The sequence below is a fragment of the Amblyraja radiata genome, chromosome 1 (assembly GCF_010909765.2).
Source record: "Amblyraja radiata isolate CabotCenter1 chromosome 1, sAmbRad1.1.pri, whole genome shotgun sequence".
Taxonomy (NCBI): Eukaryota; Metazoa; Chordata; class Chondrichthyes; order Rajiformes; family Rajidae; genus Amblyraja; species Amblyraja radiata.
In genome coordinates this window covers 76,625,119-76,697,207 of record NC_045956.1, presented here as the reverse complement: position 1 = coordinate 76,697,207, position 72,089 = coordinate 76,625,119, and the positions used below count along the sequence as shown (strand labels likewise).

At 44.3% G+C, this 72,089-nt stretch overlaps 1 protein-coding gene and 1 long non-coding RNA gene across 2 annotated transcripts; both read right to left on the bottom strand.

Annotated features, from left to right (window-relative positions):
- Positions 1-19,342: 19,342 nt before the first annotated feature.
- Positions 19,343-34,586, bottom strand: LOC116972465. The gene is made up of 3 exons (XR_004411814.1): positions 34,575-34,586; positions 32,768-32,770; positions 19,343-19,390 (listed from the first exon to the last, which is right to left on the bottom strand). It is a non-coding gene; the product is annotated as an uncharacterized LOC116972465 (long non-coding RNA).
- Positions 34,587-62,381: 27,795 nt separating this feature from the next.
- ccng2 (cyclin G2) lies at positions 62,382-69,711 on the bottom strand. Its single transcript, XM_033024915.1, has 8 exons — positions 69,063-69,711; positions 68,405-68,539; positions 67,134-67,271; positions 66,753-67,003; positions 66,412-66,490; positions 66,219-66,317; positions 64,855-65,060; positions 62,382-64,706 (listed from the first exon to the last, which is right to left on the bottom strand). Exons 2-8 carry the CDS (start codon positions 68,537-68,539, stop codon positions 64,553-64,555), a joined length of 1,062 nt encoding a protein of 353 aa, XP_032880806.1. The 5' UTR covers positions 69,063-69,711; the 3' UTR covers positions 62,382-64,552.
- Between the last annotated feature and the right edge of the window lie 2,378 nt (positions 69,712-72,089).

Here is a 72,089-nt window from a genome sequence, read left to right as displayed (position 1 = left end):
CTGGCTAAGGGCCGCCTCCGGACTGAACCTCTCCTGTGCCGAGGGGTTCGACACTATGATGGCACGACCATTGGGAGCCGCCACACTATTAAACTTAGCTCGGACAAACTCTGAACATTAATAACCCATTTTCTGTGATTTGCACTTTATCAGTTTATTTATTCATGTGTGTATATACGTATGTAATGGTATATGGACACACTGATCTGTTTTGTAGTCAATGCCTACTATGTTCTGTTGTGCTGAAGCAAAGCAATAATTTCATTCTCCTATCAGGGACACATGACACTAAACTCTCTTGAATCTTGAATCTTTCAGTAATTGGAATGGAAACCATAAGATAAAATAGTATGACAACTCTGAAGATAGCATACGTTCATTTGTATTTTGAGGTGGATTACATTGAACTCAGCAGCACCCAGAGGGGCAATCTATTGAGAACATATATAATATGTTTCAAAGATGTGATGATGTAGATACAGGTGCACAACCTTTTATCCGAAAGCCTTGGGACCAGACACTTCTCGTATTTCGGAATTTTTTGGATTTCCGAATGGAAGATTTTTAGCGTAGATTAGGTAGGTAGCGCGGGCGGCTTGAAAAGTCTGGAGCGGCTGCCTCCTCCCCGGAGACCGGGGAATCATTGCTTAAATGTTAGTCAGTTAGTGTGGAGGGATTTTATGTGGTGGTTGGGGGGGGGGGGGGGGGGGGGAGGGGGGGGTGGTGAAGGGGGAAACTTTAATTCTTAGTCCCCTACCTGGTCGGAGAGGCGGGGTGCGGGCAATGCCTTACCGGGTCGCCGTGCGGTAAGCTCCGGAGCGCTGTGGCCGCCGACACACAACATCGCGGAGCTGGGGCTGCGGGCGCGGGCCGCGGGCCGCGCTGGATTTGGAGCGCCGCGCAGCCAGGGGTAGAGTTGCCGGGGTCGGAGCTACAACCGGCGCCGCCCGCGGCCGGACACCCTCAGCCCCAGCTCCGCGATGTTGGGAGTCGGCGGCCACAGCGCTCCGGAGCTTACTGCACGGCGACCCGGTAAGGCATTGCCCGCTCCCCGCCTCTCCGACCGGGTAGGGGACTAAGAATTAAAGTTTCCCCCTTCACCCCCCCCCCCTTCACATAAAAGCCCTCCAAACTAACTGACTAACATTTAAGCAATGATTTACAGATGTTTAAGTATCTCCCCGGTCTCCGGGGAGGAGGCAGCCGCTACAGTAGTACAGACCTGGGTTGACCGTGGGTCGTTTCGGGTCAAGTTTGGAGCCAAACGCGAGCTTTGGTGTGCAGATGACATCCTGGAAAAAATGTCCGGTTTTCGGAGCTTTTCGGTTTCCGGAACTCCGGATAAAAGATTGTGCACCTGTACCAGCAATTACAAGCTGCATCTGGCCGGATCCAACCACTCTATAAGCAAAGTAGCTCTCACTTGAACTCGACTGCTCCCACTTTACAGCTCATCATTACTTGTTGCCCATAGCAGCGATATTGCAAATGTCCCCGTTCAATACAGAAGAAACTAATTCCGCAGACATTCAGTACTCTGTACCTTTCACTGCTGCAGGCCATCCCAGGGAGAGTTGCCCAAGTAGGCAGCAACAATCTGAAGTTGCTGGAAATCCAAAATTAAAACAAAGAAATGCTGGAAATGCTCAGTGTATCTAATGGAGTGAGAAAATAAAATATTAAGGCTTCAGGTTGATGACCTTTCATGTGAATCGTTCTGATTAAAGCTCATCTAACTGAAACATCAACTCTGTTTCAGGTACAACTCAAACACTGCTTTATAATGGAAATACACCTTTCTCAAGCACCAGCGCACTGTGAGGTATAATAATAATAATAATGGATGGGATTTATATAGCGCCTTTCTAATACTCAAGGCGTTTTACATCGCATTATTCATTCACTCCTCAGTCACACTCGGTGGTGGTAAGCTACTTCTGTAGCCACAGCTGCCCTGGGGCAGACTGACGGAAGCGTGACTGCCAATCTGCGCCTACGGCCCCTCCGACCACCACCAATCACTCACACACATTCACACACAGGCAAAGGAGGGTGAAGTGTCTTGCCCAAGGACACAACGACAGTATGCACTCCAAGCGGGATTCGAACCGGCTACCTTCCGGTTGCCAGCCGAACACTTAGCCCATTGTGCCATCTGTCACGAACATCTATATCTCATGACTAACATAAAAAAATGTGTGAAGAAAACAAATTATTTCCTGAAGTACTGTAGTTGCAAGACTAAAAAAGCAGTGTCATTGCTGTAGTTGTAAACATAGAGGTCATGGGAAAAACAAAACAAGGTTATCTCAGCAAGCCATAACCTTACTTTTCCCTAGCTGCTTTTTCCTGGTGACCTTAACAATCCTCAATAATCTATGATATTGAGGATATAAAAGAGATACAGAAAGAGGCTAATAGAGCGTGTGCCCCATAGCGCCAGAGACCTGGGTTTGATCCTGATCTCAGGTGCTGCATATCAATAATCACTTCAAATTAAGGCCACAGCAAAACTGTCAACATTTTAGGTAAGATTAAAAACAAACATTAAATTTGCATTAATTCAAAACACATATGGAACCAAGTTGCATGTGTACAAGAGGTTTTAATTCCAAGTGTGGAAGCTTAATGTGTACCCAAATATCTAAGTCCTAATAGATCTCTCCATCGCGTTATATAGTGGCATCCCAATGAAGTATTTTTGTGTATTTTAGAGTGCCTTTTAATTAACATTATTTTATGGAACAGACATTTTCATATTTGGATATCTGCTAGTATTTGGATTCTGTACACCATAGGCAGTTTTTAAAAATGGGAAAATATAAAAATACATTTAGCCATATTAATATGTCAATTTGTGATTTTGTATCAATTATTAACACACATTTATTAAAAATAATATGCCATTGTGTCCAGTTTTGTTTCATTAACACAAAACCATGACAAAATCTTTAGGTATGTGAAGACGAAAAAATTAGTTAAGTTGGACCCTTGAAGACTGAAACAGATGAATTTATTATGGAGAACAAGGAAATGCCAGATGAGTTGAACAGGTACTTTGGATCCATCTTCACTAAGGAAGACACAAACAATCTTCCTGATGTACTAGTGGCCAAAGGATCTATGGTGACGGAGGAACTGAAGGAAATTCACATTAGGCAAGAAATGGTGTTGGGTAGACTGATGGAACTGAAGGCTGATAAAGCCCCAGGGCCTGATGGTCTGCATCCCAGGGTACTTAAAGAAGTGGCTCTAGAAATCATGGACACATTGGTGATCATTTTCTTATGTTCTATAGATTCAGGATCAGTTCCAGTGGATTGGAGGGTAGCTAATGTTATCCCCCTTTTTAAGAAAGCCGGAAGATAGAAAATTGGGAATTATAGACCAGTTAGCCTGACATCGATGGTGGGGAAGATGCTGGAGTCAATCATAAAAGATGAAATAGCGGCACATTTGGATAACAGTAGCATGCTTGACTAATCTTTTAGAATTTTTCGTGGATGTAACTAGGAAAATGGACAAGGGAGAGCCAGTGGATGTAGTGTACCTGGACTTTCAGAAAGCATTTGATAATGTCCCACATAGGAGATTAGTGTGCAAATTAGAGCACATGGTATTGGGGGTGGAGTGCTGACATGGATAGAAAATTGGTTGGCAGACAGGAAACAAAGAGTAGGGATTAACGGGTCCCTTTCAGAATGGCAGGCCGTGACCGCAGCTATTTATAAGATACACGATTTAGATGAAGGGATTAAAAGTAACATTAGCAGATGACACAAAGCTGGGTGGCAGTGTGAAGTGTGAAGAGGATGCTATGAGGATGCAGAGTGACTTGGACGGGTTGGGTGAGTGGGCAGGTGCATGGCAGAAGCAGTTTAATGTGGATAAATGTCAGGGTATCCACTTTGGTGGCAAAAACAGGAAGGCAGATTATTATCTGAATGGTGTTCAAGAAGGAACTGCAGATGCTGGAAGATCGAAGGTACCCAAAATTGCTGGAGAAACTCAGCGAGTGCAGCAGCATCTATGGAGCGAAGGAAATAGGCGACGTTTCGGGCCGAAACCCTTCTTCAGACTGTCTGAAGAAGGGGTTCGGCCCGAAACATCGCCTATTTCCTTCGCTCCATAGATGCTGCTGCACCCGCTGAGTTTCTCCAGCAATTTTGTGTACCTATTATCTGAATGGTGTCAAGTTGGGAAAAGGGAAAGTACAACAAGATCTGGGGGTCCTTGTACATCAGTCACTGAAAGTAAGCATGCAGGTACAGCAGGCAGTGAAGAAAGCGAATGGCATGTTGGCCTTCATAACAAGAGGAGTTGAGTATAGGAACAAAGAGGTTCTTCTGCAGTTGTACAGGGCCCTAGTGAGACCACACCTGGAGTGTTGTGTGCAGTTTTGGTCTCCAAATTTGAGGAAGGACATCCTTGGCATTAAGGGAGTGAAGCGTTGGTTCACGAGGTTAATTCCCGGGATGGCTGGACTGTCATATGATGACAGAATGGAACGACTGGGCTTGTATGCACTGGAATTTAGAAGGATGAGGGGGGTTCTTATTGAAACATAAGATTATGAAGGGTTTGGACACGCTAGACACAGGAAACATGTTCCCGATGTTGGGGGAGTCCTGAATCAGAGGCCATAACCTTTTCACAAAGAGGGTTGTGAATGTGTGGAATTCTCTGCCTCAGAAGGCAGTGGAGGCCAATTCTTTGTATGCTTTCAAGAGAGAGTTGGATAGAGCTCTTAAAGATAGTGAAATCAAGGGATATGGGGAAAAGGCAGGAAGGTGGTACTGAGTGTGGATGATCAGCCATGATCAAAGTGAATGGCGGTGCTGGCTCGAAGGGCCGGATGGCCTAGTCCTGCACCTATTGTCTATTGACATTGGACTGCACCTATTTTGGATGCACTAAGATATTTATCAATAACACCCATCAAAAAAATTGCCATCAAACATTTCCAGTTTTTGTCAACAGTGGTGCCATGCCAATGCACATCATCACAGATTTACTCGCAGAAGAACCTGGTTTCACTAAAGTTGAAAGCTCAGAACAATGTCACAATAGGTCAATCACACTGAAACTATTTGTAGTTGGAATGCTGCTCACCATTCTGCATTCTTGTAGCTGAATCAGACCTATTCTTTAAATTATTCAAACGCAGGTAGCGTAATTACGAGTGCGTGACTTGTGCCAGATAACTCCTCCCACCACCCCTCTCCAGGCTGTAAATGCCACGTGACACCCAGTGCCTGGAGGAAGAGAGGGGGAGAAAATTTGTGTAGGAAGGAACTGCAGATGCTGGTTTAAACCAAAGACAGACACAAAATGCTGGAGTAACTCAGCGGGGCAGGAAGCATCTTTGGAGAGAAGGAATGGGTGATGTTTCAGCTATGAAACGTGCATTTAGGACATCATCCATCTCCTGTGACACCACACATAAACAACCTCAATGACCTTTAAAGGACCCTTTTTGTCTCCTTAGTTGCTATTTTGCCACTAATATATTTGTAGAATCTGTCTGGAATTATCTTATCTATCAAAGCTATCTCTTGTCACCTTTTTGTCCTCCTGAATTCTCTCTGAAAAGAGCCTTCTACACACCCTATATTCCTCCATGGATTCACCTGATCCCAGCTGCCTAGACTGCCTTAAACGTGCCCCCTTTGTTTTCTTGACCAGCAATGCTACATCTCTGCAAATATAATTGAAGGAAGGTCGGCGAGCTCCCGACGGGCCAAAGAAACGCTTCAAGGACAACATCAAGAACAGTCTGAAGAAATTCCACATTACATCGAGCAACTGGGGGAACATTGCACTGGACAGGCGCTCCTGGAGTAAAATCCATGCAGGAAGGAGCTGCACTTCACGAAATGGAACTACGCCGTGTCGCAGAGACAAAGAGACAACACCGTAAGGAGAGAGAGAAGGAGGCTCGACGGCTACCAACCACCGCCAGTCTCCACTGCCCACGTTGCACCAAGGTGTGTGGATCGCGGATCGGCCTCTACAGACATCTGCAGACCCACAAGTAGATGACCGTATGGAGAGGATAGGCGAGGACAGTCATACTCGTTTCGAGTGACCGCCGATGATGATGATTGCGTGCATTTCTGGTCACCCCATTACAGGAACAATGTGGAGGTGTTAGAAAGAATGGAAAGGGGATTTACAAGAATGACGCCTGGATTAGCAGGTGTTAGCAACAGACTTGGATTGTTTTCTCTGGAATGCTGAAAGAGACCTGATAGAAGTATACAAAATGATAAGAGGCATTGATTGGGTCCCCAGTCAGAATCTTTGTTCCAGAATGGAAACATTAAATACTAGGGGCATAGTTTTACAGTGAGAATAGCAACATTTAAGGGAGATGTGAGGGGCAGTTTTGGTGGAGAGTGCCTGGAACATGCTGCCAGGGTTGGTGGTTGAAGCAGATATGTTAGGTGCATTTAAAGGACTTTTGGATATGCATATGGATATGCAGGAAATGGAGACATATGGGTTACTGTATGTGCAGGTAGATAAATGATGCGATCTTGGCATCATGTTTGACACAGACATTGGGGACCTGGTCTTGTTCTGTACTGTTTTATGTCCTATGATTTTGCCAGGACTCGAGGGCTTGAGCTAAAGGGAGAGGTTGGGCATGTTAGGACTTTATTCCTTGGAGTGCAGAAGGCTGAGGGATAATATAGAACAATCAAAAATCAGAGGACATTGGTTTAATATGAGAGGGACAATATTTAATAAAAACATGAGGTACAACTATTTTACTCAGAAGGTGGTGGTATGTGAAACAACCTGCCAGAGGAGGCAATCAAGGCATAACAGCATTTAAAAGACACTGGACAGGTGCATGGATAGGAAAGGTTCAGAGGGATATGGGCAAACCTAGATAAATAGGACGTTTGCCATGAATGCGTTGAGCCAAGGGCCTGTTTCCATGCTGTATGACTCTATGACTCTATGGTTTAAAGTACCTCACTTGGAGAGTTAAATGTCTCTTCCACTTTTGGTTTTGGGCTATACTATAAAGTGTTAACCAGGTCACAAGCCTTCTGTGGCAGAATGAGCTCCTCATATCTGTATCGTGCATGTTCATTGCTATCTAATTCTTTCAGAGGCTTCATTAGATAGCATTGGCCTTTGATGCAGATATAACCACTTGAAAAGAAAGACAACAGTCATGAGATAGCATTAGACTCTCCAGCAGTGATCAGAATCTTAAGCAACCAAGAATGTTCGAGCCAGCAACAGCCAATCAACCCATTAAGTCAAATTCTTCTATCAGTCTTGCATGACTCATTACAAACCAACTGGCGGTGTTAATATTGACCAAATTGAAGACACTACAAAATGGAGGATCCCTGCATCTGTAACATTTGCTTAACCTTTGTCAGTGGAAATTTACAGGCTGTGAATGGTGCCAGCCAGTCTGAGCCTTAGATTGATATGCAGGATGGAGAAAGATCCAGGTGTTCTCCTAATTTCCTCCTAATTAATAATATGTATGAAAATTCTGCAAAGAAACTGAAAAGCATAGGGTTGATTGTATTGCTGCATAGGGATTTTAAATAATGTAAATAATGTTGCAAGACTGTTACCCTGCTGTTTGTTGATTGGCCAGAGTGTGAAGCCCTGGCTGAATTGTTTGTATTCCAGGGTAAATGTTGCATTATTCAGTTAAACTGACTTCCTTCCAGAAGCTTCAGTAGAAACATTGTTAGGGACTCTTTGTAATTGGGTTGGGGGACCGTCAATAATACTTTAATGTAATCGATATGTGTAATTGGCTTGTAAGGGGAACCACCCCTATGTAGTTCGGCCACTCAGGATTCGTTGACCTATAAAAGGTAGCCCCCATTTGGATCGATGTTGATCTTCTGGAAGGACGCTTGGGACTACGTAACCTTTTGATAGTGTCTGCTTGCATGAGGCTGAAGGGCTTGGCCAGGCAGAGACAAGGATCGAACCTGCAGTGGTTTAGGTATCGTATAGGGGGATTTGTTGTTCGTTCAAAAATAAAGTTTAGTTGTTCCAGTGCTTGACTCCGTGTTTTTACTGAACTAGACTCAGGGGGATTAGCTTTAGGAGCGTATTTACAGCGGCACAATATTATATCTGCAGCCTCACGGAACCAGAGACCAAGGGTTCAATCCTGACCATGGGTGCTCCCTATGTGGGCTTCAGTGCTCCAGTTTTCTCCCATATCTCAAAGATGTGTGGATTGGCAGGTTAATTGGCCATGGTGGAGTGTAGATCTTGGGGGTATTAATGAGAATGTGAGAAAGATGAACTATTAATGCTAATGGGCGATTTATGGTTGGCGCAGCATCCGTGGGTCGAAGGGACTGTTTCTGTGCTGTATCTCTATCAACCAAGTTTCGCTACTCCTGCCAGCCTTGCCTTTCTCTCTAACGGGAATATGCTAGCCCTGAACTCTCCCTGCCTGCATTTTAAGTGCCTTCCACCTGCCATATGTCTCCTTATCTGCAAACAGCCTCCTTCACTCAACTTTTGAAAGATTGACTAATACCAACAAAATTGGTCTTGCCCCAATTTAGGAATTCAGCTTTTGAACCAATCCTATCCTTTTCAATCATTGTTTTTAAATGAACAGAATTATGGTTATTGGTTTCAAAGTGCCCCCCACTGACACTTCAGTCACCTGCCCTGCCTTATTTCCTAAAAGGAGGTCAAGTTTTTCCCCATCTCCCCCATCTCTATCGGGCTATCTAAATATAATAATTGAGAACAAATTTCACCCCATCTAAACCCTTAGCACCATGGCAGTCCCATTCAATTGGAAAGGTGAACCAATTGTTCTTGCAGTTTTCCATGATCTCCCTATGTAATTGAGATTAGATTAGTTTATTGTCATATATTAACAATATATTATTCTTTGTCTAACTCCCACTAACGTTTGGGGGATTGATGGTACAATTCCATCAAAGTGGTCTTCCCCTTCTTATTTGTCAGTTCCATCCATACAGCTCACTGGACGATCTTCTTTGTTTTGCAAAAGTAGGCAAAGAGTCACCACATAAAGGGCACCGACAAAGTTACAAAATATCCCACGCCGGGACCTTTTTTGTTCATCCGTCCCCATCACCGCTGACCCCCACACCGGGTCCTCCTTTGCTACTGGCAGTGCATCCTCCGGCTCCCACATGGCTCGTCCTCGACCGCCGGTGCCCTCAACGACCGCCAACCACGGCAACCGGCACACCGACCTCCTTGTCGACCGCCGCCAGGTCCACTCCTGACAACTCCTCGCGCCAACCCAGAGTCCGGCCAAGGGGGTCCATCGACCCAGGCTCTGCCATTCATGTGCTGTCGTAGTGACCCTATTCAGTAGCTAGTCTCGACTGATGTAATGGTGAGGGCTGGTTGGGAGGTTCATTCAGTGACTTTAAGACTTTTGCCTCCATCACAGTGAGGAGGTGCCTGGTGAACTCACTGTGGTGGATGTTAATTTGTGTTTATTGTGTGTTTTATTATTATATGTATGACTGCAGGCAACGAAATTTCGTTCAGACAGAAAGGTCTGAATGACAAATAAAGGAATCTAATCTAATCATTCAATCATTGGGCTCAGAAATCTCTGGAACCACCGCACGACTCAGTGGTGAGCCCAGCAGGGAAGCAGTTGGTCTAACACACTAGATCGGTGGTCTCTGACTTCCAGCGCATTCTCTGTATTCACTGCAGCGCTGCAGAGCTGAACAAGCAACGGCAAATGGAAACCAGTTCCTGTAATGTCCCTTGGAAATGTTGCACGTGCCCATGTGTCCGGCCATCACAAACACGTGGAAATCCCCTCCCTGTGGCACTGGAAGAAATTGGCACTAGTCCACTTCACATCACAATTTTCAGATGCTGTATCTCGCCCTGTGTCTTTCAGTTTCAATTAAGCTGTATGGTGCCCTTCTGTCAAGCAATTGAACTACATTTGGTATTCTGTTGAGTTATGTCTTCAGAAAGTAGTTCTTTAAAATGCGATTTTCTTTCTTGAGTCATTAATGTCTCATTCATAAACTGGGAATGGTACCTGAAACTGGGAGATACCACACCTGACAGAATCATCATGATGCAGGTGAGATTTTGTTCTTTGCCCTTGGCAGTGTGACAATAGTGTGACAGTAATTATTTTAAGTAGCTTGGTGACGCAGGCAGTCAGCCTCAAGGGAAATTCCACTGTCTGGGTGCAGGAGGTTGTAAGTTCCTCAAAAAAAATTGGCTGAGAATTTCATCAGAATTACTTTTAAAGTGTTGTTGCTGATGGAATTTTCCAGTCCTGCCTCTGCCCGTTGCACTGATATGGAATAGCTACAGACCTGGACACCAAGTGCTGGAGTAACTCAGCAGGTCAGGCAGCATCTCTGGAGAACATGGATAGGTGGCAATTTGAGTTCGGACCCTGCTTCAAGGCGCTGACCCAAAATGTCATTTGTCTGAAAAGGCTCCCAACCCAAAAGTCACTTATCTCTGTTCTTCAGAGATGCTGCCTGTCCTACTGAGTTATTCCAGCACTTATTCCATGTCCTTTTGTGTAAACCAACATCTGCAGTTCCTTGTTTCTGCAGAGCTACAGACCTGTTCTCTTCAGCATCAGATATGAGACATGACACCTCACACATGAATAATCCCACCTTCCCTTCATTTCCAAGAATATATGCTGCTCATCTTTTCACTTGTCCAGAATTACGATCATGCATTGCCAATAGTCAGAGAGCGATGTGGCGTAGCTCAAGATGAGTCATAAAGCTATGGAGTCATACAGCACAAAAACAGGCCTGTTGACCCAGGTTGCCCATGCCGACCAAGGTACCTCATCTACACTGGTCCCACCTAAATGTTGTTAGAGTTTCTGCCTCAAATACCTCCTCCGGTAGCTCATTACATATGAAAGTAGGACCTGCAGGGACCTGAATGCTGATGCAACACATCCAGCCCACTTACTTCTCGTGTTCAGAAAATAAAACTGTTGGAGGAACTCAGCGGGTGGAGAAACACCTATGGGAGGGGAGGGGAAGAAATTGTTATTTCAGGTAGAGGTCCTTCATTGGGACTGAGAACAGAGAGGTCAGCGAGCCAGCATCGAGAGGGAGTAGTGGGTGATAGGTAGACCAAGGAGGAATAAAGGATGATGGGAAGATTGAGCCAGGTGGGGGAAGGGAAGGGTGAAGTTGGAGACAACTTATTACCCAAGCAGGAACACAAAGGCCTGGAGTCGGATAAGGAAAGACCATGATAATGGCAATCATCGGGGGAGAAGCGAAGAACTGGTGGAAGAGAGGATCAGGTGGGTGAACTGTGTGGGTAATAGGTGGATGGACCTGGGAGGAGAAGGGGGACAGAAAAGGTCCATGGGGGTCCGGAGGAAGGGGGATGGGAAATACAACAAAAATGGGTGGGTTGGAAAGAGAGGGAAGGCGAACACATGAGGTAAAGGTTACTTGAAATTGGAAAATGTAATTCCATTGGGTTATAGGCTACCAGGGTGGAATGTGAGGTATTGTTCCTCTAGTTTGCATTGGGACTCAGCCTGGTAGTGGAGAAGGCCGAGGACAGACAAGTTGATATGAGAATGGGCAGGGGAGTTGAAATGGCATGCGGCCAGGAGCTTAGGATAACCACAGTGTACAGAGTGCAGGTGTTCTGCATATTGGTCACCTAGTCTACGCTTGGTCTCGCCAATGTAGAGGCCACATCAGGAGCACCTAATGCAGTAGGCAAGGGGGGAGGAATGCACGTGAAACTTTGTCTCACCTACAAGGGCTGTTTAGGTCCATGGATGATGGTGAGGGAGAGGGTGCAAGAACAAGTGTTACACCCTCTGGGGTCGCAGGGGAAATGTCAGGAAGCAGCGAGGAATGGGTGGTGAGGGATGAGCAGACAAGGGAGTCATGAAGAAAGTGGTCCCGGTTGAAATCGGAAAGGGGTGTGGAGGGGAAGATGTGGCTAGTGGTAGGTTCCAGTTGCAGCTGGCTGAAAGGATGAAAGATGATATATTGGATGGGGACACCAGTGGGATGGAAGTTGAGGACTAGGGGAACTTAGTTCCTGCTCTGATCGGAGGGAAGGGAGTGAGTGTAGAAGCCTGAGAAATAGAGGGTTCCATCAACCACATCAGCCACAAGGGAAGCAACATTTCCTAAAAAGGGAGAACATTTCAGATGTCCTGGAGTGGAAAGTCTCATCTTGAGAACCGATGCGAAAGAGACAGAGAATCTGGAAGAAAGGAATGACATTCGTAAAAGAGACTAACTTGATAGAGGGGTGGTCCAGGTAGGTGTGGAGATCAATGGGTTTACATCTGATATCGGTGAATAATTTGTCTCCTGAGGTGGAGTCAGAGAGATCTAGAAAAAGGGGGGGGGGGGGGAATTGCCCAAAATAATCCAAGTGAATTTGAAAGCAGGGTGGGAGTGAGTATCAAAGGTGACAATATTGACAAGTTCCACATGTGGGCAGGAAGCAGCACCAATGGAGAAACGTCTGGGGGATGCTACCAAAGATGGCCAGGCACAAAGAATGTTCTAAATAGCCAATAAGCGGAAGGCATAGCTCGGGCCCATGTAAGTGCTCATGACTACAACTTTGAGTTGCAGTGAGTGAAAGGAGGCAAAAGAGAAGTTATTCAGGATAAGAACCAGATCTGTCAGGCGGATGAGAGTGTTGGTGGAGATACATTTATTTAAGACCTTTTTAATGGGGGACATCCATAGTGAAGATGAGGCAGTGGGGACCAGGGAATCAGCGGTTGTCAAAGTGACTGAGGGCACTGCGGATCTTGGGTAAGAGATAGCAGTGGGAAGTTCAAGTTTGGAGCACCATCGGGTTGGAGGGGAAATCTTTTCATGTGATGAGATCCGTAACATAACGAGTCATTATCCAGCTAATTAATTTTATCTTCTTTTGTAAAGAGAGTTAATGCCTAACACTGTGGGCAGCACATTACCGTGTGGAAGTGTTTAAGAAGGAACTGCAGATGCTGGAAAATCGAAGGTACACAAAAATGCTGGAGAAACTCAGCGGGTGCAGCAGCATCTATGGAGCGAAGGAGATAGGCAACGTTTCGGGCCGAAACCCTTCTTCACTCCATAGATGCTGCTGCACCCGCTGAGTTTCTCCAGCATTTTTGTGTACCACCGTGTGGAAATGGACCTGAGAGATCCTCAGTTCTAATGGTCTTTGCTGTTGACAGAGGTAATGCAGTGTATGAAGGGTCAGCCACTTGCTGCCACATGAAATGGCAAAGCATCTTCCTGGTAGCAGAAATCTATGAGCACCTGAAATATCACCCTGCACCCAAAGCACTAATTATCAAACATTTATTGCTTCTTTAATTCAAAGGGACGATGCTCTCATCCTTAGCTTCCAATGTGATTTTCTACCATTCCACCACTGTCATGGGTGACACAGGAGGAGGATAAAGGGAAATGAGGATGATGAGGTCAAGGCACCTGAAGTTTAAATTAAACACATCACCCATCCTTACTAAGCTAGAGTTGTTTTAGACTCTGCAACATACTGCCTTGAGGAAAGAGCTTCCTCTTTCTGTTGTAGATCCATAGCAACCTAATTGCAGTTGGAACAGCCCGGTCAAATCTCCCATTTGGTGCAATTTGACATCAAAAGGTGTTGTGCTCATCTTCCAAATAATTGACTTGCAGATGTGTAATAGTTGACAAAAGTGTTACACATTTGACAAGTCAGTTCAGGTTCATAATTGTTCTCTCCTTCCATTTCCCTTGGCCATCACTTTGGTAAACTTCTGTCTCTGGTCCCTGAAATAACCATTATTAACAGTATTTTAAATTAAATGTTATCTTGTACATCCCTATTGAATCTCCTCTCAAACCTTGCTCCAATGAAAACAAACACAAATCCTCCAGTATCATCCCTCAATTAGAATCATTCCAGGTCATCCCTCAATTAGAATCATTCCAATACATCTTTCCTGCAATCACTTTGGCCTTTCACATCCTTTCTAAAGATTGGTGACCAGAATTAGAAGCAATACTCTAATTTTGACCTAAACTAAGTTTTTACTTCCCCGTTGGATTGCAACCTTGTGGTCGGGGAGCTTGTGTGCCTCAGTGACCCCTAGAGCTATGCCAGCGGGAGATTTGTTTCATGTTAGGGTCTCCCATGCTGGACAGGTCAAAGGGTAGAGGCGAGACGAAGAGCGATCCACTGGTCCTCCAGGTTGGAGGTTGAGCACAGGGCAAACAATATGTTACGGAAACAGCAACTGGAGGAATCAACACTACTGGGCGTGGTGGACTTCCAGGGCTATCGACATGCTACGATGAATGTCAATGGAGAAGAGAACCAGACAGCATCCCTGCACTGGACACCGGAAGGGAAAAGGAAAAGAGGGAGACCCAAAACCACCTGGCGTTGAACTGTAGAGGAGGAAATGAAAACAATGGACCTGACCTGGGGTAGTGTCCAGAATCTGGCCCAGAACAGACAGGAGTGGAGGACCTTCATTGCTGCCCTACATGCCAGGAGGCATAATAGGCAGTAAGTAAGTAGGTAAGTTTTTACACGTTCAACATAGCCTCTCTCCTTCGTACTTAATACCCCGGGGAGTCTTAATGCAAGAGGTATCTCAGACAGATATCTTTTGTAGAACTAAGTGAATTTCTATCTTCCATCACTTTGAAAGAAGCTCACCTTCTAACCACCATGCATCCTATCCGAGGCCAGTTCATCAACTTTCTTTGCACCTGCTTAACCATCGCAATGACAGCACTGAGTGCTGAGATCAGTGTCACCGTGTCAGTTGCACCAGGGGATTTTCACTGGGCTGTTCCAACTACAATTCAACCCAGGATACCACCTGCTATGTGATTATCATGAAATTATTTCCTTAGAAACATAGAAAATAGGTGCAGAAGGAGGCCATTTGGCCCTTCGATCCAGCGCCACCATTCATTGTGATCATGGCTGATCATCCACAATCAGTAACCCGTGCCTGCCTTCTCTCCATATCCCTTGATTCCGCTAGCCCCTAGGGTTCTATTCAACTCTCTTTTAAATTCATCCAGTGAATTGGCATCTACTGCCTACAGTGGCAGAGAATTCCACAAATTCATAACTCTCTGGGTGAAAAGGTTTTTCCTCATCTCAGTTTAAAATGGCCTCCCCTTTATTCTTAGACTGTGGCCCCTGGTTCTGGACTCCCCCAACATTGGGAATTTTTTTCTTGCACCTAGCTTGTCCAGTCCTTCTATAATTTTATAAGATATCCTCTCATCCTTCTAAATTCCAGTGAGTACAAGCCCAGTTTTTCCACTCTTTCCTCATATGACAGTCTCGCCATCCCGGGGACTGTCATATTTTCAGTGCAATGTTCCTTTATGGCATTCCTTGGACAATTAGGTCCAATTAGGATCTATGGCCAATGCTGGATTAGAAACCATTTAAGAAAAATCCCATATTTGTCTCTGGATACTCTCCGTCTCATCTTTCCAACTTTATCCACATCCCATCATACTGATCTCCCTCCTGCATAGATAGTGGAAGCAAAGCGAGTCAAGGCTTTCAAAGGGAATCGGATATGCATTTGAAAATGATTTGCACTGAATGGGGAAGGAGTAGGGGAATGGGACTTACTGGTTTGCTTTACAAACAATCATTGTCTTGGTGGTCCTTAACGTCTCTGAGTTTAATTTCTTCCACTTGTGGTGTGCTTTCCCTCAACAAGTCTGGCGTACAAGCAAATGTCTGTGTGCAATATCATTCTGATAAGTACTGCATGGCGGAAGAATGAGGGTGGTTCAGAGGTAAGGAATGGTGAAAATCTGCTTTTGATTCCATTGCACAAGTTGCTGTCAAAGGCATGTGTGTAGCAAAAGAGTAACATTTCAACAACACTTCCCTGAGGTAAATATGTGGAGTCAAAGACCTGCTCTGCCGTCTGGAACTCCACTTGTAGTTTAGTTTAGTGCAGAGATACAGCATGGAGACAGGCCCTTTGACCCACCGCATCTGCGCCAACCAGCGATCACCCGTACACTATTTCTATCCTTCACACGAGGAACAATTTTCAGAAGCCAATTAACCTACAATCCTGCACGTCTGTGCAATGTGGGCACAAACCGGAGCACCCAGAGGAAACCCATGCGGTCACACAGAGAACGTACAAACTCTAGGCAGACAGCAACCCGTGGTCAATATCGAACCTGCATCTCTGCCAGTGTAAAGCAGCAACTCTACCGCTCCGCCACTGTGCCGTCTGTGTACGTCAACTGATCCTGACAACCACTGCATCCTCATAGAACTCAAGCCTGTGGGCCATGTGCAGGGGGAATGTAAACCCAGGAAACCTGGATCCATTTCACCAGCTGCACGCACTCTGATGATTCTTCTCCCCCAAAAATGTACATTAATCATAAAATATACAATTATACAATGGGGACAGAGCAATATCTTAATACTGGATTTAGAAAAAGTGTTGTGCAATTTGAATTTTGGCATAGATATATATATTTTGTGTAATACCATTCCAGAATTCTCAACTCTGTGTAGCATCCTTATGTGACTTTATTAAATTATTCACAAGGGCTCAAAGAAAATAGAGTGATTATGAATTGGCATTTTGTTCAAAGCTATCCAGAACAGGCACAAAGGAATACAAGCTAAAATGATTGAAATCAAAAAAGAACCAAATGCTTTTAAATTAATTTAAAAAACAGATTATCCAAGCTATGTAGTGCAGCAAATATTTGGGATGCTTACAGTATATACTTTTGCGTCAGAAGCAGAATGCTATTCATTGCATATCAAATTGGGCTACTTCCTTGTTTTTAAATGATAAAAAATAATACAATATTTATAAACAGGGAATAAAGTTTTTATTAAGAAACTATGAAACTTTAGGAAACTAAATGACTTAAAAAACTTAGCAGATAAATTAGACCACAGATGGTGGAATATGGAGCAAAAAATAAATGTTATGGGTCTACAGAGAGAAAGGCATTGTTAACATTTTAGGTCAAGACCTTGCACCAGGACTGAGAGTGTAGAGGGGAGATAACAGTATAAAGAGGAGAGAGGAGGGATGAGGCAGGGGCTGGCAGGTGATACGTGGATCCAAATGAGGAGGGAGGGGATGGGCAGGGGGCAGTGTCTGGTGGTGATACCTAAAAGATATAAGGAAAGAAATAAGGAACACATGGTGCTGGGTTTGGGAAGGGGAGAGGTGGTAGAATGGAAGACTGGAAGGTGATAAGTAGGAACAAGAGGCTGCAGATGCTGGAATCTGATGACTAAGCAATGCGAAATGTGGAACCAGATGAAGGAGGGATGATGGTAGATGGAATTGGTTGGGTGAAAGGGTAAGAGAACCAGAAGGTGAAGTGAGTGGTTAATAGGCAGTTGGAACCAGGTGGGGGACGTGGGGTGGAAAGTGGAAAAATAATCAAAAGGAGAGAGAAAGGAATACTAGGAGTGCGAGTTCCCTGAAGATGTAAAATTCAATGTTCATACCATTAGTTGGAGACTAATGTAAAATATGAGGCGTCTTCTTGTTGTGTTTGACCTCACTTGCAATTGGGAGCTCAGTCACCTAGTCTACACTTGGTCTAGCCATTGTACCAAAAGCACTAAACAAGATTGCAGGAGGTGCACATGAATTTAGCCTGACCTGGAAGGGCTGTCCATACCCCTGGGTGGTGGCGAGGGAGAAGGTGCAGGGCCAAATGTTGCTTCACCTACAATCGCAGGGCATGGGTGGGTGGGGAGAGAAAACCAAAGCTGGGAGTCACAGAGGGTTTAGAGGTCCCTGCAGAAAGCAGGAAGGGATGGTGGTGGAGGGCAGGGTGGGGGGGGGGGGGGGGGGGAGGGCTGGGGATGAGATTTAACAGGTGGTGGGATCCTATTGCAGCAGGTGGAAATGCAAAGAAACATTTTTCTTGTAAGTGTGTACATCGTCTTCTGAACTAACAAAAATATTTGAAATAAAAGATATCATTCATTCATTCATTCATTCATTCATTCATTCATTCATTCATTCATATATTGACCTCAGCACTAAAAGAGGATCTTGAATTGTCAGGAGGAAGAAATTCTTTAACGGTATAACATAACAACCACATCAAAAAAGAAGTAGAGTCACTCTCTAGTCATTGTTTCCTTGGCCTCATTTACTAACACCTGGGCACCAAAGTTGATGCCAAAATATTCAGACATGGTTCATGTCATAACTCAGCTGGTGTTATGATTGAATACATAACTAACAGTGTGATCAAAGAACCAAGGCAATTATTACAGACAGCAAAGAAGCAACATGGGTCCTATATTTAGGTTAAAGATAGAATGTCCATGGTATGCATATAATGCATATGGATATACAATAAATTAAAAACCGGTCTCAAAGATGAAGAAGTCAAGTAATATTAAAAGCAACTATCAAAGCTGCTGAGATTAGTTTGCAATTAAGCCACAAATAAATGAATGTGCAGCACTAATGTTGTGTAGCAACTTTCAGTCACTGCACTTTTCCATTCTGGCCAATCAATGGGCTCAGAGTCCTGAAAATTGGAGGAAAATCTTATTACTTTAGCTCCATTCAAAGATTCAGTTCATATCATAGTATTTTATGGACCATTCAGTACTCTTTCTAAAGTAATGTCACCATTGTGATTTTGGAAATATACAACTTTTCAGGTATTCTAACCAGAAGTTAATAACATATTAATTATTATTAATCATATTGATTTATATCATTTTGATTTATATTCCACTTATCACTGTAAGCCTCAAAATAAATCAATGAGGAAATGTTTTCTTGAAAATTTAATTTCTCTTTTAACCTTATTCTTTTCAATCTGTTAAGAATTTAAGCTATTTTTAAAAACATCTGTATTTCTCTTTGCAGTCAGTGAAAATCTCTTGATGGGATTGGTCAGGTACATGACGTCATGGCTCCTGTAAGTCAGGGATCTCGATAAATTGACATCTACCAGGACCTGATGTCAGAAAGGAGAAGTGCTCACCACCTCATTCACTCCAGCTCACTCTGGGCAGCTTACTTCTCATTCAACTGTACAAACCATCACTTTGCCACTGACCAAGAATTCCTGGTCGTTGGTGGCAGCCATTGTATTGACAATGTCCATCACCCAGACTAGTCTTCCCACCATTGACTTCATCTACACTGCATGCTGTCTCCGAAAAGCAGGCAACATAATCAAAGATGTTCCACCCCGTGCATTCCTTCTTCTCCCCAGTCCCATCGGGACAAAGGTACAGAAGCTTAAAAACAAGCACCATCATACACAAGAACTGCTTCATCCCCTACATTATCAAGCTTCTGAATGGAGCTTCTATAAGCTGGGGTACTGTTCAATTCACTTCTACCCCACTGCGGCTTTGTCTCTGGAACCATTATTCACTGGAACTGTTATACTACAATGCTAAGAACAATATTCTGTATCTTTCTCTTCATTCTACCTTTGTACTTGAGTTTAGCTTGATTGTATAGTATTATCTGATTTGATTTAAAAGTAAGCAAAACAAAACTTTTGGCTTTATCTCGATACACACGACAATAATAAACCTATATAATAATATATATAATAATAATAATAATAATATATATATTATAATAATAAATAATAAAAACGGTTCACTTGCACCTCCTCCAACCTCATCTACTGTATCTGCTGTTACAGGAGTCAACTTCTCTACATCGGCGAGACCAAGCGTTGGCTCAGTGTTCGTTTCTTCTTAGCCTATCTCATCTCCCAGCACTTCAACCCGCCCTCCCATTCCCAATCTGACCTTTCTGTCCTGGGTCTCCTCCATTGTCAGAGTGAGGCCCAGCGCAAATTGGAGAAACAGCACCTCATATTTTGCTTGGGTAGTTTACACCCCAATGGTATGAACATTAACTTCTCTAACTTCAGATAGCCCTTGCTTTCTCTCTCCATCCTCTTCCCCTTCCCAGTTCTCCCACCAGTCTCACTGTCTCTGCCTACATTCTATCTTTGTCCCGCCCCCTCCCCTGACATCAGTCTGAAAAAGGGTCTCAACCCGAAACGTCGCCCATTTCTTCTATCCAGGGATGCTGCCTCACCCGCTGAGTTACTCCAGCATTTTATGTCTACCTTCGATTTAAACCAGCATCTGCAGTTCTTTCTTACACAAATAATAAACCTAAACCTCCTTTTCAACAATCCATGTCATTGTTGGCAGCCATTTTACTGGTAATGCATGTGCTTGCTGCAGTATCTTCTGCAAAGTGAGTAACTTACCTGCTTAACTTCCATGCATTCAGCCATGTAACCCGACATCATATTTCTTGAAGTATGACATGGAGGAAGGATGTGGGAGTATGTGCCACCTGAAGCAGTTCAATTAATGGCTCCAGAAAATTTGACATCACCTGATTAATCCAAACAAATCCAAATCCTTCAGGCCACTCCTTAAATTGTCCATGTCGTACCACTTCGTACAGTGTATGTGCCAAATGAGCAACAATATAAAAGCAGCCTCTCGGTGTTTAGTTTAGTTTAGTTTAGAGATACAGCGTGGAAACTGAGTCAGAGTCGACCGGTGATCCCCGGACATTAACACTATCCTACACACAGGGACAATTTACCATTTTACCAAGCCAATTAACCTACAAACCTGTACATCTTTGGAGAATTGGAGGAAACCAGTGGTTCTGGAGAAAACCCACGCAGGCCATGGGGAGAACATACAAACTCCGTACTGACAAGCTCCCGTAGTCAGGATCGAACCCAGGCTCTGTAAGGCAGCAGCTCTACCGCTACATTCTGTACAGTAGTTTTATGTATAAAATATTCCCCTTTATTTGTGGTTACATTTTTTTAGATGAAGGAAAACAGTGGCAATTAATCTCTTAACCTGAATCCAAAGCTCAAACCTGGGCATGATCTCGAACATTTTCTGTGATGTGGAGAAATATGTTTTGCAAAGTCAGGCAAAGAAACCAAAGTATGTTATTTATAAAACAAGGAATCCTTTTGTTCAGCTTAATTTGGAAAACAGCCACTGAATTCTTCGAGATGCTACTTACTGGAGTAGACTGTCAAGAGGCAGGCTGTTAATTAAAAGCATTAAGGAGGACTGAATCCTAATAGCATTACCCCGATTCCCAGGGGGCGTTTGAATCATGTGAATATACAATTTAAATAGCTATTCCAAGATTTAACAGCTTGCTGCCACTCAATTTATCTTAACGAGAGGCTTTAATTAGGTGACTGTTGTTTGTCTGATTTAAACAGGAGATTCCGTAAAGAGGAGACAAAAGAACTGCAGATGCTGGATACTCGAGAAAAACGCTAAGTGCTGGAGGAATTCAGTGGGTCAGGCAGCATCCATGCAGGGAATGGACAAACAGTGTTGCCTCTTGATCCTCTCACAGCTGCTGCCTGACCCATTGAGCTCCTTCGCCACTTCTCATAGTTCGAATCACATGAATATGCAACTGCAATAGCTATTTAAAGATTTAACAGCTTGCTGCACTTAATTTATCTTAACAAAGTGTTTTAATTAGGTGACTTCAAACAGCAGTTGTGGAGGGAATGGATAGGCAATGCTATCCATTCCTTCTACAGATGCTACTTGACCAGTTGAGTTCTTCCAACACTTTGTGTTTTGCAGGTGTTTCAATAATGCAGATCATAAGCAGGAAACACCCAGCTTGTCAGGCAGCATCTGTGGAAAGAGAAACATTTAATTTCAGATATGGGACCCTCAGTCAGATCCCAGACCTGAAGCATTAACTGTTTTGCTTTTCACAGATGCTGCCTGATAGGCTGGAGAATTCCAGTATTTTCTGTTTTCATTAGAGATTTCTAGCATCTGATTTTGATATCTATTTGGTCATAATATTGCAGCCTGAAGGTGAGCAAGAGATGGGCCAGACTGGCCATTGGATGCCCAGAAGGTGGATTTCATAACACTGCTTTGTCAGCTGGACATTGAAGCTCCTGACCACCATTTCTATCTTCAGTTGATTTTAGCTCAAAAAGTTATCAATAAGTTAAACTGGGAAGCACGTACTTAGCAGAATTTCCGTTGTAACCTCCCTTTCCTATTCTCTGATCCGCACAAACAAACACCGTCCAAAATTTAGACTAATCCTCCGATACAGAACTGTGGGACTGTTACATTGGGGAGATATTAAATCAAGGCACTGATGGGCAGGAAAGATGCTGTTGTACTTGAGTCTGAAGAAGGGCCCCGACCCAAAATGTCACCTATCCATGTTATTCAGAGATGCTGCTTGACCCGTTGAGTTACTCCAGCACTCTGTGTCTTTTTGCCATTGTACTCGAAGGGCCGAATGGCCTACTCCTGCACCTATTGTCTATTGTCTATTGAACTAGTTTGGAGAGGGTGTTACACTACCCAGTTCCTGACCAACATTTTCGAAAGTTCAAGAAAGTTCAAGAAGGGATAAGAGAGTAAGGTCAGGTGACATAGGAACCGGTGTGAGAGGGGAGGTGAATACCGAATTAAAAGTGTTATATATGAATGCGCGAAGTATAAGAAATAAAGTGGATGAGCGTGGGGCTCAGTTAGAGATTGGTAGGTATGATGTTGTGGGAATTACGGAGACATGGCTGCAAGAGGATCGGAGCTGGGAACTGAATATTCAGGGGTATACGTCCTTTCGAAAAGACAGGCTGGTGGGCAGAGGGGGTGAGGTAGCTCTGTTGGTAAGCAATGAAATTCAATCCTTTTCGAGGGGTGACATAGAATCAGAATATGTAGAATCATTGTGGATAGAACTGAAAATTTATAAGGGTATAAATACCCTAATGAGAGTTATCTACAGGCCCCCAAACAGTAGCCCAGATATAGAGTGTGTTGCATCAGGAGTTAAAATTGGCATGTAACAAAGGTAATGCAACGGTGGTTATGGGAGATTTCAACATGCAGGTAGATTGAGAAATCCAGGTTGGTACTGGACCCCAAGAAAGGGAGTTTGTAGAACGCCTCCAAGATGGATTCAAAGAGCAGCTTGTACTGGAGTCTACCAGGGAGATAGCAATTCTGGATTTAGTGTTGTGTAATGAACCAGATTTGATGTGAACTCAAGGTAAAGGAACCATTAGGACGTAGTGATTACAATATGATCAGTTTTAATCTGCAACTTGAGAAGGAGAAGATAAAATCAGAAGTGTCTGCATTGCAGTTGAACAAAGGGGACTATGGAGGCATGAGGGAGGAGCTGGTCAAAGATGGCTGGAAAGGGACCCTAGCAGGGATGATGGTGGAACAGCAATGGCAGGAATTTCTGGGAATAATCCAGGAGATGCAGGATCATTTCATTCCAAAGAAGAGGAAATATTCTAAGGGGAGTAAGAGGCAACTGTGGCTGACAAGGGAAGTCAAGGGCAGTATAAAACTAAAAGAGAAGACGTATAACATAGCAAAGATGAGCGGGAAGCCAGTGGATTTGGGAAACTTTTAAAGTGCAACAGAAGGTAACTAAAAAGGCAATACGGGGAGAAAAGATGAAGTACGAAGGTAAGCTAGCCAAGAATTTAAAGAAGGATAGTAAAAGCTTCTTTAGGTATGGGAACAGGAAAAGATTAGTCAAGACAAATGTGTGTCCCTTGAAGTCAGAAACAGGTGAATTTATTATGGGGAACAAGGAAATTGCAGACGAGTTGAACAGGTACTTTGGTTCTGTCTTCGCTAAGGAGGACACAAACAATCTCCCAGATGTACTAGGGGACAGAGGATCTAGGGTGACAGAGGAACTGAAGGAAATTCGCATTAATCAGGAAATGGTGCTGGGTAGATTGATGGGACTGAAGGCTGATAAAGCCCCAGGGCCTGATGGTCTGCATCCCAGTGTACTCAAGGAGGTGGCTCTGGAAACCGTGGACGCATTGGTGACCAATTTCCAATGTTCTATATATTCTGGATCAGTTCCTGTGGATTGGAGGGTAGCTAATGTTATCCCACTTTTTAAGGAAGGAGGGAGAGAGAAAACAGGGAATTATAGTCCAGTTAGCCTGACATCGGTGGTGGGGAAGATGCTGGAGTCAATTATTAAAGATGTAATAGCGGTGCATTTGGATGGCAGTAACAGGATCGGTCCAAATCAGCATGGATTTACGAAGGCGAAATCTTGCTTAACTAATCTTCTGGAATTTTTTGAGTATGTAACAAGTACAATGGTTAAGGGAGAGCCAGAGGATGTAGTGTATCTGGACTTTCAGAAAGCCTTTGACAAAGTCCCACACAGGAGATTAATGGGCAAAATTAGAGCACATGGTATTGGGAGTAGGGCATTGACATGGATAGAAAATTGGTTGGCAGATAGGAAACAACGAAAGTAGGAATTAACGGGTCCCTTTTAGAATGCCTAGTGAGGTGCCGTAAGGCTCGGTGCTGGGACCACAGCTATTTATAATATTTATTAATGATTTAGATGAAGGAATTAAAAGTAACATTAGCAAATATACAGATGAATACAAAGCTAGGTGGCAGGGTGAACTATGAAGAGGATGCTATGAGGATGCAGGATGACTTGGATAGGTTGGTTGAGTGGGCAGATGCATGGCAGATGCAGTATAATGTAGATAAATGTGAAGTTATCCATTTTGGTGGCAAGAACAGGAAGGCAGATTATTATCTGAATGGTGTCAGATTAGGAAAAGGGGAAGTGCAGTGAGACCTCGGTGTCCTTGTACATCCGTCACTGAAAGTAAGCATACAGGTACAGCAGGCAGTGAAAATAGCTAAGGGGCTTTATTGAGAGGATTTAAATATAGGAGCAAAGAGGTCCTTCTGCAGTTGTAGAGGGCCCTGGTAAGACCACACCTGGAGTATTGTGTGTAGTTTTGGTCTCATAATTTGAGGAAGGACATTCTTGCTATTGAGGGAGTGCAGCGTAGGTTCACCAGGTTAATTCCTTGGATGGCGGGACTGTTGGGCGAGTCCAGAACCGGGGCCACAGTCTTAGAATAAAGGGGAGGCCATTTAAGACTGAGGTGAGAAAAAACATTTTCACCCAGAGAGTTGTGAATTTGTGGAATTCCCTGCCACAGAGGGCAGTGGAGGCCAAATCACTGGATGGATTTAAGAGAGAGTTAGATAGGGCTCTAGGGGCTAGTGGAATCAAAGGATATGGGGAGAAGGCAGGCACGGGTTATTGATTGGGATCGATCAGCCATGATTGCAATGAATGGCGGTGCTGGATCGATGGGCCGAATGGCCTCCTTGTGCATCTATTTTCTTTGTTTCTATGTTTCTATGACTGTCATATGATGAAAGAATGGAATGACTTGGCTTGTATACACTGGAATTTAGAAGCATGAGAGGGGATCTTATAGAAATATATAAATTTCTTTTGGATTGGACAAGCTAGATGCAGGAAACATGTTCCCGATGTTGGGGGAGTCCAGAACCAGGGGCCACAGTTTAAGAATAAGGGGTAGGCCATTTAGAACTGAGATGAGGAAAAAGAATTTCACCCAGAGAGTTGTGAATTTGTGGAATTCTCTTCCTCAGAAGGCAATGGAGGCCGATTCACTGGATGCATTCAAAAGAGAGCTCTTTGGGCTAGCAGAGTCAAGGGATATGGGGAGCAGACAGGAACGGGGTACTGATTGCAGATGATCAGCCATGATCACATTAAATGGTGGTGCTGGCTCGAAGGGCCGAATGGCCTACCCCAGCACTTATTTTCTATGTATCTATGTTACATTTCTAAAATTGATAACCTGACTGTTATCACAGTGCTGATAGTGGGTCTTTGCCGTGCAGAAGTTGACTGTTGCTGTTCTGACATTACATACTTAATAATACTTAATTAGTCCCAAGGTAGACAAAAATGCCGGAGAAACTCAGCGGGTGCGGCTGCATCTATGGAGCGAATGAAATAGGCAACGTTTCGGGCGAAAACCTTCTTCAGGCTGATGCAGGGTGGGGGATGCGGGAAGAAGAAAGGAAGAGGAGGAGCCAGAGGGCTGAGTGAGAGCTGAGAAGGGGAGGAGACAGATTCAGATTCAGATTCAATTTTAATTGTCATTGTCAGTGTACAATACAGAGACAACGAAATGCATTTAGCATCTCCCTGGAAGAGCGACATAGCAAATGATTTGAATAAATAATAATAAGTGTCCGGGGGGGGGGGGTGATTGGCAGTTACCGAGGTACGTTGTTGAGTAGAGTGACAGCCGCCGGGAAGAAGCTGTTCCTGGACCTGCTGGTTCGGCAACGGAGAGACCTGTAGCGCCTCCCAGATGGTAGGAGGGTAAACAGTCCATGGTTGGGCTGAGAGCAGTCCTTGGCGATGCTGAGCGCCCTCCACAGACATCGCTTGCTTTGGACAGACTCAATGGAGGGGAGCGAGGAACCGGTGATGTGTTGGGCAATTTTCACCACCCTCTGCAATGCCTTCCGGTCGGAGACAGAGCAGTTGCCATACCATACTGTGATGCAGTTGGTAAGGATGCTCTCGATGGTGCAGCGGTAGAAGTTCACCAGGATCTGAGGAGACAGATGGACCTTCTTCAGTCTCCTCAGGAAGAAGAGACGCTGGTGAGCCTTCTTGATCAGAGTTGAGGTATTGTGGGTCCAAGAGAGGTCATCGGAGATGTTGACTCCCAGGAACCTGAAGCTAGAAACACGTTCCACCTCCGTCCCGTTAATGTGGATAGGGGTGTGCGTGCCGCCCCTGGACTTCCTGAAGTCTACAATGAGCTCCTTGGTCTTCTTGGAGTTAAGGGCCAGGTTGTTGTCAGCGCACCATGCTGCTAAGTGCTGGACCTCCTCCCTGTAGGCCGACTCATCGTTGTTGCTGATGAGGCCAATCACCGTTGTATCATCTGCATACTTGATGATGGTGTTAGTACCATGTACAGGTGTGCAGTCATAGGTGAAGAGGGAGTAGAGGAGGGGGCTCAGCACACAGCCCTGTGGAACGCCGGTGTTCGGGGTAAGGGTTGAAGAGGTGTGCTTGTCTAACCTAACAGACTGGGGTCTGTTGGTTAGAAAGTCCAGTATCCAGTTGCAGAGGGAGGGGTCGATGCCCAGGTTACCGAGTTTGGTGATCAGTTTTGATGGTATAATGGTGTTGAATGCTGAGCTGTAATCGATGAACAGCATTCTTACGTAAGTGTCTCTGTTGTCGAGGTGGGAGAGGGCGGAGTGAAGTGCCGTTGAGATGGCATCCTCCGTACTCCTGTTCTTGCGGTAGGCAAACTGATAGGGATCCAGTGTGGGGGGTAGGCAGCTTTTGAGGTGTGCCAGGACCAGCCTCTCAAAGCACTTGGTGATGATGGGGGTAAGTGCAACTGGGCGGAAGTCGTTGAGGCTTGCCGCAGTGGAGTGTTTTGGCACTGGCACGATGGAGGTGGTTTTAAGGCACGTGGGGACAACTGCTTGGGCAAGTGACAGGTTGAAGATGTCAGTCCAGACGTCTGTCAGCTGCGCAGCACAGGCCCTGAGCACGCGCCCGGGGATGCCGTCAGGGCCAGCAGCTTTACATGCATTAGTCCTACTCAGTGCCACGTATACGTCGTAGGGGATGAGTGTGAGGGGTTGGTGATCGGCAGGTAGCACAGCCTTGATGGCTGTCTCTAGATTGTCCCTGTCGAAGCGGCCATAGAAGTGATTAAGCTCCTCAAGGAAGGAGGCGTCGCTGGATGTGGGGGTGGTGTTGGAGGGTCTGTAGTCCGTGATGGCCTGGATGCCTTGCCACATGCGTCGGGGGTCGGAGTTGTTGTTGAAGTGCTCCTCAATCCTGAGCTTATGGCAGTGCTTGGCCTTCTTGATGCCCCTCTTCAGGTTAGCCCTGGCTGAACTGTAGGCTCGAGCATCGCCTGACCTGAAAGCGGTGTCCCGTGCTTTCAGCAGTAGCCTGACCTCGCTGTTCATCCATGGCTTCTGATTCGGGAATATGGTCACCTGTTTGAGGGAGGTGACACTATTGATGGTGGAGTTTATAAAGTCCAGAACAGAGGATGTGTAGGAATCAATGTCCGTGTGGGAATCAAGGGTGGCCTGGGCTGCAAACGCCTTCCAGTCAGTGTTTCCAAAACACTGCTGAAGTGTGAAGTCCGCTTCCTCTGACCAGACTTTAACCACAGTTGGTTTAACCCGTCTGATGAGTGGGGAGTACTTAGGGAGCAGGAACAATGAGAGGTGATCAGACTGACCAAGGTGGGGGAGGGGGATGGCTTTGTAAGCTTCAGCCATGTTGGTGTAGACTTTGTCCAGTGTCTTGTCTACTCTAGTGGGGAAGGAGACATGTTGGTGGAATTTTGGGAGTACAGTCTTCAGGTTAGAGTGATTGAAGTCACCCGCAACAATGAAGGCTGCCTCGGGGTTGTGCGTCTGTTGATTGCTAATGGCAGTATGCAGCTCTTTCATTGCAAGCTTGGCATTAGCATCAGGAGGGATATAGGCTGCAGTCACAACAGTGGAGGTGAACTCTCTGGGCAGATAGAACGGTCTGCATCTAACCAAGAGGAACTCAAGGTTAGCTGAGCAGTGACTCTCGATGATGGTGGAGTCCGTGCACCATGCTTTATTTACATAAATGCACAGACCCCCACCTCTGGTCTTACCGGAGTCTGATGTCCTGTCCGCTCGGAGTAAATGACGCCCCGATAGCTGGATGGCGCTATCAGGAACGTCAGTGTTGAGCCAAGTTTCCGTGAAGATCAGGATGTTGCAGTCCTTGATCCAGTTGTGGGAGGTGATCCTTAGCCGGAGTTCGTCCATTTTGTTTGCCAGTGAGCGCACGTTGGCGAGGAAAAGGCTAGGAATCGCTACCCTGTGTGGGGCTAGCTCTAACCTGTCCTTTAACCCACCTCTGCGTCCCCGGCGGTGTTTTCGTATGCGTCGCCGTCTGTTGGTGCTTCTGGTCGGCCGAGCTGGCTTGGTGCGCGCTGGTGTTCTGCCGCTCCGTTGCTCCGCGTCTGCGTCTCCGTGGCTCCGCAGGCGGTCTTCAGCTCCGCGGCTCTGCTAATGGTCTCCAGCCCCGGGGCTTACCTGGCGTTCTCCAGCCCAGCGGGTTGGGTGGCGGTCTCCAGCTCCGCGGTGTTCTCCAGCTGCGAGGATCAGGTGAGCTCCACGGGTCGGGTAGCGTTCTCCAGCTCCACGGGTCGGGTGGTGTTCTCCAGCTGCGTGGGTCAGGTGAGCTCCACGGGTCGGGTGGCGTTCTCCAGCTCCGCGGTGTTCTCCAGCTCCACGGGTCGGGTGGTCGGACAGCAAGGGCTACCGGAAATTGGAGAAGTCAATGTTCCGGCCATTGGGGTATAAACTGCCCAAGCGGAATATGAGGTCCTGCTCCTCCAATTTCCGGTGGTGCTCACTCTGGCAATGGAGGAGGCCCAGGACAGAAAGGTCGGATTCGGAATGGGAGGGGGAGTTGAAGTGCTGAGCCACTGGGAGATCAGGTTGGTTAATGCGAACCGAGCGGAGGTGTTCGGCGAAACGATCGCCAAGCCTACGCTTGGTCTCACCAATGTAAAATTTCAATATGTAATTAAGCTAAAGGAACATCTTTGCTCTGCCCCCACAGACTGTCTTTGTTAAACATTTTAAATGTTTCATTATGCGTCTTATGCCTTAGATCAGCTAGAGAGGAGAGAAAATGTTAATGCATGCGTCACTCATTTGCGTAGGAAGGTACTGCAGATGCTGGTTTATGCAGAAGATAGACACAAAAAGCTGAAGTAACTCAGCGGACAGGCAGCATCTCTGGATAGAAGAAATGTCACCCATTCCTTCCTTCCAGAGATGCTGCCTATCCCGCTAAGTGATGTCAGCGTTTTGTGTTCCACTCATTTGCTGCAAGTTTAGTTCATGTATCATGATACATGAGGTGTGTCATGTTGTGTCATGCGGTGTGTCATGTTGTGTCATGAGGCGTGTCTAGTTGTGATGGAGTATATCACTAATTAATGCATGCATAAACAATGTTGCATAGTAACAATGTACACGTTCAGCTCACAAACAGACACTCCTTTATCATCGTCATACAAGATATGTTTCTGTAAAACCCCCAAAGATAATAAGCAAGTAAAATATTCATATTTTCCAGTTATTATGTAATATAATTAAAATCTACATGCCCCCCCTTTCAGGACTTGTTAATTTAAAGCAGCAGAAATAAACTGTACGGGATTGTGCTGCCTTCTTTGACGTAAACTCCTGGACAACAACCAGGACCTTCAGATTTGTGGTGACTGGCATTCAGGATTTCTACAGAATCCTTTCCCAGATCCTCAAAGAATCCAATGAAGCTGAAATCAATGCTCAAAGAATTCTGCTGTTTGGATGTTGACATTCCAGAGTGATGGAAACAGAAGGGAACTGAGACTGAAGCACCAGACTAGGTTTCCATCTCCTTGTCACTGCAATAAGAATTTCCATTGGTGAGGGTGGATATCCCGTCAACACCATCAACACAACCACCCCTCCCCCACATCTTTAGGTATCATGGTCAGAGGCAAAGATACTATAGGGATAGGGTACACAAAAATGCTGGAGAAACTCAGCTGGTGCAGCAGCATCTATGGAGCGAAGGAAATAGGCGACGTTTCGGGCCGAAACCCTTCTTCAGACTATAGGGATAGATCACTTGACTAAAAAGCCGTAGTAGGCCATGGGTAATCTTCAGCGCCATTTCTGTAACCCGCTTCCGGCTCCGCTCTAGTATCTTTGCTTTGGTCATGGCGTCCACATCTACAAGCCTAACATACTGCTCTGCTTTAAATTGATCGAATCGCCAATGTAGGCGACCCGACCTGTCTTTCTTCAGGTTCCCCATTAAGGATGAAAGGTGAGAGATATTTATTACTTTCTGTCGTGTAGTGAAAATATTATTTAGCCTGTTCGATCTCTCACTATAGCTCAGATCATAGAGCGGAGCGCTCCGCTTTGTCTCAGACAGGGGCGGAAAACCTGGGGGGGCCAGAGGGGACATGCCCCCCCCATGTTTTGAGAGGTGGGGGTCATCCCCCCCCAAGTAGTAATCCGGATTTTAAAACCCGGTGATATCTCCGCTTTCCACAAGACAGTGGGGGTGGGACTGCTGATCAAGGACGGCGATTGGACGAGAGAGACGTCGGTCAGCAGGCAATGGGGGCGGGACATGATGATTCAGCGCGATCATTGGAGGAGGGAGGAGTGGGGGGGGGGTGGGACAGAGGATAGAGCGCGGTGATTGGAGGAGGGAGACGTGCCAAAACACTCTCGGCACAGACCTGCGCCTCATCCGCAGCCAGGATCGATCCCGGCCGGCTCTCCGGCGTTGTCCCGTCCCCACCCGAGTGCCCCCCCCTCCCAAGGGTGGCCAGAGAGGTCAGGAGTCAGACGGGAGCTGTACCCCCAGGCCCACAGCCAGCGCAGAGAAGCAGCGCTAAACCCAGCTCAACTCTGCCTGTCCCGCCAGGTTAACCTGCCTGGGCTTGTGGGAAATATGGCCAGCGTGGAGAAGCAGCGCTGGTGTCCCGTCAGCCCAGGCCGGGCTGTAGTTAACCCGGCGAGACAGGCAGAGTTGAGCTGCATTTAGCGTTGGATTGAGCCTCCGAAGCCTCGCGCATGTGTGTGTGAGTGTACGCATGGGCCCCGGGCCGCCAAAAAATTGTGTCCCCCCTGTCCCCCGGTCCCCTCCATGTTTTGATAGCGAGTTCCATGCCTGGTCTCAGATACAGTCTCCGCTCTAGTACCTTTGTTCAGGGGCAGGGTGGCCAAGTCCAGGGGATTCCAGTCAACTGCAGCTCCAATACAATGCATTGGCCTGCAAGAAGCTGGGACATTTAACATCAAGGACTCTTTGAGGGGCCCCAAATAAACCCGTTCAAACACCAAGCAGCCCAACCTTCCTGCTGCATTTCACACCCCAGGATTTTCATGCTTCTATTCTGGACCTTGCAGTTCCTGGATCAAGCAGTGTTAATCCGAAGACAGACACAAAAAGAGGGAGCAACTCAGTGGGTCATGCAACCTCTCTGGAGAAAAGGAATAGGTGACATTTCGGGTCAAGACCGCTGAGTTACTCCAACTTTTTGTGGCTGTCTTCAGTTTAAACCAGCATCAGCAGCTCCTGGCTACACATTCAAGCAATGTTAATGTTTGGGGGTCGAGATTCTTCGATAATTTCCGACAAAGTTCTCCAAAGGTTTAGATAGGGTAGACAGTCAGAACCTTTTGCCCAGAGTGGAAATGTCAAAGACTAAAGGGCATAGCTTTGTGAGAGAGGCAAAGTTTAAAGATGTACGGTACTCATTTTTTACACTGAGGGTAGTGGGTGCCTGGAACTCTGCCATGGGTGGCAGAGGAGGCAGATATAATAGTGGTATTTAAGTGGCTTTTAAATAGACAAAGCCACTTTTAGGCAAAGGAGATTAGTTTAACCTGGCATCATGTTCAGCTCGGACATTGCGTTCCTGTCTATTTTCCATGTGAAACATCTGCTTTGTTTCTCTGACTTGCTGAGTATTTCCAGCAACTTTTGCTTGAATTTCAGATTTTCAGTTCTGTATCTTCAGTTTAAAAAAAACCCATTTCAGATCAGTTTTGCTCTCTCTGCCACTATCCTATTTTACTTAAATATTTTAAATGTATTATGTTATGCTTCCTGTTACCTTATATCACTTCAGCCATTTAATTACCTCCCATGTACCATTCAAGTGTAATGCGAACCTTCCACCCTTGTGTATGCGCTTCCAATCCCTCCTTCTCCCTGTGTTTTTGGTCACGAAATCACATTCATTAAAAAAGAATGACCACTGAATGTCACACACTGCACCTCTTTTTCAGTAAGATTAGCTCGCACTGCAGATACTTATAATGAGCAGCAAATTTAGTATGTAGCTATTTTGGGTTCCGTGTGCTTTCAGAAAGGAGCACTAGGGTAAATAACAGGTTGATCTGGTCTTGGCAGCATTGATTGAGGGAGAAAAATTGTCTGAGATATCAGGGGAATACCTTATCCTTTTAAATCACAGCTCTGGATCTTCAATGATTGATACAGAATAGGCCATTAATAACTCATCCATAGTGCAGCATCTCAGAGAGAATAACATGCCTTCCTCACTACATTTGATTCAATGATGTTGGGCTAGATAATGCGTTCACAACAGGGCTTGAACCAACAAGCTCCTGACTCAGAGGGTGAGAGTGTTAATAAATGAGGCAGGCTGATGTGACTTCAGTGATTGCGACTTTTAGTTGTTATAATTGCTTGACTCAGCCGGAAGATTCTCAGCCCTGATTCAGAAAGTTGTGAGACTCCAGGCCTGAACACCTAACTTTTGAGACCAAGCATTCCTGGTGGGGTTTCTTCTGTGTATGAAGGAACTGCAGATGTTGGTTTCCACCGAAGATCGACTCAAAATGCTGGAGTAACTCAGCAGGAAAGGCAGCATCTCTGGAGAGAAGAAATGGGTGACGTTTCGGGTCGATGGAAGGGTCTCGACCCGAAACTTCACCATTCCTTCTCTCCAATTGTACTCCTCATCCCCTTTGGTGTATTTTTACACCTTACCCATGAGATCACTATGTCTCTCTCTCTCCTGACTCTCAGTCTGAGGAAGGATCTCGACCCAAAATGTCACCCATTCCTTCCCTCCAGAGATGCTGCCTGTCCTGCTGAGTTACTCCAGCATTGTATCTATCTTCAAAGTTTCACCTGTAGCAGTCTGGCAGGTTACAAAATGTAAAACTGACCCAAATCTGACACAACCACATCAATCTGAATCCAACCCAAGGTAAAGATGTATTGTAGATACAATGGTTTTCATAATTTTTACACCGAGAGAGTTGTGAATCTGTGGAATTATCTGTCACAGAAGGCAGCGGAAGCCAATTCACTGGATGTTTTCAAGAGAGAGTTAGATCTAGCTCTTAGGGCTAATGGAATCAAGGGATATGGGGAAAAAGCAGGAACGGGCTACTGATCTAGGATGATCAGCCATGATCAAATTGAATGGCAGTTCTGGCTCGAAGGGCCAAATTGCCTACCTGCACCTATTTTCTATGTTTCTATGTTTCTAAGTGACCATCTCTGAAAAGATAACAACATCAACATGCTTTTGATCTATCTGAGGATAAAACACCAACTTTTGATCAAGATCATAGAACACACACAATAATAATCAGCAGATCATTCTGCCCTTGTTCTCTAATACAACCCGACTTGAACTCCAATTCACTAGGGAATATACATACACAAGACCAATCTGATCCCAACACTTATACTCAGGTCTTAGGGACTCAGGTTGGGTATTCAGGCTTTAGCAAAGGGTGCTAAGCAATGTGAGGGAACTGACCTGATTTTATTATTGCATGTGTTTGCCCGGGATCTCACGTTGGGGACACGGGGGAAGAAGCTTCCACCGCCGGCCCGCGGCCGTCTTCTACCGCGGGCGCGGTATGGACTTACAATCTCCCCTGGAGGGGAGCTTCGACCGCCGGCCCTGCAGACTGTGGTGCTTCCGGCTGCGGCACGGCAGGTACTTTAAAACTTCGACCGCCGGCCTGCGGCCTACACCAGCCCGAAGCCGCGGTCTCTGGTTGGGAAGAGCCGATCCTGGACTCACCTTGACTTTGACTTTGTCCCTTACCATCTGGACGCCCGCAGCAATGGCTGTGGAGGGTGGTGGTCCCGACCACGGGGGAAAATGGAGGAGGACTGGCCAAGCTCTGTGCCTTCCACCACAGTGATGAATGCTGTGGTAGATGTTTGTGTAAAATTTTTATTGTGGTTGTGTTCTTTATTATTGTACCGCTGCTGGCAACCCAAATACCACCGACCTTGGTTGTGTGGCAATTAAATTATTTCAATTCAATTTAGTTCTTTCAGCCAAGTGGACGGCACTGGGTCTGTTCTGGACCCTTAGTGGTGGCATCAACAAATAAGCAATTAAAATACTTATACAGAAACTAAAAATCCAACCTAACTGTTCTAGCTCACTTATTCCAATAAGTAGGTCGTCCATTGGGTTTTCTCATGGTTTGATCAATGTTACTGTATATTTAATCAATCAGCTGTGAGGAAATGAGGGGTAGATGTTCAGTTTTATTTATTTAAGGGGTGGGTTCATCATTCCCAATCTCTGCATTTATTGTCAGTATCTAGTCAACCTTGAGAAGCTGCTGGTGAACCAGTATATAAATCTTTAAATGTTGTTAGTTATTAAAATGCTGTTAGTTATTACGTTGTAAGGAGTGTTCTGATCTCCATTGGAGTTGAGCCCTCCCCTACAGTGAGAGGAGCAGACGGAGTTATTGGTGGACGAGCTAAACCTGCACGATTCTCACCATAATTCAGTAATTTGGAGGGAAGTGGCTCAGCTGCTCATTTCCGGGCTGTCATCTTTCTGCGGCAACAGTGGGGAGGAGATTACAGCAGCTGCCTTGAACTGGAGGCAAACTGTCCATATTTTTCTTTCTCAGGAGGAAATTTCTGTGCAGTGACAAGTGTGTAAATTACACACAATGCTGTTGCTGAACATTGAGGGGCAGAGTCTAGCACAGACACCACTCAAACAAGGGAATGGATATCACCCTGGGGGAGGGGGAAGCATATGGTTGGCAAGGGTGTTTTGTTGGTTTAAAGATGCTATGACACTAACAATTGGATAGATATTGAGAATATCTGAAGAGTTTTTGCACAGTATTTGTTTTGTATATACTATTTATTCTGAATAAAGTTTATTTTGGGGGGGAAAAGAATTACACACAAAATTGCACCTCTTTGGGAAATGTTTTCTTTCCTAAATTAAACTCGGTTGCACATCACTGTGAACCAATATATTCAGGTACTCCATTTGGATGTAGGTACTTTTTAAACACTTTCTCCTTAAACGAAATTCCTGATAGATTGAAAATAGCAACAGCGCAGTTTTATTAACATGGGTAAAATTTAGTTTATCACACTTAATTGGTGCTGAGCTCAACACCCATGTTATTTAACTTTAAATAAGAGAAGATGCTGAAAAGTGTTATCCGGAAGTTAATTTACTTCTCAGTATTTCTAAGCATGTACAAATCTTTTTAAATACTGTCATTTATCCACATTATACAGCATCCGCCATGCATCTGCCCTACCTGTCCAAGTCACTCTGCATCCTCATAGCATCCTCTTCACAGTTCACACTGCCAGCTTTGTGTCATCTGCAAATTTGCTAATGTTACTTTTAATTCCTTCATCTAAATCATGAATATACATTGTGAATAGCTGCGGTCCCAGCACCGAGCCTTGTGGCACCCCACTAATTACTACCTGCTATTCTGAAAGATAACCGTTAATTCCTACTCTTTGTACAGCTGGTAAGAGGTGCTCGTGACCGACAGAGTTCAAGGAGCCCGTGGGTCAGAGCCGTGAGGGAGGGGGAAGACCGCCGGGCGTAGGGGGACCGTTGTGACACTAAATTGACCGCCGTAAATTACATAGAATATTAAATGTTTATGTTTTGTTTCCCCGTGTAACGGAGGCCACATCAAGAGAGGATACATAACAATGGGCGGCAGAGTGAGGTGCGGAGGGCATAGGCCTTTTCCTCACATCTCCAGCGACCCGTTCAATCCCAACCTCCAACATTGTCTGTGTGGAAGTTGTATGTTCTCCTTCTATGAGTTCTCCCCAGGTGCTCTGGTTTCCTCTCACATCCCAAAGGGTTGGTAGGTCAATTGAAACTGCAGAATGTTCTTAGGTTTAGAGTGAGTAGTAGAATCTCATAAGATCATAAGGTCATAAGATCATGTGATAGGAGTAGAACTAGGCCATTCAGCCCATCAAGTCTACTCCACCATTCAATCACTCCCTCCTAACCCCATTCGCCTGCCTTCTCCCCATAACTCCTGACACCCATACTAATCAATAATCTATGTATCTCCGCATTAAATATGTCCACTCACTTTGCCTCTACAGCCTTCTGTGGCAAAGAATTGCACAGATTCACCACCCTCTGACTAAAGACATTCCTCCTCATCTTCTTTCTAAAAGAACATCCTTTAATTCTGAGGCTATGACCTCTGGAGATTCTCCACATCCACTCTATCCAAGCAATTATCTGAGATAGTAGATGGGCATGTGGGGAGAATAAAAGCAGCATTGATGTCGGTTTAGTGTACATCGGAGGATGATGGTGCCGACTTGGTGAGTCGAAGGTCCCGCTTCCACGATTTTTCCATCCATGACACCGTGATTCTAAACCAAAATGGTTTCTGCATGTTTCCCACAATATCTGCATCCTCCTGTATATGGGGAATCTGAGAGACAGCATCTCCCTGCATGTGGAAAGGCAAGGGTGAGCATGAGTTCCATATCTCATGACTTTGATTGAGGTTTCTGAATTGGTGACCAAAATGAGTGGCAAGGGCAGGGCAGTAGACATTGTTAACATGAACTTTAGCAGGGCCTTTGATAAGATCCTGCATGGTAGGTTGGTCTGGATAGACTCCATGGGGTGCAGGGTAAGCTAGCCAATTGAAGACAAAATTGGCTTAGAAACATTGAAAATGGGTGCAGGAGTAGGCCATTCGGCCCTTCGAGCTATTCAATATGATCATGGCTGACCATCAAAAATCAGTACCCCCGTGCCTGCTTTCTCCCCATATCCCTTGATTCCATTTGGTGATAAGAGTCAGAGAATGGTGGCTGAGGGTTGTTTCTCAAATTAAAGGCCTATGACCAGCGGTGTACAATAGGGTTCGGTGGTGGATCCACTGTTGTTCCTCATTTATATTAACAATATGGATGAGAATGTAGTTGGTATGATTATTAATTTAAAAAATCATGAGTGACCAAAGATAAGGTGAATGGTCAAAGTATTTTTCCTGGGTTATAAGAATTAAAAGCTGAGTGCATAGAATTTAGGTTAAAGGGAAACATTTTAATGGAGACCTGAGGGGCATTTATTTCACACAGAGGCTGCTGGGTATGTGGAGCGTACTGCAGAGAAAATGGGTGAGCAAGTACAATTACAACATTTAAAAGGCATTTAGACAGGTACATGGACAGAAAAAGTTTAGAGGGATATGGGCCAAATGCAAGCAGATGGGACTAGCTCAGGTAAGCGTCTTGTTGGCACGGATGAGGTAGTTCCTCATTGCATAAGTCAGTGACTCTATGACCCAGCCAAGATGGGTCTTGTTCCTTCCAAGACGAGAATCAAAAACAGGAAGAAGGGTTCCAACCCAAAACAGTTGAAAGAAGGGTCTTGACATGAAACATCACCTATCCATCTTCTCCAGGGATGTTCTCCATGTTACTGACGCGCTGAGTTACTCCAGCAATTTGTGCCTTTCCTCGGTGAACCAGTATCTGCAGTTCCATGTTTCTACATCAGTAAGGCACAAACATATTGGTAGTGTTCAAGCAGGAACTGCAGATGCTGGAAGATCGAAGGTACACAAAAATGCTGGAGAAACTCAGCGGGTACAGCAGCATCTATGGAGCGAAGGAAATAGGCGACGTTTCGGGCCGAAACCCTTCTTCAGACTGATGGTATATTGGTAGTACGTTGTGAAATCTAACTTGCTTTGATCACGGAACAACTGTGTAACATTAGGCAACGATTTGCTGTAAGGAAAGCAGAAGAAGGAAATAGACTTGCGTCAGAACGTCTCCTGAACTGAAACTTACAAATGTTGATTACCAGAAGCAAAGATCTTATAGCGGGCTCTGCTATAAGATCTTTGACCAGAAGTACCAGTGGAAGGTGAGGTACTTGCCAGAGAAAGGAAAGCATGTGAACAAGTACCCATCCAACCAGATTAGCTGCAATGCTGCTCATTATGCATGAGAAATCAAATACTAGGTATATCCTGATAAGAATGCAAAATACAATTGAAATTGATAATTATGTGATCTAGCTGGATAAGGGACGTGTGGTTTGACCAATCTTGATTTACTCTCCACCACTATGATGATGCTAAGCAGGCCCGTACGAAGCTTTTCAAAAGGGGGGTGGCATGACAGGATTACAAAAAACCTAATGTGAAATAATGTGTGCGCTGCACACATCACGAGCGCGAAATGTGAAGTCCCTCGATGCCAGGGTCCAGGGCCCGCTTAAGGGCCCTGGAAACTCAGGGGTTTTAGATGCTCTCTGATCCATTCTGAGCCTTGCTTTGGAGCATTTTTGCACCAAATTTATGACCAATATTTCAGAAATTAACAGGAATCTGAGGTAGCTTTTTTATGCAAAGGGTGCTGGGTGTATGTAACGAGCTGCCAGAGGAGGTAGTTAAGGCTGGGACTATCCTAATGTTTAAGAGACATTTGGACACGTACACGGATAGGACAGATTTAGATGGATATGGGCCAAACGCGTGTGAGTGGGACTAGTGTGGATGAGACATGTCGGTCCGTGTGGGCAAGTTGGGCTGAAGGGCCTGTTTCCACGCTGCATCATTCCATGACTAAAAAGTGAAGAAGTAAAATGCATGTAGATAAGTAGAGCAGATTTGAAAGAGGAGTGAAATGTAAAGGCAGAGAGAGGTTTATGGGTGGAAAGAAACGTAGGAAAGGAGGGGGAGAGTGGGCTTGGGCAGATGGGTGAAGGGAAAATAGTCACAAAGTGCTGGAGTAACTCAGCGGGTCAGGCAGCATCTGCGGAGAACATGAATAGGCGACGTTTCACAGAATGCTGGAGTAACTCAGCGAGTCAGGCAGCATCTGTGGAGAACATGGATAGGTGACATATCACAGAGTGCTGGAGTAACTCAGTGAGTCAGGCAGCATCTGTGGAGAACATGGATAGGTGATGTGTCACAGAGTGCTGGAGTAACTCAGTGAGTCAGGCAGCATCTCTGGAGAAAAGGTATAGATTATAGTTCGGGGCAAGACCCTTCTTCAGTGATATTCATGATGTGCCATGCATAGACATTCCTGAATGTTACCCAAACCATCGTGAGCTACTTTGTTACGGTGCTTGCCCTCTCCTATAACGCCTCTGCTGCCTTGGGTGATGCAGGACAGGACACAAGCTTTGGGACACGGTGTGAAGCTGTTGCCGTCTGTCCCAGCCTGGTAAAAACCTGGATGGAGTGGATTTGGAGAGGATGGTTCCACTAGTGGGAGAGTCTAGGACCAGTGGCCACACCCTCAGAATTAAAAGACATTCCTTTAGGAAGGAGATGAGCAGGAATTTCTTAAGTCAGAGGGTGGTGAACTGTGGAATTCATTGCCACAGACAACTGTGGAGGTCAAGTCAATGGACATTTTTCAGGAGGAGATTGATAGATTCTTGATTGATAGGGGTGTCAGTGGTAATGGGGAGAAGGCAGGAGAATGGGTTTGAGAGGGTGAGATAGAGTCATAGGGTGATACAGTGTGGAAACAGGCCCTTCGGCCCAGCATGTCCCATCTGCACTAGTCCCACCTGCCCACGTTTGATCCATATCCCTCCGAACCTGTCCTATCCATGTACCTGTCTAACTGTTTCTTAAATGTTGCGATAGTGCCTGCCACAACTACCTCCTCTGGCAGCTTGTTCCATACACCTACCACCCTTTGTGTGAAAAACATACCCCTCAGATTCCTATTAAATATTTTGCCCTTCACCTTAAACTTATGTCCTCTGCTCCTCGATTCACTTACTCTGGGCAAAAGACTCAACCATATCTATTCAAATCATGATTTGATACACCTCTATTAGATCATCCCTCAGCCTCCTATGCTCCATGAAATAGAGTCCCAGCCTACTCAACCTCTCCCTATAGCTCTGGCCCTCTAGTCCTGGCAACATCCTCATAAATCTTCACTGTACCCTTTCCAGTTTGATCTTTCCTATAACATGGTGCCCAGAACTGAATACAATACTCTGAATGCGGCCTCATCAACTTCTTATGCAACTGCAACATGACCTCCCAACTTCTATACTCACCCGACCCGCTGAGTTACTCCAGCACTCTGAAACGTCACAGAACAGGGCAAGATTAGCAAGTTTGCTGATGATACAGAAGTGAGCGGTTTTGCAGATAGTGAAGATGGTTGTGAAAGATTGCAGCAGGATCTGGATCAATTAGCCAGGTGGGCAGAGGAATGGTTGATGGTTGCATGGTTCCTTGAAGGTCGTGTCGCAGGTATATCAGGTGGTCAAAAAGTATTTTGGCACTTTGGCCCTCATCAGTCAGAGTATTGAGTATAGAAGTTGGGAGGTCATGTTGCAGTTGTATAAGACGTTGGTGAGACCGCATTTAGAATATTGTGTCCAGTTCTGGGCACCATGTTATAGGAAAGATGTCAAACTGAAAAGAGTACAGAGATCCCTATCCTGGATCAGTCCAATCAGGGTTTTGTCATCCACAAACTTGAGATGCTTGACAGAGGTGTCTGTGGAGGTGCAGTCATTGGGTGTGAAGTGGTGATTGGAGTGGGGTGGGTGTAGAAGGGCCCACTCTTTTCATACTGGAGTCTTGCCTTAAGTAGGTGTAAAGTGGTGAATGGGAAGGAGAGGGTGCAGGGTCCATTCTTTGCAGACTGGGGTCTGGCTGTGTTTGTTGGGGAGGGGGTTTCAGGGTTATGTTTCTGATTTTCAAGCCTGCAGTAAAACTCATTCAGGTTGTTCGTCAGCTGACGATTGTCCAAAGAGCGGGGGGCTTTCCTCTTATAGCTGGTGATTTCTTGCATGCCCTTCCAAACTGAAGAAGAATCACTAGCTGAGATCTTGCTACTCAACTTCTCAGAGTATCTTTCCTTGGCAGCTCTGATTCCTCTTCTCAGCTCTTTATCGATCAGGCTATCTTTTAACTCTTTAACGATTAGGCTATCGGCTTGACGCATATTTGCCCCACACCCCCCCCCCCCCCCCCGATCTCAAAATGGAAATGTTACATCTGTATATAATGATCCCATTAAAATGTGTATTTATGTCACAAACTATGGAATTCATATTTTTCAGTATTGTTATCAAGGAAAAGAAAGCAGTTCCAATTATTTGATATTATTTGATATTGTTTAATATTATTCATATGGTGAAAATATAATAGCTCTAAAACCTACCTTAATTTTGCAATCTCACTCAAGATAATTCCCCTTTCCTTCTCCCCTCCCCATCTCTCTCTCCTCTCCCTTCCCCTCTTTCTCTCCCCCTCCCCCCTCTCACATCCCCCCTCTTTCTTGCGGGGGGGGGTGAAGATGAAGGTGGCGTGGGCCCAGCGGGCGGGGGGAATGAAGGTGGCGTGGGCCCCATGGGGGTGGCGGGGGCCCAGCGGGCGGGGGGAATGAAGGTGGCGTGGGCCCAGCGGGGGTCAGCGAGGGTGGCGTGGACCCAGCGGGTGTCAGCGAGAGTGGCGTGGGCTCAGCGGGGGTGGCATGAGCCCAGCGGGGGTGGCGGGGTGGCGTGGACCCAGCGAGGGTGGTGTGGGCTCAGCGGGGGTGGCATGAGCCCAGCGGGGGTTGCATGAGCCCAGCGGGGGTGGCGGGGGTGGCGGGGGTGGTGTGGGGGGAAGATGGCTTGGGCCCTGGCGGCGGGGGGAGACGAGGGGAGCGGGCTCCGCCGCAGCCGCGACTGGTGTTGGGGTTACAGCCGTTGGGTTCCGATTCAGCCACTCCCTCCTGGGGACGAGAGAACAGAGAACTGGCCGTTTCCAAAGTGGAAACATTGATTTATTTATTTTTTTTCTCGATTTTTTTTTTTGTTTTTTTTTTTTGGGTGACTTTTTTCTTAAGTGAAAGAAAGGGGGGTGCGGTCGCACCCAGCGCACCCCCTCTTGGGACGGCCATGTTAAGCTGAAGTCAGAGACCCATCATAAACATTGGATCATCCCAGGGGCCTTCAGCACCGCTCCAAGCAATCGAATGATGCACAAAATATGGAGCTGGGTAAATGCTCCAAGCCAGGGTGGTCACGGTGGTGCAGCAGTATTGCTGCTGCCTTACAGCGCTTATAGCGCCAGAGACCCTGGCTCGATCCCGACTACGGGTACTGTCTCTAAGGAGTCTGTACGTTCTCCCCGTGACCACGTGGGTTTTCTCCGAGATCTTCGGTTTCCTCCTACACTCCAAAGAAGTACAGGTTTGTTCATTAATTGGCTTGGTGTATGTGTAAATTGTCCCTAGTGTGTGTAAGATAGTGTTAATGTGTGGGGATCACTGGTCGGAGCGGACTCGGTGGGCCGAAGGGCATGTTTCCATATTGTATCTCTAAACTAAGTGAGGGGTGGAAGGAGGGCCTGAAGTAGGGCTGTCCCGAAAGAAGGATCACGGCCCGAAACATCACCTATCCATGTTCTCCAGAGAAGCCGCCTGACCCACAGAATTACTCCAGCACTTTGCATCTTTTTTTGTAAACCAGCATCTGCAGTTCCTTGTGCCTCAATTTGTCCTTCCAGCTTCATGTACTGTGAGCTAATAAACTTTGTGGATCAGAATGAAAAGTAACAAGTATAAAAAAGAAACAAGGTGCAGTGTGTTTAAAGACTCATACAATACTCAGTTTCAAAGAGTTCCATTTCATTACCAAGGAATCTTTTGCCACTTTGTCTTCAGTTTTAGTCATAGAGACCTACAGCACAGAAACAAGCCCTTCAGCCCAACTTGCCTATGCTGACCAAGATGCCCCATCTATTCTAGTTCCTCCTGCCAGCGTTTGACCCATATCCCTCTAACCTTTCCTATCCATGTACCTGTCCTTGTTATGTACTTGTTATAGTACCTGCCCCACACCTACCTCCTCTAACAGCTCGGTCCATATGCCCATCACCCTGTGTGGATAAAATGCCCCTTGGGTTCTATTAAGATTTTCCTGTCTCATCTTAAACCAATATATAATATTGTCTTCCACCTAGGCACACGTACAGGAATTTACAGTTAAATCTGCTTGATTTTGAACGTGGCAGGTTAAGCGCATTAATTATATCCATAAATGCTTACATGTCCATCCTTAATTTCTTCATTTGTGTACTGATCGTAGTCCTGTTGGCCGATCCAACCCCTCTCAACATGTGCCCCTATTTCAGACCTTTCCCCAGGTTTGCACAGTTATTTCATTTTAACATCCTTTGCAATTATTTTTGTTTCATGTTTAGTCGGTGTTTTCAGGTTTTTTTTTGCACAATAGAATCTTATTTATTGAAGTGCGAATTAATGCAGAAAATTGACCTTTGGTAAGGCAACGTGCTAAATGAGGAAACATAGCCTAGAGATGGTCAGAATCCTGGTTACCTACAGCATACGTCTTCTATTGTGAATTAGAGGATTCTGGAGAATGCAAAAAAAAATCAATTTGTAGATTCTGAATCTATTGAATATAAAATGTTTATATAGTTGAATTGTGACAGTAGCCTTAAAGCGTGTTCATTTCAGGCCGTGAAAAACAATGATGCACAGTTTCAGCCAATAACCAGCAACAAAACCATTTATTAGGTGAATAACATTGCTTTAAATATTTCTGGTTGCAATATTTTCATGCATTTTCACTCTTTTTCCAACTGCTGTTTTGACAGCAGCACTGCTGGGTGTCAGTGAGAATTTTCACAACTTTTCTTTTAAATGTTGTTATATTACCTCAGTGTCTTGTGCTCAGCCTCGAGATAATGTAGTAACAGGCCCTTCCAGTTTGATCCTGCTGACTTTCTGATGTAGGTCTCCATCATTTGAGGGGGATGAAATAGTGAAATGACAGATGTGGTTTTGCCCCCACAATAGTTTAGCATGTATTCTAACGTTTTCCTAAGGCAGTATACCTATTGACCTGCATTAGAGCACCCTTCACAAAAGAAAGTGGGAAAACTCCTAAATTATGGCTGTCTTTTCCGATTCCCAAGCAGATAGAATCTGGACTACAGTGGAGACACAAGAAAATGCAGATCCTGGAATCTAGATTGAAATCACTCTGTACAGCAGAAGGTATTAATGAAACCAAGCCCTGGGGATGTGAAGCAATGTGAACTGCAGTGTTAGATCTCACTGGGTGCAAAAACGGAACAGGAACTATTCAACATTGCAATACTCACATCAGTCCTTGGAATTCTTGAGCTAACTTCTCGTAACTACTTAGAATATTGTTCTCTGAAGAGTGCCCTCATATTTTCCATGTTTGCAAGCCAGAGGACCTTCTACTCCTTGCCAAACTTAAACCAGATGTTACCAACTATCCCAGAACATGAGGGAAGAGGGATTAGAGGGATAATCAAAAAAGAACACGAGCCCAGATTTGATGATCAAAATAGTGAATTCAAGTGTAAAGACCCACACAGGAAAACAAAAATGCAATAAATGCATGGAGATGATGTTGTTGAAACAGCCAATGATGAAGTTGCGAAAGACATGTCTGACATATGCTCTGCTGAATTCAATAAGGTACTTAATCAATACAAGTAGAATTAGGAACGTTGCCTTAGAGATACCGGAGAAATGAGAGTTGTTCTTAGCACAGATAAGGATCATGGGAGATTAGATACGGATGTAAGTTTTGGGGTGAGTGAATTTGAAGGGGCAGTAAAGCTGGAAATAATGTAATTGGTTAAAGAGCCAGAAACATAACGAAGAGAATATTTTTTTCCAAGGGAGATGTTATCATCTGGAATACACTACCTACAAGGAATGTGAAAGCAGGTTCAAACAATTACTTTCCAAGGGGAATTAGACACAAACACACACAAAATCAAGACACACGAATTGATGAAGAAATGCCATCAAGGTCATAGTGAAACAGTTGGGGAATTTGTCTAGTTCTAATTGTTTAGTTCTTTCAAAGAGTTGGCAAAGACCTAATGAGCTGGATCATTCCATAATCCTACTAGCAATGAGATACTGATCTGCACAGCTGAAAACATTGACAATAGATCAGGAGTGTGGCCTTTATTGAGTTTATTACGTTTATTGTCACGTGTACCGAGGCATAGTGTAAAGCTTTTGTTATGTGCTAACCAGTCAGTGGAAAGACAATATATGATTACAATCAAGCTATTCACATTATGTAGATACATGATGATGGGAATAACGCGAATAACATTTAGTGCAAGATAAAGTCCAGTAAAGTCTGATTAAAGATAGTCCGAGGGTCTCCAATGAGATAGATGGTAGCTCTGGACTGCTCTCTGGTTGTTGGTAGGATGGTTCAGTTGCCTGATAACTGCTGGAAAGAAACTGTCCCTGAATCTGGACGTGTGCGTTTTCACACTTCTATACCTCTTGATTTACGGGAGAGGAGAGAAGGTTTCAAGGTTTCAAGGTCAGTTTATTGTCACATGTACCAATTAAGGTACAGTGAAATTTGAGTTATCATACAACCATACTAAATGAAAAGCAACAAGACACACAACCACATAAAAGTTAACATAAACATCCACCACAGTGGATTCCACATTCCTCACTGTGATGGAAGGCAATAAAGTTCAACCTTCTTCCTCTTTGTTCTCCCGTGGTCGGGGCAGCCAAACCATCTGCAGTCTGGGGAATCAATGCCCCCGCAGCCGGCGGTCGAAGCCCCCGTCGGGGTGATTGAAGCTCCCGCATCGGGGCAGTTGAAACTCTCTCCGCGGCATGGAGCTCCCGAATCGGCCTCTTCTTACCAGAGACCGTGGGCTTCATGATGTTAAAGTCCGCAGGCCCCGTGGTTGGAGCTTTGATCCCCAGCAAAGGGATCGCAAGCTCCGCGATGTTAAAGTCCCGCAGACTCCCACGGCTTGGAGCGCCTGTCGATCTCCAGGAAAGGCCGCCAACTCCACAATGTTAGGCCGCAGTGGGGACGGAGATACGATACAGAAACAAATCGCATCTTCATCGAGGTAAGAGATTGAAAAAAGTGTTTCCTCAACCCCCCCACATAAAACAATCCAAGGAACACTAAAACAAACTAAATATAACAAAAAAGAAGAAAGGACAGACAGACTGTTGGCGAGGCAGCCACTGCTGGTGACGCCACCCGGAGAAGAGGGGACGGCTGGGGTGCGACTCGTCCTTCATTATCCTGGTGGCCTGACGAGGCAGCATGAGGTGTATATGGAGTCAATGGAAGGGAGGGTGGTTTGATGATGGTATGGGCTGCATCCTTGACTAGACTGGAGAGGATATGGATGTAGTTGAATTCCAGAAGAAGAAACATGCCTATAATCAGACCTCAAAGCCTGTTAAGAAATTCCTAGCAATGTTTGGTCAGAATGTACCCAAGGAAGGCTACAAAGGCTTTTAACATTTATATCATCACTTTTTTCTTAATTGCATCTCAAATGAAGTAATATTTATATCTCATGAATACATTGAACATTTTAATCTAAATATTTCCGTGAACTGCATAGCAGCAGAGTACCATAAACCAGGGTGCTCACGGTGGCTGGTAGCCCCAGTATGGCTGTTGCTGTGCTCAGGAAGTGGACAATGACTAAAGTGGCTGCACATGTGGGTGAATGGTCAGAGGGACCACCAGTGAAGGGGAGAATTGGGCCATTGACAGTATTCAGATGGTTGAGGAAAAGGAACAAAGATACCAACAGGGTCCTGATCTGAAATTTCACCTATCCATGTTCTCCAGAGATGCTGTCTAACCCATTGAGTTACTCCAAGACTTGTGTGTCTCCCTACCAACAGTAGTTGATTTGTGGAGGGGTAATGGGAGACGGAAAGTTCACAAGGCAGTGGATCATAAGGATCAAGGACATTTTGTGAGGTGATAGATTCAGATATGACGGGTTTGAGGTTGGTAATTGTGGTCCAAAGGAAGAGGTAAACGACTGACTTTCTTAGCGGGAAATATCATCTGGGGATGAGACCATGTTGGCCTCAATTGTCCAAAGATGGGTTCATCCAGACAATGGGGTTCAAGTTTAATCCAAGCAAGTGTGAGGTACACCCTGGGAGCACTTTGGGAGATTGAATGTAAGGGCAAAATATACAATTAATGGCAAGACCCTTAACAGCACTGATTGTCAGAAGGATCTTGGGGTCCAACTGCATCATTTCCTGAAAGTGGATAGAGTGGTAAAGAAATTGAATGTAATAGTTAGGAAATCATGTTTCCTTGGTTATGCTGCATTTGGAATATTTAATGTAGTTCTGGTCACCCCAATACAAGGATTTGGAGGCTTTTGAGAGGATACAGGGGAGGTTTACCAGAAAGATGCATAGCTTAGATGTATCGCTGTTGGACAGACCTGGAGTGTTTTCTCTGAAATGCCGGAGGTTGAGCGGGAGATGTGACAGAAGTATATAAAATTATGAGAGGCATAGATAGGGTAGACAGTCAGTACCTTTTTCCCCCAGGATGGAAATATCAGTGACTGGATGCATAGCTTTAAGGGGATAGGGGAAAAGTTTAAAGGGGATGTGCTGGGCAAGTATTTTATACAGAGGGTGATGGGTGCCTGGAACACAGTTCCAGGGTTGCTGATGGAGGCAGATACGATAGTGGGATTTCAGAGTCTTTTGGATAGGCACATAGATATGCAGGGAATGGAGAGATATGGATTATGTACAGGCAGATAAAGGTTGATCTTGGCATCATATTCAGCACAGACATTGTAGGCCGAAGGGCCGAAGGGCCTGTACCTGTGCTGTACTGTTCTATGTTCCTCTGCAATGCTCAAAAAACACATTGCACAAAGAAAGATGTTGTCCGTTACCATCATTGGTGTTATGGTGCAAGAATAATGAATTATGAATAGTGAATGAAATCCCTGAAAAAGTTTGGTAGAGGTTCAAGTCAAGAGTGTTTTATCGTCATATGTCCTGAAACGGAACAATGAAATTCTTACTTGCAGCAGCACACAGATATGTAAACATATTACTCTGTAAAACCCATAATAAACAACAAAAAAGTTTATTGCAAAGGCAAATATCATGTCCCCAAATCTATCTAGTTTGGAGCCTACTTTACATTCTAGGTTTATAGCTGGAAGTCTAAAATATATTTAATGTAAACATTTTAATATAAGTAAATGTATAAAATGAAATGATCTTCTATTAATTTGTAGAAACAATAAATGCAATTGAATATCCTCCATTTGATGAAATCAGTTTGTAACACGTTGCAAATTAATTTCTGATGACAGTTCATTTAGTTATCACTTGTAATCTTCCCGCATCCAGCAGGAATTATGTTTTTATAGCTTTTAGAGTACTTGTTATCATACTAATACCTGTTAAGTAGAATAGGATTATTTTTCAATACCCAGGCTTGTGCTCTTTTATTAATGGCTAATAGCTTATTGTCTTTGCATTGTGATAGCGGACTAGAAGTTGAACAGCACGTGACTTCTTTGTTGCACACTGTGACATTTTAACATTGTCTGTTTAAATGTATGTATCAACACTGATGCAACATTATTGTGCACTGTTCTTATATTTCAACCGTGACAAATTTCAAATATAGATCGGTGGGGGCGCTGCAAGCCGGCAGCTCTACCAGCAGCGTGTTACTTTTTTGTTTTTTTAGTGTTTTAATGTATGTTTTTAATGTTTCTCTGTGTGTCTTGTGTGGGGAGTGGTGTGGGGGGGTAAGGGGGAAACCGCTTCGGTCGCCTCCTCCGCAGAGAGGCGACTTTTTCCGTGTCGCCTCCCCCGTGGCCGAACATCGAGGATCAGTGCGGCCTTTCCCGGAGATGCGCCCGGGGCATCAGCTGCGGGCGCAGCATGGACTCTCGTCACGGAGCGGGCGAGCCCTCGCCGGGGCTGACCGGAGGGGAGCGCTCCGTTCGCTGGCCCTCAGCAGCCTGAAGCCGCGGTCTGCAGAGCTCCAGCCGGCGCGGCGTCCTGGGCCTGGGATCCCTTGTTGGGGACCCCGGAGGAGAAGAGCTCTGAACGCCGGCCCCTGGCCAACTTCTACCGCGGGCGCGGCAGGGACTTACCATCTGGAGTGGGGTCCCTCGCCGGGGACCCCTGGAGAGGAGCTCCGACCGCCGGCCCTGCGGTCTGCGGTGCTTCCGGCTGCAGCACGGCGGGGACTTTAGATCTTCGACTGCCAGCCTGCGGCCTACACCAACCTGAAGCCGCAGTCTCCGGTGGGGAGGCACCGATTCAGGACTTACCTGGACTTTATCTTGTCTACTCATCTGGACGCCCGCAGTGGCGGCTGCGGAGGGTTGAGGTCCCGACCACAGGGGAAAATGGAGGACTGGCCAATTTTTGTGTCTTCCACCACAGTGATGAATGCTGTGGTGGATGTTTGTATTAAATTTTTATTGTGTTTTTCTGTATTCTTTTTCATTGTACCGCTGCTGGCAAATTCATTTCACTTGCACTTTATGTGCAAGTGACGAATAAAACTGATTGACTGATTGATGTATTTTATTGCTGAACATCTTGAGATAATTAAAGATACCAAATACAATACTCTCTTTCAGTTCTTAAAATACATTTATGATATTTAATATTTATTTTGTCACATCTTGAAGATTACTATTCAGAGTATTTTGTAACAAAGCTGAACTAATTAAAATGTCAGAGAACAAATATACACAATTTCTTTTTTATATTTAATGAAATACATTCAGTACATTTCTACTTTTTTTCATTCTGGTCTGACATGTTCCTTAATTTTCACCCAGAGAGTTGTCAATTTATGGAATTCCCTGCCACAGAGGGCAGTGGAGGCCAAATCACTGGATGGATTTAAGAGAGAGTTAGATAGAGCTCTAGGGGCTAGTGGAGTCAAGGGATATGGGGAGAAGGCAGGCACGGGTTATTGATAGGGGACGATCAGCCATGATCACAATGAATGGCGGTGCTGGCTCGAAGGGCCGAATGGCCTCCTTCTGCACCTATTTTCTATGTTTCTATGTAATGATGGTCAATGAGAAGAGTCCAGCTTTTAAAATAGAAAGCTGCGCTGTGACATGAATCGGAAGAAGTCTAATTTGGGCATATCAAATATGGTTTAATTTAAAAAGTCATGAAATGATATTTTCCTGGGTATTAATCTGGAGGAACCCAAACTGGGATGCCAATGACTGACTTGATCTGAAACATCACGTATTCCTTTTCTCCAGAGATGCTGTTTGACCCGCTGAGTTCCTCCAGCTTTTTGTGTCTATCTTTGGCCTACAGCAGGGCTTGGCAAATATTCTAAATGACAGCAAGTGAACAGGTATTCAAATTAATTCTGATAATCAGTTATGGAATTGTGCCTCAGTCCACCTGTAACTTTATGGTGCAATTTATCCTGAAGTTATTTCCTCTTTTCCCCCTTGAAAGCAACAAAGTTAACATTGACAAAACATCAGAAAATATCAGGGGAAAGATTGCTTAACTACAGTGTCTGTCCCATTACCACAATTTAGAGCAGCTTTGTTCAGTACTGGCCACATGTTACGTCAGAGGCAGGCAAGAAGTAGCTGTTTGTATCTCTAATTAAAAACAGGTAACAGGCCGAGTTATCACAACACAGATTTTATCTGGCAAATGCATGTGTATTTTCTGTCCACTTGCTGCTCAAGTGGTAAAATGAAATAAAGTGCAAATATTCTTTTGATTGTAGCAAATCATTTACTTGCTTTGTTCCTGTCGGATGGAACATATTTGTTTTATAAATATAAATGTGGTGAAGATTGTGTAAAAACATGGTGTGGTATTTTCCACTAAAAGATCCATATGGTTAAAATATTGTCACCACAACTACAACTCTGGTGTCAATAGTTTCTATTTGACAACACAGTTTTAGATTCATGATGCAGTCTAATGTAAATAAGTCAATGTTTGAATTCACTGAGAATTCTATGGTTTTAGCAACAGGGCATTAAACGAGGCAGGACGCCATTGAGCTCAAGGCCTTGTCTACATTTTTTAGGGCTCTGGTAGGGCAAGAGTTGTGAACTTTATTTAGAGGCATCTTTGATATCGGAGCTTTTCCACCCTAATACTGATCACGATTCAATGTCTCCATTTCTCCACTGAAACCCAAAACGCCTATTTCCATCTCACACCAGCCTCCATTTCAAAATGTTCCTCTTCGTCCAAGTCTCAAGCACCACCATCACCAACTTTAACCTATTCCCACGTTTTGAAGAAGGGTCTTGAATCGTCCCCACCCAGTATGTCTTCCATTTCCTTCCACACATGCTGTCTGACCCGCTGAGTTTCCCTTGCAGCTTGTTTTCGGCCATGTTTCTCAAACATCCCTATCCAGACGGACAGGGTTCCCTGTGACTGTAGGCATTGACATGCAACCAGTGATAAGTTCCCTGCATAAAGCAGGGGATTGATTCTGAATAAAATTAGCCCTATTTGACACCAATCTAGTTTTTGACATAAACCTAGCAATTAACTATTTATACTACCCAACGGTGACTGTTGTTCAGTGGCCGGTAGTCAGAGATTAAATTGGACGATGTCAAGGGCTGTTAGAAGCAGTGCTGAGAATAAGAACATTTCATTTTGAGGCAAGAGTGACCATTTCAGGTGGTTTGGGAAGGCAATATCCAAAAAAAGACACAAAGTGCTGGAGTAACTCAGCGGGTCAGGTAGTCTCTCTGGAGAACATGGAATCACCTCTACCCCATTGTGGACATTGGACGTCCATGGAACTAATGCGCTACAAGACTGAGACCTATATGCTGTACTCTGTATCTATTGTACTTGAGTTTGACTTGATTGTATTTCAAGATACTATGTATAGTATGTATAGTATATTTGATCTGATTGGATAGCATGCAAAACAAATCCTTTCATTATACCTCAGGCCACATAGCAGAAGCGTCCAAGTCGCGGGGCTGGAAACTGGAAGTATCCTGAGCTGATTCTGCTACCACCATCATCTATTGCGACAAGTGATGGCTTCCACTGATTGTCGCTGGTAGCTTCCGTCCTTTTCAGGACAGATGATGACAACGAGGCCAACATTTGTAACAAGATGGACATGAAAAGAAGATTATACCTCAATACCTGTGACAATCTATATTACTAAAACTCTGTTCTTGACCGCTTTTCCCGATCTGTGCTGCGATTTCCGAGAGAACGCCGCCACCTACGGCCGTCATATTTGGCCACCTCCCTCAGAGCCCACCTCTGCCGCATGTGTGCCGAGGATTTTTCCCGTCGATTAAATATGACCGAGATATTAATGTTTTTACATCATTCCCCATTCTCTCTGCTGCCCCCGCTGGCGGCAGGGGAGGGAGGGACTATAAAACCCGGAAGCGTCCCGCTTCAATCACTTTCTTCCCAACCACGAAGTGAGAGGGTCACGGCTCGCTGAGCTGCTGCTCTACTCCCAGGTGAGTCCCCTGCATGTGCTTTTTCAGCCAATTGATATGTATGTTGTTCACCATTCACCATGGTCTGAAGTTTCTTGGCATTTTGTTGGAAAGAGTTTGTATATTTGTCTATCTATATTGTCTTTTGAAATGTGTATCGAACATGAACATCGGACAACAGAGACACTTACGTAAGAATGCTGTTCATCGATTACAGCTCAGCATTCAACACCATTATACCATCAAAACTGATCACCAAACTCGGTAACCAGGGCATCGAACCCTCCCTCTGCAACTGGATACTGGACTTTCTAACCAACAGACCCCAGTCTGTTAGGTTAGAGAAGCACACCTCTTCAACCCTCACCCTGAACACCGGCGTTCCACAGGGCTGTGTGCTGAGCCCCCTCCTCTACTCCCTCTTCACCTATGACTGCACACCTGTACATGGTACTAACACCATCATCAAGTATGCAGATGATACTCTTGGGTTTTAAAATGGTTGCACCCGTTTTCAGGTAAATAAAGCATGATGTCTATTATGTTTGAAATGTTGATGTAAATTGAAATGCATTTGTTGCAACGTTTTCAAGCGAGTAATGCACGAATGAAGCTTTTTATTTCGACCAGAACTGTGTTTAAATTTAAAATTGGCGCGCATTTTGTGATTTTGGCGGTTGCAAGATGGCGGCGATGACGTAATTTCCGGCGATCGGTAAGCCGGCGGCGATGACGTCGTTTCCGGTCAGAGGCAAGGCGGCGGCGATGACGTCATTTCCGGTCGGTGGCAAGATGGCGGCTGCCTGTTGAAGACGGAGTGCACGAGGTGTTGAATAATTCTACAGAACTGGTAAATGTTTGTGTGTTTGATGCAGCCACAGCGGCAATTGTGTTTCAGCAAAAGCTGCAATTGTGTTGCAGCATTGTGTTTCAGCTACAGACTACAGAGCGGTAGGGGGCGCTGCCAGTGCAGCGTGTCCGTCTTTTTTCAACTTTTTTTATTTTTTTAGTATGTTTAAAAGTGTGTTTTTAATGTTTCTTTGTGTGTTATGTGTGGGGGGTGGTGTGGGGGGGTAAGGGGGAAACCGTTTCGGCCGCCTCTTCCATGGAGAGGCGACTTTTTCAGGCCGCCTCCCCCGTGGCCTAACAGCATGGATCGGCGCCGACTTTCCCGGAGACGCGCCCGGGGCTTCAGCGGCAGGCACAGCGTGGACTCTCGGCGCGGAGCGGGTGAGACCTCGCTGGAGGGGAGCGCTCCGTACGCTGGCCCACGGCAGCCGGCAGTCTGAAGCAGCGGTCTGCAGAACTCCAGCTGGTGCGGCGTCTACAGCCCGGGATCTCACGTTGGGGACCCGGGTGGAAGAAGCTTCCACCGCCGGCCCGCGGCCATCTTCTACCGCGGGCGTGGTATGGACTTAACATCTCCCCAGGAGGGGACTTCGACCGCCGGCCCTGCAGACTGTGGTGCTTCTGGCTGCGGCACGGCAGGTACTTTAAAACTTCAACCGCCGGCCTGCGGCCTACACCAGCCTGAAGCCGCGGTCTCTGGTTGGGAAGAGCCGATCCTGGACTCACCTTGACTTTGACTTTGTCCCTTACCATCTGGATGCCCGCAGCAACGGCTGTGGAGGGTGGTGGTCCCGACCACGGGGGAAAATGGAGGAGGACTGGCCAAGCGCTGTGCCTTCCACCACAGTGATGAATGCTGTGGTGGATGTTTGTGTAAAATTTTAATGTGGTTGTGTTCTTTATTATTGTACCGCTGCTGGCAACCCAAATACCACCGACCTTGGTTGTGTGGCAATAAAATTATTTCTATTCTATTCTATTCTACAACAGGATTTGAAGATTCGTTCAAATATTCGGCTGCTTTCTCTATGGTAAGTCTGTGTTTGTTGGACGTTATTTAAAAGCAGCATTTTGTTTCAGCAAAAAACTCTACAGCTGGATTTGAATATTCGTTTTGCAGTGTATTTTAGTGTTGTGTGTGTGAATGTGTGTGTGTGAATATATATATGTGTGTGTGTGTGTGAATATATATATATGTGTGTGTGTGTGTGTGTGAATATATATATGTGTGTGTGAATATATATATGTGTGTGTGTGTGAATATATATATGTGTGTGTGTGTGAATATATATATGTGTGTGTGAATATATATATGTGTGTGAATGTGTGTGTGTGTGAATATATATATGTGTGTGTGAATGTATATATGTGTCAGTGTGTGTGAATATGTGTGTGTGTGTGTGAATATATATGTGTGTGTGTGTGAATATATATATGTGTGTCTGAATAATATGTGTGTGTGGAACTCTATAATGTGTGTGTGTGACATATAAGGTGTGCTTTAAGATATATGTGTGTGTGTGATATATATGTGTGTGTGAGTGTGTGAATGTGTCGTGTGTGAATATATATATGTGCTGTGTGAATATATTGAATGTGTGTGATTATATGTGTGTGTGGTGTGTGTGTGTGTGTGTTTGTTAGACGTTATTTAAAAGCAGCATTGTGTTACAGCCACAGACTACAGCAGTCTCTACTGCAGGATTTGAAGATTCGTTTTATACACTGTATATTAGTAGTGTGTGTGTGTGTGTGTGTGTGAGAATGTGTGTATGTGTGTGTGTGTGTGTGAATATATGTGTGTGTGAATATATGTGTGTGTGTGTGTGTGAATATATTTGTGTGTGTGAATATATGTGTGTGTGAATATATGTGTGTGTGTGTGTGTGAATATATATGTGTGTGTGCGTGGATATATGTGTGAATATATATGTGTGTGTGTGTGTGTGTGAACATATATGAATGTGTGTGTGAATATATATGTATGTGTGCGTGAATGTGTGAATAGGGGGTTGCACGTAAGGTCACAAGGTCATAGGACTTGACGCACGGAGCCGCTCAATCCATCTGGAAGACATCCGTCACTTCCAGTATATGTTATTAATGCAAGAAACGCGTACTTTCCTATCTGTTAAAAACCGCCAAAATGTTGAATTTGTGCTCTGAAAAAAATTGTGGCAGTTGGGGTACGTGTGAGAGACATGTACCCAACATTAGAATTCCAAACGTGAAATGAAATGAAGGTAAAGAGAAGCGACAATTGAAGGGGCAACAGCAGCTAAAGTGCTTGGTAAACATTGGCTGTGCAGATATCGTAATTGAAAATATTGGAATTATCGCATTTGCTCACTGCATTTCATCAACAGTAAGGCATTATTCGTATTTTTTCTTGATTCCTTTGGTATCTAAAAATTCTCAGAAGTGATAAATCCGGCTGTAAATTTTTCTTCAGATGCGTTTTCATTTTGTACGTAAAAACCTACTTGAGAACCATGGGCGATTTAAAAAAAAAAAAAAAAAAAAATACAGCCAGATTTATTACTTCTGAAACTTTTTAGTTGCCAAAGGAATCAAGAAAAAACACAAATAATGCTTTAGTGTTGATGAAATGCAGTGAGCAAACGGCCAATGTTCGCTAAGCATCTCCCTGGAAGATGGAGTTGGAAACAATGGTAAGTGCCTACCAGCAGTACATCGCGTGTAATCCATTTGGTGTAGCGTGACCCGACTGCCGTGAAACCTCCCTATATGTGTGTGTGTGTGTGTGTGAATATATGTGTATGTGTGTGTGAATATATGTGTGTGAATATATGTATGTGTGTGTGAATATGTATGTGAATATGTATGTGTGTGTGAATATGTGTATGTGTGTGTGAATATGTGTGTGTGTGTGTGTGTACGTGTGTGTCTGAATATGTGTGTGAGTGAATATGTGTGTGTGTGAATATGTGCGTGACTGTATATGTATATGTGAGTAAATATGTGTGTGTGTGTATATGTGTGTGAGTGCATGTGAATATATATATATGTGTGTGTGTGTGAATATGTGCGTGTCTGTATATGTATGTGTGTGTGAGTAAATATGTGTGTGTGAATATGTGTGTGTGTGCATATGTGTGTGAGTGCGTGTGAATACATATGTGTGTGTGAAATAATATAGTATTTCGTAGTTCAGAGCTTATTTGTTAAGTTTAATAGCGTGATGGCTGTCAGGAAGAAGCTGTTCCTCAATGTAGATGTTACCGTTTTCAGTTTACAAAAGTCGGACGTGACTCCAGAAGTCGGGCATCAGTCAGTCCACAAGCCGTGAGAGTCAGTCAGTCTAAAGGGCATGAGTTAATCCCAAGGCAGTGAGTGAGTCCACAGGTCATGAGTAAATCGCTCACTGCCCCCTCTCCTCCACTGACATGCCACACCTCCGCCTGGCTATAGGATGCACCCCCTACAGAAGCCGCCCTCATCCCCTGCATGAGCCCCGCCCCCCATTTCTCATCAGCTCATGAGAACCCCCACCTGAAGCTGTGCCCCTCCCTTGGCTGCACAATGTTTACCACCCCCACCCCACCCTGACAGCCCCCACCTCAAAAAAATGTTTTGCACAAAATCTTCTGTGTTCATTAACAACTGAAATTGTCTTTAGGCTGCTTTTTCAACATCATGTCAGGAAATGTTAGAGGTGAAGGTGATGTGGCTATTGCTGTAGTATCCTCTAGGATAGCAGCTACATTTCTGCCTGGTGGAAGAACTACACATTCTCGATTCAAGATACCCATCCAAGTGGCCGAGGATACATTGTGCAACATCGAGAAGAACTCTAAGACGGCACATTTCACGAGGCAAGTGAAAGTCATTGTTTGGGATGAATGTCCAATGATTAGGAGAGAATGCCTTGAAGTTGTGGACAGAACTCTTCCAGATGTCTTCAGCAACACTAAGCATTTTGGTGCCCCCCTGCCAGTACAGGCCTCAGTGACTGAGCTGCCAGCCCAAAAATCCATTCCGCCCACAAACTCCTTACTAGCCCTCTGGAAACCAGTACCTTTGGCCCAACATACTAACTCAACAGAAATATGAAGGGAAATGTCAAAGGTTTCTTGAAGGATGGAACATCGCCCAAGAATGGTGTCATTAATAGCATGCTTCGTTGAATGATGACTTCTGAGATATTCTCAGATTTTCCTTCTTAAAATTTGACCGCTTGCTTTCTCTATATTAAAATTGTCTCTTTTTATCAACAGGAAATAGTCATCAAGAGGCAGCGAGCAGCAACACAACAAGACTCAACAAGACACAACAAGTAAAAACTTAATAAATCTCATCTTTAAAATTTAAATTGTTCTTATATTTTAAGTCATTCACATTTTAAACTTTAATAAAACATTTTTGCACTTTTAATGCTGTGTGTTCTTCATCACAATAGAACCTAATAGGCTGCTCTGTTGGAGAACCACTTAGAGTGCATGGGGGGGGAGGTTGTTTGGAGATGCACTGAATGTGTGGGTGGGAGGGGAATGGCAAGGAGCAGAGTGGGGGGGGGTGTGAACTGTCAGCGTACAAGGCGTGAGTGACTGCACTGCCAGCCCACGAGCCGTGAGTTAGTGAACTGCCAGCCCACCAGCTGTAAGTGACTGAACTGCCAGCCCAATAATCCATTCAGTCCACCCTCTTCCCCCTTCTCTCTTACAGTCTCACCTGTTTTGGGCAGAATTTCTGGCAGTTTCTCAGCCGCCAGCCAGCCAGGTCCGAGTGATTGTACTGCCAGGCCTCAGTGACTGAGCTGCCAGCCCTCAGTGACTGTGATGCCAGCCCAACAATCCATTTGGCCCACAAATTCCATACTAGCCCTCTGAAAATCAGTACCTTCGGCCCCCAACACTCATACTAGCGCAACAGAAAGCCCCCCCCACTGGCCCGCAATATTGGAATTGGTGGAGAGGTGGAATATTGTGTTGGGTGTCCAGCCCTCCCGTGTGGTGCTGGGACCCAACGGGTCCCACTTAGTCTAGTAATAAATGTAAACCTATAAATCTTTCCTATCTATGCATCCATCCAAATGTCTTAAACATGATAATTGCACCTACCACCTCCTCTGGCAGCTTGTTCCACATACCCATCACCCTGCGTGTGAAATGTTAATCCTCAAATCCCCTTTAAATCTTTCCTCTTTTACTTTGAACCTATGTCCCCTAGTTTTAGACTCCCAGAGGCTGGAGAAAAGACCCTTTCTGTGTCACTCATTATGTTATTAACCTCGATGTTTCTCCTTAGCCTTCTTCAATCAAGCAATCTTAACCTAATCAATCTCTCTTTACAACTCAAACCCTTCAGTTCCCGTAAAATCTTTGCAATTCTTTCCTGCACTCTCTCGCATAATCACGTCCATCTTTTGGCTTGGAAACTAGAACTGCACACAACATTCAAAGTGCACTCTAACCAACGTTTTGTACAACTGCAACATGATGTCCCAATCTATGCATTCAATACATAGGCCATTAAAGACAAACATGCCATACACCTTAGGACAAGTGCTGGAGTAACTCAGCAGATCAGGCAGCATCTCTGGAGAACATGAGTAGGGGACGTTTCAGGGTGGGACCCTTCTTCAGACTGATTTTAGGGGGGGAAGAAAGCTGGATGAGAGGAGAAGCAGAACAAAGCGTGGCAGGGAATAGGTAGCCACAGGCGAGGGGGAGGGTTTGATAGGCAGATGGTTTGAACTAAGGCCAGAGATAAAAGCAGTAGATACGAGATGGGATTGAAAAGTTGTTAGAGGTTACCTGAAATTGGAAAATTCAATATTCATACCACTGGTTTGTTTGCTACCCATGCTGATTATGAGGCGCTATTCCTCCTGTTTGCATGTGGCCTCATTCTGGCAACGAAGGAAGCCCAGGACAGAAATGTCAGTATGGAAATGGGAGGTAAAATGGTTAGCAACGTGGTGAACCAGTAGGCCAAATGCAAGTGTTCAGTAAAATGGTCACCGAGTCTACACTTGGTCTCACCAGACATCTTCTTCACCATCCTATCTCTGTGTGTTTACCTCCACTTTTTATATTACTGCAGAAACTATCCTGCACAGTCTATTTTATTGTTTAGTTTAGCTGCAAAGCGTCTTGGAACATCCTGAATTTGGGAAAAGTGTAATTGAGAACTATTTGCATTTGTGTAATGTTTAAGAAGGAACTGCAGATGCGGGAAAATCGAAGGTAGACAAAAATGCTGGAGAAACTCAGCGGGTGAGGCAGCATCTATGGAGCGAAGGAAATAGGCGACGTTTCGGGTCAAGACCCTTCTTCAGACTGATGTAGGGGTGGGGGGGGGGGGGCGGGATGAAAAAAGGAAGAGGCGGAGACAATGGGCTGTGAGAGAGCTGGGAAGGGGAGGGGAAAGAAGGAGAAAGCTACATTTCTTCCCACACGGCTTCCTGTAAGGACTCCATCACCTACTCACAATTCGGGATCCCACCACTGGCCACATCTTCCCATCTCCTCCCCTTTTGGCTTTCCGCAGAGACCGCTGCCTCCGTAAATCCCTGGTCAATTCGTCCCTTCCCACACAAACCACACCCTCACCTGGCACATTCCCTTGGAACCACAGGAAATGCTACACTTGTCGCTTTACCTCCCCCCTTGACTCAATCCAAGGATCCAGGCAGTCTTTCCAGGTGCGGCAGAGGTTCACCTGCACCTCCTCCAACTTCATCTAAAGCATCCGCTGCTCTAGGTGTCAGCTGCTCTACATCGGTGAGACCAAGCATAGGCTTGGCAATCGCTTCGCCCAACAACACCTGATCTTCTGGTTGCTCAGCACTTCAACTCCCCCCCCCCATTCTGAATCCAACCTGTCTGTCCTGGGCCTCCTCCATGGCCAGAGTGAGTCCCACCGCAAATTGGAGGAGCAGCACCTCATATTTTGCTTGGGAAGTTTACACTCCAGCAGTATGCACATAGACTTCTCCAATTTTAGGTAGTCCCTGCTTTTTCCTTCTTTCCTCTCGCCTTACCAGCTCTCCCACAGCCCACTGTCTCCGCCTCTTCCTTTCTTCTTCCCAACCCTACATCAGTCTGAAGAAGGGTCTCGACCCAAAACGTCACCTATTTCCTTCTCTCCATAGAGGCTGCCTCACCCGCTGAGTTTCTCCAGCATTTTTATCTACCTTGAATTTGTGTAATGTTCAGATTCAGAATAAATGTCTAAGTAACGTGTCAAATTCCTGAGTCCACAGTGATCATCTTTCTTCAATGCCTCATTGTGGGGACACAGTGGTGCGGACGTGTGTCTGTACTTTCCAGCTGCTTCCTGGATATGTGATGTTTATTGAAAAAAAGAACACTTCCTTTTTCTGCTAGCAGTAAACAATAGTCTAAAATGTAGTCCCATATTTATCAGCATTCATGATATTGCGTTGTAGAGTGTAAGGACATAATGTACTATTGCTATAAATACAGATTGCTTAATTTATGCAATAGACAATGTTGAAGAATAAAATTAAGGCAACTGAGGCCCAAGTTGCTCATTATATTTCTTGCCTATTAATAGTTGGAAATAAGCATCTAATACTATGATATTCTGTCTTTCTGGTGCCAGAGCTCTTTGACAGCTCTAATTATTAAAGGATTTCCATGATGCAGCACCTCAACAGTGTAAGTTGTTGCACTGAGGTTGAATGCAAAACGAAAGTATATAGTTAATAGCAGGACCATTAGCAGAATTAACGTAGAGGAACCTTAGGTTGAACGTCCATAGCTCCCAGAATGTGGCAACACAAGCAGGTAAAGTAGTAAACAAGGCATTTGCTATGTTTGTCTGCATCAGTGAAGGCATGGCGTACAAGTCAGGAAGGCAGAGGTGCAGGGGTTCGATCCTGATCTCAGGTGCTGTTTGTGTGGAATTTCCACATTCTCCCCTTGACCACGGGGGTTTCCTCCCATATCGCAAAGACGTGCGGGTTTGTAGGTTAATTGGTCTGTAAAATTGTCCCAAATGGGTAGGGAGTGGATGAGAACTCCTAACATAGAACTATTGTGAATGGGAGATCAATGGTTGGCGTGGCATGGTGGACTGAAGGGTCAGTTTTCGTACTATTTCTCGAACACATCACTTAAGCCTTTTTAATGAATTTTTTTTGTAATCAGGATCCAGATATTGCACATTAGTTATAAATCTTTTTTGATCAACTGCATACCAAATGACAGCCCTTCCATCCCACACCCAACCAGTCAAATTCCAAATCATTTTTTAACCTCGTTAAAATAGCATATTGAATAACCTCACCCATCTCCACAAGTTTTGAATTAAATAATGAACAGCCTATGGTTATGATGGTGGAAGGACAAGACTGCACAGATAAGAACAAGATGGATTACATGAAAGGCTTTTGCAGCCAAATATGGTCATGCCGTGTAGTGAATTATAGACAGCAATTTGAAAAGAATATTTATTTCTTCAATATCTCATGGTAGCTGTGAGATTGATGAGTGGTACAATATTTATAAATTGAAAGTGTACAATAAGTTAGTATCTACATGTTTTTTTTAAAAACACACACACAATGCTACATATTAATTGGACATTGCTACATACATCCTTTAAGTGCATTGGATTGCTTTCATACCTGAATAGGAAAATAAGTGCACTTTTTTCTGTACATTTTTAAGTTATCCTTTACACTTTTTCTATACAATTTTCTACATACTAGAATTTTCCCTGCAAACGTTCACCTTAGCTAGGGTGTACTGTAGCTTATTATTACTTCCGCAAAGTACAAACCAAGAGAAAACATACGCATTAGTTGACCAACTGTGCCAACCTGTATAATATAATCACACGGTGAAGTCCTTGTCAAAAATATCTAGTTGGCAATTGAACCATCAAAAGATTTGACAAAACACAACCAAAAAAGGTTCCTCGTGGAGGTAATTGCCACTAAAAAGAGCAATGTGGCTTTGATAAAGCTCTCATATTTGCAAATTTTAAAATAGGACACTTCCTCCAGATGGCACTCTTTAAAAGCTAGCATTTCAACGTTACAAATTTCAAGAAGACACTAGAGACTGAAGATGCTGGAATCAGAAGCAACACCAAAATAAGCTGCTGGAGGAACTTGACCGAAAATGTCAATAAATTTATCTCCCCACCCTCCACAAAACAGATGCGGGCGGCTCAATCTGTTCAATTCCTCCAGCAGTTTTTGTTTTATTATAAAAGACATTCCTAGCATAAACAAACTTGGCTCTATCCAGATCAGCTGAGGTGACAGACACAGGGCTGCTGCTAGTCTTGTGATTATTACATCTGTCATGCTAACACACATAACCTGTGACAAGTGGGTAAAGAAAGGGGAAGAAATACAGGATTACATTTGAGCAGGAACAATCCTGCATATTGGCCGCTTGACTAAACACAGAAAATTGGTGTCACTGTTGATTTAAGAATTCCAGCAATTAAGTTTACAATCTACACCTCTAAAATAAAAAGCTTATTTAAATGATTCCAAATGCAATACAGATTTTCTAAATATTGAGCAATTCCATTTTTGAAGAAACAAAACTTAAAATAATGCTCGGCTCTTGTCAGGGCGGGTGAACAACTCAGGCTGGGCATGTTCACATTTTATCCAATTGCTTTCACTTCATTCTTCAATCTTTACAAATTATCCCTTCCCCACCAAACCATTCAACCAAAAGAGTAGGCGCTAATTAATTGAATTCCCAGTTACTATTTAAGCCAGTCTTGAAATACGAATGACTTTTTACAAATAACCAATCATTTGAAATTGTGCAGCTGCAATCTATAACTTTTAGCATAAGCACTGATGTATTTCCCCTCTAAAAGGATGTTTTCAGGGGAATAATTTTGCTTCCAAAGGGGATTTTTTTTAAATTCCAGAAAGCAAAATTGGTACCATAGAACCAATTTATTGATTCCAGTTCCTATTCAAATTACTTGTTTTTGAATCAGCAATGTGGCCTTTTGTTTCTGCCAATTGGTATAGATAGCACACAACAAAAGAGTGTTTCTCCAGGAGAACATTAAGAAAAGTCTACAAGATATTCATAACTGCATATTTTATGCGTCAAATTGTTGATCGATGTACTTGTAAAGTTATAAATCACTGTGGTTTGATGGAAATTCGTTTGTAGATTAAGTATTTTGAATGAATGAGTTGAAGGTATTTGTTTTTGATTTACACCACACCCACCCCAACAGGTATTCATCTAAAAATTAAAGTGCCATAAAATTACATTACTATTGTTACTAAAATCTAAAATCAAATAGAATTTGCCAAAAAAGTGGGAAGCACTTAAAGGGTCATTTCCCAGTTAAAATGGCCAAAGTAATTCTAACTGGCTAAAAGTCAAAGCTTCAGAGATGCAGTATGGGATCACAGGTTAAGCAGAAATTGGGAAATCTCACAAATCTTGAGCTGTTTTTGTTATTTTGTAGTTTATGCAGGCAAGCTCAGTGGAAGTCTCAATACCCAACACTTCCTTTCCACATTTACATCAAACTTGCAATCACGTTTCACTTTTTAAAATGCATCCATGTTGACAATTTAAAAGCATGGATGTGAGAGCTCATGTGACCCACTGATCTACAAAGAGTTTGCAGATGGAGTTCGGTAGCACAGATTTTGCCACTTGGATTGATGCACGAAGTCTTCAGGGAAGAACTCTTCTGCTGTGTCACTCCTTGGGGAACTGCTCAGACTGCTTTCACCACAGCTCATTTCTTCACAAGAATCGTCACTTAAAAAGGAACAACGTGACAATGAATAATAGCAAAAACAAACCATTCATCACTCCACATTATCTGCCAGCAAACAATTGAGCAAGCATGCTTTTTATATAGGAAGGAAGAGCTCTACACTACTGTCAGACAACCAGAGATAATTACCTTCCCATTTCACTGTAACAGCCGGCTTCTGGAATAGTTGGCAGTTCAGGAACACTATAGTAACTGTTCTGCAAGTGGCGGGCAGTACGCCTTGAAACAATCCACACAAGCTTCTTGTTGTCAGGTTTGCAGCATTCAGGTGAAGAATAGTCAGCCAGGCATTTCGAGACCAGGGCACGCCAGTATGTCAAGTCACGATGATTTATCTATTTAAAAAAAACACCGACATGACATAATCCTTCCACAAATCATGTTCCCTTTTATCATAAACATGCTTATACCTTTAAAAAACAATTAACTGGATTGTGCAAATTTTCTTCAAAATTTCCAGTTGACAATCATCAGCAAAAGGCAATGCACGACTTCATTGTTTGCACATTGCAATATAGAATTACGGCAAGCTGGAGATCAGATGCCAGCACACTCAAAGACCTATTCAACTCAGCACCGACTCCAGTAGCAAAACATAAACGCATTGAGCTTAAGGGCCAGATGAACTCTTCATTTAGATAAGTAATTTTAATAATTGTATTTAGCGTATAAAGTAGCATTCAAGAGACCTTTAAATTAGGCTGGGAATGGAGGGATATGGATCACGCATAGGCAGATGAGATCAGTTTAACTTGGCATTACGTTTGGCACAGATATAAGTGGGCTGACGGGCTTGTTCATGAGCTGTACTGTTCAAAGTTCAATGGCATTTGGTTAATTTGGTACTTTGACAATGCAAGTGTCCAAGACCACTAGAGGCATCCAAATTCTTTTCAAAAACTTTTGACCACACCAAGCTACATGTCACAGGAGAGCACTAGCACAGGGCCTCCAGTACAAATCAGACTTGCAGAATGCAGATACTGCAGGACAAGCACAGGTGGCATGCAAGACTGAACATGATCCAGTTCATTGCTCTTCGGGGTCTATTCTGAAGAGAACTCATTTGGATCTAGTTGAGGAAATGCATTTCAACAAATATTTCACAGGCTTCGCAGAGAACAGATTTAAAATTAAATTGTCCATTTATAGGTAACAGCATGATCAACGAGAATTAAGTGCCAATACCATAATTTATATTGTGCCATATGACGGTCAAAAATATACTCGCAGCTCAGAATCACATTTTTAGTGAATAAAAGAATACGGTTGAAATTCACATCAAATCACGTATTTTGCTGATTTGCAACCTTCACGGAGGTTTTCTGTAGCTAATTTTCCATCAGTGCAAAACTGAATATCTATTGACAGCAAGTCCCATGTCAGCAGTTCTTATAAATGGCAATATTTATTTTGATTGGATACAAATGAAAGAATAGAAAATATACAGGCATTCAGAGGTCACTGTAAAATATTTCTTACAAAACACTTACTTTGGAATGTTTTTGAACACGCAGTATAATCTCAAACAGGTCTACAGATTTCAAGTTTTCAACTTCAAGGGTCAAAAGCGACAAAGCCAATACAGATGGCTGCAAAGCAAAGGATATTACGATATGACATTTCTTTCAATCAAACAGGAAATAATTAGAGCTTAAAAAGTAAGCAATGCATTTTATCACTTACTTTAGCTTTTGAAAACACAAATCGGCAGCTGCAGGCCTTCAGTTGTGCTTCCAGTTTATCAAGTATTAGATATTCTTTCCTAAGGAAAACAAAAAATATAGTAATCATTGCAATTCAGTCACAAGATTATGTAATCTGGACCTCATTCACATAACATAAAGCATGCAGAAAAGTTTGTTTTTGTATTACTTCCAAAACAGAGGAAGAGGGAGATCTCTTGTTAAACATTACTGCTTAAAAAGGTGTAAAAAGAGACAAGCAAGATGCAATTATTTGTAGAAAATAAATACTGAGTCAAAAGTGTTGAAGGGCATGCCCTCCATTAATGAATAGATACCAACCCTTCAGTTATATGGTAGCGTGCCAGGGCGTGATACAGGTGTAGAAAATGAAAGGCCGTGACAGCCTTGAGTTCTCCATTTAGCTTTTCATAGACAATCTTTTCCATTCGCTTGAGATCAGACACAGTAAACTTGCAGTGGCTAATGCGGAGCAGATCATGTTCAGAAGGAATATTGCATTCTTCCTCAATGGCCTTTGCTGCGAGATGGAAGACACTCATTCCAAGACAAGGCAGGTGTTTAGGTCGCACCTACAAAAAAGAGCAAGCTGAGTCAGATAGGTTTAAATTATATGGACCCAGGTAAAACTAAGATTGGTAGACTACCATGAATACTAGTCTAGTCATGGACATGGATTGAAGAATTGTTTGGAATTCTTACCTTCATGAAGGACAGAAATCGGTCCAGGAGATTAACTGCCAAAACAAAAGTCTCTGTACTGCAGCCAAAGAACCTGGTCAAGCTCCGGAGATCTTCCACTTTAGCATCTCTTAACTTCGGAGAGACACAATCATCATTCTGCAAAACAGAAAAGCGGGACTTGTTAATCAAACATTAACATAACAGGGAGCAAATTTTCTACATTTTTAGGCTGGATTTGATTGAAAGTCAATAACGGGACAATAAATGAGAGACAATAACGGGAAAATAAAAGACAGCGTATGCTGAAGCAATGTAACAAAAAATACATCAAGCAGAAATCCACAGCTCAACCAGTATTCGTAGAAGCAAAAAATGTACGTTGATATTTCATATTGAGACCCTGCATCTGTGCAATACAGTGTTATCATCTTTTGTTTTAAATATCTGAATATTTAAAATTGAAAACTAGAATCAATAGCAAGCTTGGATATGTCATATCATATTCCAAAGACTGAACTAGAATGGACCAGTTAGTGCAATGACAGCACAACTGCTTCACCAAGCCCCATCTTTATCTTACATGCTTACATCTCATTGTGGGGCTGCGCAGTGGTAGAGTTGCTGTCAGCGCTAGAGACCCGGTTCAATCCTGACTATGGGTGATGTCTGCACAGAGTTTGCACGTTCTCCCTGTGACCGCATGGATTTTCTCCGAGTGTCCTCCCACATCCCAAAGTTGTGCAGGTTTGTGGGTTAATTGGCTTCTGTAAATTGTCCCTATAGGACAGGATAGAACTGTGTCTCTAATCTAAGCTAAACTTCATCAGCATTTCATTTGGATCTTAAAATCTGATATTATTACAGATTAAATTCTAGCAACAATATTTAGCTTTAGCTCTTAGAGCTAAATGAATCAAGGGATATGGGGAAAATGTGGGAACGGGGTACTGATTTTAGATGATCAGCTATGATCACATTGAATGACGATGCTGCCTCGAAGTGCCAAATGGCATACTCTTGCACATATTTTTCTATGTAACAACATGTTCCAAAACAACCATCATAATTCCAGATGCATTGTTATCTAGGAACCAAAGCCATTTCTTAATGATATAATGTTGATCCAAGTAACAGCTTTGTAAAATATTTTTTCACTTCTCAATCTCCAATCGAACATATCAAAGGGCAAGCATAAAGCCTGTCGAGGAGCCAAATAAATACACTGGTAAAAGAAACATATCTTCCCCTCCCCCACACATCCCCATCTGTCCCAATAATAGCAGACCTACCTCCAAGGTGGATTCTATTGCATCAAGACCTCTTGGCCGTGGTAAAAATTTGGATTCTTGTTCCAAGTAATGGTTTATTTGCTTCAATAGTTTATACGCTTCATTGTTGTGCTCATGTGAAAATAGATCTTTCATCTTAAAACAAAAAGTTAAAAATATTTGTTAAAAAGTGACAAACAACAAAAATGTATTAATAAAACAAAGGCACGGGAATCGTTGAGGCCATTTAAAATTCAGCTGCAAGATCAAAACAATCTTCAGCGCTATTCTGTACATTGAACTCTATCCAGGAAGGACGTCAGCGAGAGCAGCGATCCTGCTGAGGCAGTTGGTCTATTAACTGGGGAAGCAGTAAATGGCTCTGCAATTGGACCTGCCCCTTCCTACCCCCACAAACATCAACATAAATACCAAGACTGCTCTGGATCCAACATAAACCTTAACCCTTGATTAGATTAGACCCGCTCCCCGTCAAGCACAAAAAGCTCGCCCTGCGGCGAGGCGACCAGATCACCATTTCCCATCGTTAAACACGACTGTAAACAGACAGACCCCAGCCCGGGCCCCGCGTTGATCAACACCGACATCGCCCCTCCTCTCATGGCCAGCGCCGATGTAAACACCCCGACACCCGCACTCCCCTTCCCTTCCAACTCACGGTGTTGTTGCTGATCGCTGCCCTCGGGGATCAAATCTTGGAGAGGAGAGGAGTGGAGAGGACGGGCGGATGTCGGCGATGGTCGCTCTCCCCTGCTCCCTCACTGCCCCATCCCCCACTCGCCCCCTCCTCTATCTATGATCGAGCCGCTTATTTATTGCCGCTTTCCTCCCGTCAAACTGGTCTTCTTTCGTTTTCTCGATCCTTCTTTCCCCTTCAGTTGTTTATTCTCCTTCCTCTTGCTCTCTTACCTTCCCCCTATTCGCCAGCCCTCTCTGTTTACCCAGATCTCTATCTCCTTCTCTCTATTCACTAACTCTTTCTCTCTCCCTGTCTCCTCTCTCTCCCTGTCTCCTTCCCTGTATCCTCTCTCTCCCTGTCTCCTTCCCTGTATTCTCTCTCTCCCTGTCTCCTTCCCTCTATCCTCTCTCTGTATTTTCCACCTCTCTCTCTCGCATCTTCCTCTCAGACTCAATGTCGAATATTTACTCCGGGCAATGACATCACTGCGGAGGAGGAGGAGGAGGAGTGAACAGGCCAGGAAATAGTTCCTCTTCCTTTTCCGATATTTGTCGGGGTTACTGGGCGCGGGTTTGCTGCCGCCGGTGTTTTCCCGTAGACCGGGTCGGGTCGGTGTTGTTGCCGCGGTGACTGGTCAGGTTTGGTGGCGTTTCGCGTGTTTTCTTGCTGAGGGTGACGCGGACGCGCATTCCGCCCACAGTTGGTGCGCTGCGGCGCTCCAGTTAAAGGGCGGGCTCTGATTGGCCCTTTCGAAAAGTCCGCCTAAAACCCCGCTTCACCATTGGTCGGCTGCGGCGGAACCCGATTGGCCTGCATTAATCACACGGAGTGACACGATTGGCTGCAATCCTGAATGGTCCATTTGTAACGGAATTGTTCGATGCTGATTGGTGGAGTTGGGACTTTAAACCTTGGTTGTTGTTGAGCAGATTTCAACTCTGGAAACTGTTGCAACCCTGAGGCATTATACAGAATTTAATAATCTCAATGTAAAATGAATGTATTATTTAATGTGAAATTTAAGGACGCTAAATCCAGATTTTGTTACATTATGGATCTATAACAAATACATTTAGTCAAGAGTCACGAGTGTTTTATATCGAACATACAAAACAATGATATTCTTTGCACTTTACTTTCATTGCATTTGGACCCATAAATATAATTTACCTTTGCCCTTTACTTTCTGTTTCCTTGCATAATGCTATGCAATTTTATTTTTAGTCTTTTGTCCCATTTCAAACCTTTCTTTTGTTCTTTTTTTCCTTCCATTCTTCTGTAAAATGAAACATTGCTTCTGCTTCCCACTGCACGGGTGCATTCTATATTTTTCTTTGAGATTTCAAGTACAGGTAGTTCTGCAATAATGTGATAATTGCGTCCCTGATAACCCTTGCTTTATAGATAATCATCTTAATTTTTATATTGTGTCAGTGGGGGAAGGGGGATTAGGGTTTGGAAAGTTTCAGTCTTGCGATAACAAAGTTATTTTTCCCACAGGATTTTCAAAAACAAAGGTCTCTTTGATAGTAAGACGGTTATTTTTGTTACTTCAAGCTAACAAATACCAAAGGCTGTATGTTACATTGTTTAATAGAGTGTCATTGGTCAATAGAAGGCATTGCTTGTCAATTTCAATGACCACACAAGGTGAAACTAGTAGCCCATGTTCTTAAGAGACAATGTGGTCTGATTACTACAGGGAACGTTCCATGGAAACAGTATTCATTCCTTAAATTGTTTCCCCCCAAGATAACATATCTGCTTGTCAAATTCTAAAGTAATTTTCAAGTGGTTCTCCAGATCCTGATCAAAATTCGTTCATAACCAATTCAGCCCACTTGAAACAAATAGTGTTCCTTAATTCATCAATATAGAGTGATGTGGGAATACAGTTGCATGGTTCGGGAGTCGGGAGGACAAGGTGGTGAAGAGGGCAGTTGGCACACTTGCTTCATTGGGAAAAGTATTAAATACAAATGTTGGAACATCATGACAGAGCTGTATTAGTCGTTGGGGAGACCACTCTTGGAAGATTGTGCGCAGTTCTGGTCACTCAACTGTAGGAAGGATGACCTTAAGTTGGACAGATACAGAAAAGATTCACCAAAATGTTACCTTGACTTGGGAGCTTGAATTATAGGGAGAGGCTGGAATGGTTGGGCGACATCTCAGTTTGGGGCCCTTTTTTCAGACTCATTGCTATTTCTGCAACGTTCAAGAGTTCAAGAGAGTTTATTGTCATGTGTCCCAGATAGGACAATGAAATTCTTGCTTTGCTTCAGCACAACAGAATATTGTAGGCATAAATAAATACAGAACAGATCAGTGTGACCATATACCATTGAATATATATACACACACACACATATATAAGCATATAAAGTGCAATAGGTTATTAAAGTTCAGATTTTTGTTTGAGTTGAGTTTAATAGTCTGATGGCTGTGGAAAATAAGCTGTTCCTGAACCTAGATGTTGCAGATTTCAGGCTCCTGTACCTTCTACCTGAAGGCAGCAGAGAGATTAGTGTGTGGCCAGGATGGTGTGGGTCCTTGATCATGCTGCCAGCCTTTTTGAAGCAGCGATTGTGGTAAATCCCCTCGATGGTAGGGAGGTCAGAGCCGATGATGGACTTAGCAGTGTTTACAACTTTTTGCAGTCTTTTCCGCTCCCGGGCACACAAGTTGCCGAACCAAGCCACGATGCAACCGGTCAGCATGCTCTCTACTGTGCACCTGTAGATGTTCGAGAGAGTCCTCCTCGACATAACGACTCTCCATAATCTTCTCAGGAAGTAGAGGCATCATACAGATTTTTCAACATATGTTCATTATTTAAGTCATCAAATCATAGTCAAGCAGCCCAGCAATAAGTGATTTGGCCCACCATGCCCATGCATGTGGGCACCCATCCATATTAATCACAACTTTTAGCACAAGGCTGTAGCCTTCTATGCCTAGGTGATTCAAGTGCTCATCCAAACACTTCTTAAATGCTGTCAGTGA

Coding starts and splice junctions, on each gene's coding strand:
- ccng2 (XM_033024915.1), bottom strand. CDS start 68,539: ATGAAAGATCTATTTTCACATGAGCACAACAATGAAGCGTATAAACTA. Junction 67,004..67,133: donor GATTTCTGTCCTTCATGAAG/GTAAGAATTCCA, acceptor TCTTTTTTGTAG/GTGCGACCTAAACACCTGCC. Junction 66,491..66,752: donor CGCTACCATATAACTGAAGG/GTTGGTATCTAT, acceptor TGTTTTCCTTAG/GAAAGAATATCTAATACTTG.